We start from the raw sequence: 72,089 nt of genomic DNA on the forward strand, positions 1-72,089 counted from the left end.
TGGCTCAATCTCTCCTGTCAGGGCATGAGGGCAATGAAAAAAATGTTCATTTTAAGTCTCCACATCAAGTGGGTTCAAAAGAAGTAAGTCAGCCTAGAGAGCAGAAATGATTTTCGACAGCTACAACAGGGAAGAGATTCTGCTGAAATTCTGTTTAATCAACAGCGTTCGCCAGCTCATCTGTTAGTTTCAGCTGTACTGAATAATTCTGTTATGTAAACTTTCCCTCCAAAATATAACTTCATGTTAATGTTTGATAACCAGCAGCTACCTGTTAAAAGCTAGTAAATTCAATGTGCAAATAGGATTTCCCTTCTGCTAACACAGAAGATAACACGAGGTTAGAACAGGAATGCATAGTTATATTTTTCTCCCTTTCTTGGTTTCCTTAGAAAAGACTCAAAGCTTGCCTGTAGTTTAATTAAACTTCAGCTGCTGAATTTCAGTGCGGGAGAAAGTGAATGAAATTTTGAGGCCCTTGTGGGGCTGGACAAGACCCAGTGTGGCCTCCTACCTAATAAGTAAGAAGGAACAAAATAAAGCCAAAAAGATCCAGGATTAATAGCATTTCTAAATATGTTATTCTCTTATAGCAAGATACATTAGATTCTGTCCTGTCCCCCAGGAACCTTCCCAAATCAGATAGAATTTTAAGGACAAAAATTATCTCCCTGAAGAGCACTCAGAAGAAAGTTGTAAGGTAGGGGAAACTTCAGGGAATTAGTGTAATAATTCTCATGGTTCTACTAAATAAGTAGACAGCTACTCTGTGTGTTAGTTAAAGCTTCACAGTAGTCTTCCATGTTGTAATATGTTATTAAACAGTTACAGCTTTTACTTGTGTGTGCTTGCAAGTCTTTCACCAGTTATTATAGCCTGAGACCTTCAGCATCAAGTTTTAAAAACAATAAAAATGCACTAAAAAACCAGAACCCCAAAAAGAACACAAAAAATGCCCAAACCTCACAAACCCCCCCAAAATAGAAAAATAATCACTTATTACTCAAAGGTAGGTGTGTTACTTCACAAATTATCATTTGTTTGTATCGGCATCTATCGCCATGGAGTTTGCAGTTGTTAAATCCAGTGTTAGAAACTCCAGTTATTCCACAGTAGACAGAATTCAAAAGCAAAACTGAAGGTGAATTATCTCACAAAATGATTTTGGGTATTTCAGCTGAAGTTTGAGGAAAAGACTTTTTAGTTTGATTTGCCTCCTTGCAGTATACCCTTTGTAGCTGAGGTATTTCAGATGATATTTTTCCCTTATTTAATATTCCCAATCCCAGTGTATTCCAGACAGTGACTGGATAGGTGGTAGCCCAGTGATGTTGTACCTGCTCCTGGCCTCCAGCGCAGGTTTCTTGTGCATTTATCAGCAAGTGCAGCAAAATCTCTGGGCTGCTGCATCTGCTGCCAAGAGAGCCCTTTGGCCCTGATGAGATAACTTTGCATCTGATAAAAGGATAGCGTGTGACTGAATGGCAGGTAGCACACAGCCCTGACATTTACACTGCAGGTTTTTCTCCTCTCTAACCAGACACCAGACCACACGTACTCTCTGAGGATCTGTTCAGGAATAGCCGATGAATAATTACTGCCCCTCCTAAGCCAGCCAGCTCATCAACTTGGAGAGAGAGTATTGCTATACTTATTTATTCTTCTTTCTTGTCTGGCTTGGTTTTTCCTGTCTCTTTATCCCGCAGTGTAGGGGAAAGGGACCTGAGGGTCCTGGGGGGCAGCAGGATGACCGTGAGCCAGCACTGGGCTCTTGTGGCCAGGAAGGCCAATGGCATCCTGGGGTGGATGGGAAGGGGGTGGTCAGTAGGTCAGAGAGGTTCTCCTGTCCCTCTACTCTGCCCTGGTGAGACCACATCTGGAATATTGTGTCCAGTTCTGGGCCCCTCAGCTCCAGAAGGACAGGGAACTGCTGGAGAGAGTCCAGCGCAGCCACCAAGATGCTGAAGGGAGTGGAGCATCTCCCGTGTGAGGAAAGGCTGAGGAGCTGGGGCTCTGGAGCTGGAGAAGAGGAGACTGAGGGGTGACCTCATTCATGGGGATCAATTTGGAAAGGGGGAGTGTCATGAGGATGGAGCCAGGCTCTTCTGGGTGACAACCAGTGACAGGACAAGGGGCAGTGGGTACAAACTGGAACACAGGAGGTTCCACTGAAAGATGAGAAGAAACTTCTTCATGGTGAGGGTGCCAGAGCCTGGCCCAGGCTGCCCAGGGAGGCTGTGGAGTCTCCTTCTCTGCAGATGTTCCACCCCGCCTGGACACCTTCCTGTGTAACCTCATCTGGGGGTTCCTGCTCCGGCGGGGGGATTGCACTGGGTGAGCTTGCGAGGTCCCTTCCAACCCCTGACATTCTGGGATTCTGCGATTGTTTGTCAGCGACACCAGACTGACTGCCTATCTTGGTGGTGTGACAAATGCTTTCTTCTTGCTTGCCAAGAGATTTGCTTCATGGCCAGCGCTGCAGATACAACGCATTCTTTAGGCCTGATTTTTCACCTCCAGAACTGGAGGCCAGTTCCTAAAAAAGACAAACTCGGGTTTGTCTTTTTCCTTTGGACCAAGCATAGCTGCTGAAGTCTACCAGAGGAGCCTACAAAATGACACTTGATTGCTCGAGTGTTTGTACAGCCCATCAGCTGCTCTTTGCTGGCTGTGGTTTTGGAACGCTCTGTCTTTCACTTGCTGGCTGAAGCACTTTCCCCAAAACAGTGATTCTGGGTGAAGCTCCATCCACAGGTACTTGAACCTATGTCTTGTGCCTTCCAGGTGTGGGCGAGCTCTGCTGTTTTCTAGATGTCCCCGTGGTTGAGGTGATCCCTGCGGGGTGTGTGGGAGCAGAGCCCCCCGGCTCTGGGAAGGCCCTGGGAGGCCGCAGCCCAGCGGGATGCTCGCCCTGCTTCCAGCACCTGCTTCCCACAGCTTCCTTAAAAGCAGAACAAAACCTACCCCTCCTCACAAATTTGGCTACTAAAGGTACCATACCCAAGAAATCTCATGTTGCGTAGCTGGCATGAAAAGTAATAAAACAGAAGGAATGATAACTTTGAAATAAGATGTGAGTGGTTGAGGGGAAGAGCCCCTCTGCCTTTCTTGTCTTCTATAGGCCAGTGTTTTCTGAAGAGAGCCTTGTTTTAAATAATTTGCTATTACTAAATATCTTTGTCTTTTCCCTTTACCTTCAACCAAATGTTGGATATTGGAAAAACAGCCCTTTATATGTGTAATAACTGATACAGGAGAGATGTGGAGAAGACGACAGAGAAAATACTTTTTTTCTTGCCTTGTCTACTTGTCTACAAAGTAGTTGGCCATGGATATACTATATCTCATCTCAATGGATTTTGCTAGCTTTTTATTTTAACTCTAATTCTTTTAACTTTATGCTTACCTGGCTTCTTGGGAGACAAACATCTTGCCCTTTTTCTTCCACTTTGTTTCCCCATGCTAGCATATGTTGGAACTATATCTATGAAATGAGAATACTGTTCTACAACAGTGAATACTGCAATAGTTATATTAGGCTGTACTAACCAGCAGAAGATTTAATATCTTCTACATGCTTTAGGTCAATTAATTTATAAAATGAGAACATCTTGTACAAATACCAAGATAAGTTGAAATTTGAGACTTAAGATCAGTTGCATCCCACGTTTAATTAAGCACACATAATAAATTACAAATAGTGATTATGGAAGAAAAGAGGAGGAGGAGAGGAAGGCCACATATTGGGAAGAAAGTTTTCTGCAAGCTACTTAGGAGTAAATGAGCCCTTTCTTTAATTATCTGCACTAGTCTCTGAAATGAGTGTCTGACTAGAGCTGTTCTCAAAAACTAAATTAAAAGCTGTGGAGAAAATCCAGTTGCGTTCAGAAAGGGTTTGCTGAGACTTCATGTTCTAAAATGGCAAAAACTGAAGTGAAATTTGGGTGGCAGAAATTCCCATGCTGGACTCTACCCTTTGACCTTCAAGAAGAGATGTGGGATTTTTAGGATGATGATTAGCAAAACCCTGAGGTCTTGGACCTGATAAGTCAGTCATTGAATTCAGCATACTAAAACATGAGAAGGGAGGTTGCCGTACTGAGAGATCGCGTCTGGATTTTCTGGTATTTGAGTGGTAATAGCCTCTCTTGGGCTATTAACTGTCTGATAACATTTAATACAGTGATGAAGTGCACAAGGTCATGAGTAGCATAGGAAGGGGGGGGCAAGGGGAAAGGCACTGAGAGAAAAGAAGATAAAGTGTTGTTACTGGTTTTAATATAGTGTAAAAGAATATGGTACTGAGGCCAAGTGGCTCTTCTGAAAGTTCACTCTTGCTTGGAAATGTAGGGTTTTCCAGTTCCTGGTGATAACAGGACTTTGGAAATACAGCATCCTCCCCTGAGCCAGTACTTAGCAGCATCTGACAGGGTTATACTGATTGATGGGGTAGTTTGAGAGATGTTTAATTCCCACAGAAATTTATTGCTGCTGGAGAATAATAATGGGGACCTTACGCGATAAAGAGGCTTATAAGAAATGGCTATTTGTCTTGTACTGTGTTTGTAGCCTTTTGTTAAACCCTTAGCCTAACTCTTAGACTAACGATTTTCAGTGATGTGGAATTTCTTAAGTCTGTGCTTTGATCCGTGAAATATTATTTCCTTGCTGTCATGTGTTGTATGAGTACAGTTGATGCCACTAGAAGCAGGTAAAAGGATATTAGGAGAGGAGGGAAAGATAGATGATTTAGAGATTTTTAAAGGGTATTACCAGCATTAGATGCTTAATGCCAATTACAAATTGGGAATAAAACATCCGAACAAATTGGAGACTTGCTGAGACTTGAAGATCATATGTTACTTAAGGATTATATGTTGCCATATAAAATGGTTTTCCAGATAGTTGCTGACTATCGATAGGGTTGCTGCGATGGTGACTAGAGGCACAACTACAAGTTATAGAGGCCTTAGCAGCAAGGTTCCAGTAGAACGGATGGAGAAGTCATCTAAAGAAAAAAAATTACGTGCTCTTCAGATGAGAGGAAAGCTGTGGAAGTGAACTAGAAGAAATTGCTGAAGACAGTGAGGTGGACGTACATGTACTTCTCCAAATCTTTACTGGAAAAAGCTCGTTTGAGAGTTGAATGAGAGCTTTGAGAAGTCAGTGGACTTTGGTGGTGGACGTGGCTTCCTAGAGAAGCAGAGATAAGATTAAATATCTTTATCACATGTACACTGAAATCCTTCTTAGTAGTGAGCATGCACTTTTGTTTATTTCTGTGATTTAGTAGCCTGTGATTAGCAGGATCGAGCACCCTGGACTCTGTCAGAGAAATGAACTGAGCAGAAATGCACTTTTTGAATGTGCGCATAGTACTTAGATCTGTTTGCAGCCCTTGCTGAATCAGCTATCACTTTCAAAGGCAAAGTTGTGTCAGTGTATGAGAAATGATTTGGTTTTGCTTCACATGGAGATAAATTAATAGAAACCACCCCAGAGTGATCTGAAACCTTGGATGTAAGCTAAAGAAGATCTAAAGAATTGCATATTAATCAAATTGTGACACTTTGTTCCTGACTACTTGTACTGTTGTCACTTGTCTGCATAGAAAGTCAGTTTAAGGCCATTCTTAACAGGGTATGACTGTCTTTCCTAATTCTCATTAGAATCAAAGGTGTCATCAATCCTCACCTGATTTTGGAGGTTAATATAAACCTTTTTTTCTTCCCCTCTTTACCTTGATATACAACTCTGTGTGTGGGAACACTTCCCACTATTTTAAGCCTTTAATTTATTGTGTTGCAAAATGCAAGACTTAAAAATATATTTTTCCAGCTTATATTTTTCTGCCAGGTATCTCCCAACCTGCTTATGAAGATGCCACCATGTTAGTTTTTGGTCTTAGAGTCAGTTCAATGGTGGTCTTTCTCAAATTGGCGAAGGCATCATTAAGCTCTACAAGAAGAGACAGTCTGTATGAGGGTAGCAAGAATTGTCATCCCTGCCTGTAGCTAAACTGAGCCTGTCCCCAAAGTTCTTTGAGACTGGTTTAGTTTCGGTGTTCTTTCTTCTTTATTCCTGTTTCCCATGCAGTAGCTCAGCATACTGTTATTTTTTTTTCCTTCTGTGACAGGAGGCATAAGTGTTAAAATGCTTATTAACATAAGCCAAAGCAATGAATTCGAATACACCCACGTTCAAACTGGAAGCTTGCCATCTGGGCTCATCTCTGTGTTAAACCAGTCTCTGTTGCTGTTTGCAGACTATTTGGGATTGAAGTAGCACTGGAAACATCAAGATATCTTGCTTCCAGAGGACTTGAGGTGCATTTTGGAGAGCTCTGTATGAGTTTTTGACTTCAAGCATCTCTAATTTCTATAGCTGTTGCTTCCTTGATCTTTAACATAAATGTAACTGCATTAATACTGCTGTATAGAGGTTTTCATTTGCTGTAATGTGATAGAGCATGTGTAACATGGAGATTCTATCAGAATTGGTTAAGTAGTTCTCATTTGATTAAATATGTAATGGTTTAGTTGGCAAACTCACTATTTTGCTTCACTCCTGGCAACTCTGTTTCTATTTAATTTGCTGGGTTTGTGTTTTTTGGGAGAGGAATACAGAAAAATACTGAGTGATTACTGACAGTGCTGCCTTAAATGCGAAGAGAAATAAAGTGTGATAGAAAGGTGGTGCTGCTTAAAGATGCTGTGCTGGCGCTGGATGGAATATTTTAAGATTTGTTTTCATCTAACATGAGTTAGGTTGAAGGCTGGATTCATGAGATAAAATGACATCGAGAGTTAGGCTATGCTTTTCCTATGAGTCTTGCATGCAAATCACGGTGCAGACTTCATATGAATGATAGCAAAGTTCTTATAGATGCAAATTCTTTATAAGTAGAAGTTAGCTAACATTTGCGCTTAAGTGGATGACAGGAAGCAAGGTTTGCAGAAGAACAGCAGCAAGCAATACGTCATAGTAAGAAGGGAAGCAAATATTGTTGTGTTACAATCTTATGTACCCACTGAATTTATTTATAGGTCTCTTTAATCATTCTTCATCTAATTGCTTCAGGAAAAAAATGTAACCCAAAACAGGGTAGAGAAGGAAGCATGCTCAGAACTTAAAGGCTGGATGTGCTGGTGGGGAACCTGCGTCTATGGCAGTAAAGCAGATGTATGAAACAGGTGAGGGCCACTCACTAGCATTAAGATCAAGTGACATAGAGACACATTATCTCTTTTCTCTGTGTATGGCCTCATCTCTGCAGTTTATTAGGAAGTATCCCCTGGCTGTGCTCGGCTGGGTGAGCTGAAGTGCTCCAGGAGGATGCCAGCAGTCTGGGTGATGCTCAATCCCAGTTAGTCACTGCTGTGAGCCTGGTGAAGTCATCTTGTTTTTCTGTCTCTAAATTCCCTACAGTCAAATAACATTGTCCCTTTTTTTTGTTCAGAGAATGCCAACAAAGCTGATGAGGGGTCTGGAGCACGAGTCTGATGAGGAGTGGCTGAGGGAGCTGGGGAGTTCAGCCTGGAGAACAGGAGCTGAGGGGAGACCTTCTGATCTCTGCAACCACCTGAAAGGAGCTTGGAGCTGGGGGGTGTTGGTCTTTTCTAAGTAACAAGTGGCAGGATGAGAGGAAATAGTCTCCCATTGGCACAACTTGAGGTTTAGATTGGACATCAGGAAAAATTTCTCCACAGAAAGGGCTGTTGGGCATTGGAACAGGCTGCCCAGGGCAGTGGTGGAGTCACCATCCCTGGAGGGGTTGAACAGACATGGAGATGAGGTTCTTAGGGACATGGTTTAGTGCCAGCGTTAGGCTAATGGTTGGATTCAATGATCTTGAAGGTCTTTTCTAACCAAAATGATTCTACGATTCTATGTGTATCCTTCTTTAGGTATGGCCTGCGCATGTTTTTCCTTGTCTGGTTATCTGTGCTCTTTATATGCATAGCTTTTAATTGATATGAAGTTACTTACTTTTTCGAAAGGTAATCACAGATGCAGTCATAGGTATTGCTAAAGGCACGTTGTGTTGGAAGAACCTGGCTCCATCTCTTTAATAACCTCAGTGTAAGGATGGGGTGGCTGACACTGCCCTCCGAGCAGTCTCATTCTAGGCTTGACCAAGCCCTGCAGCCTCAGCCTCTCGTGACAGGGAAGGGCTGCACAATCTGTGTGTGTGGTATTTTTGTTGTTGTTTTTAATGCTCTGGTTTGGCTGTTGAAGCAGTGTTTTGCCTCGGGTCTGCCCCATCCTTCTGCTCATGTGGGGAGGCTGGTGGAGAGACAGTGTCTTGGAAGATAATGGAAGGAGCACAAGCGGATTTTTCATACGCTGGTAGCAATTGGAAGTAAATGTGCAGGCTTTCCAGTAAGGCTGTTTAATGAGAAGACTAACAAGCAGAACGGTGTTGCAGGACATTTGGGATTCATTAGTGTTCTGAACTTGTAGGTGTGTTATGTTTCTATCTGATTCTTGGTTTCCTAGTCATCTGTGAAAACCTTCCCCCCCAGTTTTATAGTAGGAAATTGCAATATTGACGATACAACAAAATTCCTGTCTATTCGGTTTCAAAATCCAGTAACAAATACCCTCATCAAAATAATCCCACTAGAAAAAAATCTGCATACAGGATTTCACTGAATGTTTTTGCTCACACTTCTAGACAAACCCCTATGGTGAGATGGAGTTAAGGCTGACATGCTTGTAATCATTTAAGAGGCGGGGGGAAATCACAAGGGCTATTCGTTGTCCCTGAATAAGTACTGCATAACAGCAAATGAATCATTTACTGTTAAAGGAAATCTTAATACTTCAAAATGTGAAAATACAATATTAGGTACTCAAGTAACATTGACAGTAACAATGCTGCTTGATAACAAAAACAGTATTTATAGTATCAAATTGGAATTTTAAAAAAAAATTATCTTTTCCTCGCCTCAGAATAAAGTGCTGGATTTAAGGAAAGTTGCTACATTCATGAGCAGTGAGCGTGGTTCATTTTGAATCGTGCGTAGATATATTTGAGTTAGTGCCCTGTGTGTAACATGCATATTTGTATTGCTTTCTTTCATTTGTGTGTGACTGTTTAGTGCATTAAGCCTCAGTAAGAAATGATGTTGATGACCTATTGATGTGGGATATCAGAATTGGATGGAGTAATGGGGGAGTGGATCAGGCAATTGGTGCAGCTACATCAAAACATTTCATAGATGGATTTGCTAATATACTGAATGTCAGTCTTCCAGTGCCCGACTCCTCAGCTAACAAGCAAGCTCTGACCCTTTACCTGCTGTCACATCTGGCCCAGGAAGAGCAAACAGTCAGCAATAACACACCAGCTGTGTCAGTGCTGGGTAGGTGATTGCAACCTCGTGTGTTCCACCAGGCTGCAGGAGGATACACTTGATCAACTTTTCTTGATAAAGGCCTGGCTAACTTTTCTGAGGTTAAGCCCAAACGCAGCCAGGACTGTTTTGTGCAACGCTGCAATGAAGAGTTTGCATTCTGAATATGACAAAAAATAGGTTGTATGTTTTTTGTGTTTACCTTTCCCTCCCCTGACCATCACCCCATTTTGTGTGCTTGTTTATGAGTACAGGAAGGTATAGGTGCTTTCTGTTAATGTTTGCAAAGCTTTCTTGTGTCATACAGCTCCTCGGGTATGTTCTGGACTGAAAGAGTTTGTCCCAGTTCTGCCTAGTTCTGTACTAAAAAATAATATGCATAGTATTTTAATTAATTTCGATGATGTGGAAGGTTAGAAATATCCCAATTCATTTAGGATATAAAAAGGCCAACACATGCTAATTTTCTTTGAATTAATTAAACTGGAGTAATTAAACTCAATTTAAGTAATGGTTTTACCTGTGCAGTCTCACAGCAAGCAAGTGCTATCCTCCCCAACACATGGGCTGTAATTCTCATACCCAAAAAACTTCAGATCCCCCGTTAGAGAGGAAGGAAGATAATGAACAGTTTCTTTGGGTCGCATGGTTTTTGTGTAGGGCATGAAAAATACCATCATATTTGCAATGTGGTTTTTTAGGACAACAAGTTGATTTAGATCTAGAAAACTTATTTTCTTTCCCAGCACAGAGCGATGCTGCTGCACAATTCCACACCCCCCGCTCCTGATCCAACATGCGGTGCTGAAAATAAACACGTTTTGTATCTTGACAATGATTGTGAACTGCTTCAGTTTATTAAGTCCCTTGAGGCCTGTGTTTAAACAGAAGTGGACAGAAATGGCAGGTGATGAGCATTTCCCTAAACTGAGAAATAATTGCCTAATTTGTGGCGGGGGAATGGTGACTACCTGACAATTATAATTTGGCAGAGAATGAGACTCTCTAGTATTTGTTATTTGCATTATTCAAGAGGACAGGAGACAATGACCCTCATCCCTCTCCTTCCCCCCTCCCGTACACTCAGAGCCGTGGGGAGGGGACCCAGCTCTGCTGGGGGCACCTCGAGGAGCGGGCGCTGCTCTTCCTGCTGCTTGGCCTCTCCTTTGCTTTTTATATTGTTGGCTGATACCGTTGTGCAGACGGAAGAGTAAATAGGAGCTTAAGCATGTTTCCTTAATAAAAAGTTGGAAGAATCTTCTTTGTGCTGCCTACAACTGAGGCAAGTGCAGAAGTTTGCACTTAAACCTATGGAGCTTCATTGAGATGTAAACACTTGTGAGAAGCTTAGGAAGTCACCAGGCTCTCAAACGTTCTGAGATCTGTGACAGTACTGCAAAGTCCTGCATCAGGTACCAAGAAAATCATAATGTTGGCTTAGGCTTTAAGGCAATCCTGAAGTTTTTTAGATTTTTTTTTTTCTCTAATCTTGGACTGCTTCGTAGTTAACTCCATTCTCTAAAGCCACAAAAGCTGAAAGGATTCTTAAAACAGACTGTGAAACTTGAAAATCTCTCAGCCATCAGAGGCGACACATTAGCAGCACTGTATGACATGCAGGCATCTCATTGTGCAGCACCAAAACAAATAATTGTCTTTGCTCAGGTAATAATGTAATGTTATCTGAAATATAGAGTGAGACCTAAGTAAGCTAGACTATCCAAACTCTAATAAAAAAGAAACAACCTCCCCTGGATTTAGCAGTGAAAGGCAGCTTCCAGCTTCCCCACCCTCCAATTTCTTATAGGATGTGTCACTCAAAATTTCAATTACAGCATATGTCAGGGAAAAGCCTCTAAAGATAAATTAATTCATTTTAATATTTGCTATATTTAATATGTTAATGTTTTTGTACATAAAAGCAGTTAAAGGATACTCTGTTAATGTGTCTCGTGGAGAAAGAGATGACAGTCAGTGCATTCCAGGAAGCAGAAAATTTTTAATTAGAAAAGCCAGGCTGATTTGTTTCACTCTGAGCCATTGCCGTTGTGCCACTGAGCCGTTGTGCGGTCTGTTGGCTGTTTGTCTGAATATAAATAACTGTAATTTTCACACTTGTCTCTTCCTACAGTTCGCAAAAACGGTTGGTTATAACGTCAAATTAATTTCTTATCTGCTGAGCAGGTTTTAATACAAGTAGTTCTCAACAGAAAATTATTTTATCTTTAATTTAAAAAAAAATGGACTTAGCTGCACACAGGAGTCCTGTTTTCAAGTACGCTATAGTCAGGGTGCTGCAGGAACGTGCTCTTCTCAAGCTCACCCTCCCAGGCACAGCTCCTCTCGCACCCTTGGGGGAGAACAACCCTCTGGGCTGTCAGGGCTGGTATGTTAGAATGGAATGGAATAGCTCAGTTGGAAGGGACATACAAAGCTCATCTAGTCCAACTGCCTGACCAATTTAGGGCCAACCAGATGTTAAAGCATGTTACTAAGGGTATTGTTCAAATGCCTCTTAAACTCTGACAGCAGCAACTTAAACACTGACGTGAGCAGCAGCAGCAAGTGGAGGGGAGGCTGCTGGCATGGGGGAATGAATTTCCCTCTGAAAACCCCCTCCCACCCTGGATTCTGATTGTTTTTGGAGATGAGAGGCAAAACCAAGGATGTAGCTCTTCGTGTATGAGCAAGTTTCTTCATATATTCAAGGAGAGCAGTGTGGTGTTGCAAAGCTGTTTTGCAGAACCTTGCTTTGGGCACCTTTTCTGCATCTGGAGGGAGTGTGGAGCCACAAGAACAAATATATTGGACAAGACCAAGGTGCTGCCTGGTCCAGTATCCTGCCTTCAGCTGTGCTGACAAGTGAATGCTGACAGCAGAGGACGGCCGTGGAGGGACCAGGCATCCCATGTGGGGCTGTGGCCTCTAGCTGTTTGTGGCTTGTGGACTCCCCTAACCGGTGGATCATAGAATCCCGGAATGTCAGGGATTGGAAGGGACCTCGCAAGCTCACCCAGTGCAATCCCCCCGCCGGAGCAGGAACACCCAGATGAGGTTACACAGGAAGGTGTCCAGGCGGGTTGGGATGTCTGCAGAGGAGGAGACTCCACAACCTCCCTGGGCAGCCTGGGCCAGGCTCTGGCACCCTCACTGGGAAGAAGTTTCTTCTCAAATTTAAGTGGAACCTCCTGTGTTCCAGTTTGCACCCATTGCCCCTTGTCCTACCACTGGTTGTCACCCAGAAGAGCCTGGCTCCATCCTCCTGACACTCCCCCTTTCCATACTGATCCCCATGAATGAGGTCACCCCTCAGTCTCCTCTTCTCCAGCTCCAGAGCCCCAGCTCCTCAGCCTTTCCTCACACGGGAGATGCTCCACTCCCTTCAGCATGTTGGTGGCTGCGCTGGACTCTCTCCAGCAGTTCCCTGTCCTTCTGGAACTGAGGGGCCCAGAACTGGACACAATATTCCAGATGTGGTCTCATGGGGGTGTGTGTTATGTAGGATTTGTACCTAAGCTAAGCTACTTGTGTGAGTCTGACTTCTGCAGCCCATTACCCTCTTCTGTTTCCCGTGCAACGCTTTTTCCAAATGATGATTTCCAATACTTGAGAAATCTGTGAAGTTTTTCTTGGGCTTTCCCATACCTCCCCGGGGAGCAGAGCCCTGGCAGCGCTGTGCTCCTGGGTGCTGCACCAAGGCAGGTTCAGCCTGGGCCAGCACAAGGGCTGCAAAAGCCCAGTGTGGATGTGGGGACTCCTCACTGCTGTCCTGGGCTCCTCTTCGCAGTGCTCGCTCAGCCTGGCTGTCCTTGTGCTTGCTTGCCCCAGCAGGTACATGGAGAATATAGGACTGGGCATAGTGCTATTTATTATCTGGTGATAGTGAAAAAACTTTATGGAGGCTTCTGTATGCTGGTGTTTCAGGTGCTTCTGGATTCCTTAATCAGTTGACCAAAACAGTAAGAGGTCTCTACAGGCAGGCTGATTTCACGTTTTAAATTACTGCTATTTTGGGAGCCACAGCTGCTTTTTGTATTCATGTGACTGGTGAGAGACTGGTAATTGGGCTCCCACGTAAAGGTTTTCGGGCATGTACCAAGGATGTACAGGTGCTATTGTATCAGGTGTCTTGAATTTTTCAGAGTAACATGTTGAACTTTTTAAAGACTTTTATTTGGTGCATAGGTACAATGACAGAAAAACCTTTAACAATAGCTTATATAACATCTTTCTTCCTCTGAACTGGACATGATTAAAAAAAAAAAGTTGGATTCACATTTGTCTCAATTATTTGTGGAATTGTGTGGAGGTATGCACTTGAAAAGCAGCAGCAATGTGACCCTTTCATTACTGATTGTAAAATCGCTGGAAAAACCATTTGACTAGATACCAGCAATGTCTGAATGTTATAAAACCCCTTGGACAGGTATGGCTTGGCTCTCACCGTCCAGCAAACTGGCACCTATGTCAGTGTGCGGCCAGGTAATACGGGCTTCCCATGGGAATCAGCTGAAAGCAGAAAAAACCAAACACATGGAAAGGTAGTAGACTTTGTTACTCCCTTGGCTGTAATGCAGGATCCCAGAGCTCCTTGGAAGAGAAGCTGTCCTCCTGCCATCAGCAGGAGCTGTGCTGGCCTTGGCTGAAAACCAGGAGTTTTCCTCCGCGCAGACGGGTACTTTCATTTATAGCTATGGGTTGCGTTTCAGTCCTGTGCTCTCAGGAGAGCCGCTGGAATCGCAGGTGTGCAAGTTAACCAGGTAGTAATTGGCTAGCAGGACAATAATGGGTTTTCTTACGTATGGCTGATCTTAACTCACTTATAAGGCCTAAAGTAGAAGCCTCTTGGCTGCTGTTGTTTTTGTTAGTGTCTGTATTTGCAGGATTTCTTGTATTGGTTGTACCTGAGAAGTTTGATTATGAGAGAACTGAGCAGTTTGGTTCTTGTCCACGGTATTTTTTGATGAGAGTATCTAATTCTAAGGAAACAAGGGGGTTTACTTTGTAAGAAAAAAAAGGCAAATTTATTTATGTTCTCTTAAAACATCGATAATTTGATTGTGCAGGTGTTCTTCATCACACTTCAGAGGCTTGCAAAGGCTGTTTTGAAAAGTGTCCTCAAACAGCTTCTCTTTTAATATACCAGCCCTAGAAAGACATGGGGGCAAGGGGAGGCCATCATGTCCTGGGTGTGTTTGTTGTTGGTTGCTGGCACCATCTGTGTGGCCGCTGACCTATGGCGATGTTTTCTTGCGCAGGTTACAGGCGTTGGCTTTTCCCAGCTTAGAACAGGGAAAGATCAATTATTGATTTACCATCCCAGATGGTAAAAATCCATGAAACCCAACAAAAAAAACCCAAACCAAACCCAAATCCTGCCTCTCTAATGACACCAGCATGGTCATTTTTGTAGAGCTTGTGCTGTGGTTATTCTGAGTCCTTTCAAACCCTGTCTGCTGCTCCAGACTCCTGGGTTCAGTAGACCTTTGCCATTTCTGAAAAACTGGAATTTGTCATTGGCTGGAGATTATAGGCAAAATCTTGACAGATCTGGCACTTTTTCTATAATTCTTCTGAAATGTCCCTTCACTAGGGCTAGCTTGAGCTGTTTTTCTCTGCCCGCCTGGGTTGTAAACTGATCCCTGTAGAACTGAGCTAATGTATCTGTGCAGTAATAATGCAATAGCCCCATGCTCTTGCACAGGAATTTTTGTGGGAACAGCTCAAAGCTCATCTCAAGGGAGGTCAGATGTATTGGCTCAGCTTTACAGACACGATGCTGAAGTGAATGGGCTCGCTCAAGGTCACCCAGCAGGCCAGCAGCAGCTGTAGGAGCAGAACCTGCACCTCCTACATTGCCCCTGGGGTCTGTCTGTCACGTCGTGTTGCTGCAGCTTCTGTTTAACACAAATTACAAGCAGCTCTGTAGCTGTTGATATCCAGCTGGATGTTTGACTTCCTTTTTTTTTTTTATTTTGCTGCAAAGTCATGGATTGGTACTGTTAAGAGAGTAACAGTCACGTTTGTATAACTGTTTTTTGGAGATGCATTGAAAAGCTGATGTTGCTGGCAGTAAAGTAGAAGTAGGTGAACTCAGAGGAATAGGATGAGATCCCCAAGAGCATGAATTACATTAATATCTGTGGCTAATGCTGTGTTAGCTATGAGAAGAATTAATTCCAGTTGTAGCTATGGCTCATGTCATGATGGCGATGCTCAGTTTGCTGCAGGTCCCTCTCAAGGCGTGCAGTCCCAGGGAGGGGTGAAGCAGCGTGGTGCAGCCCAGGGCTGCTGTGCTGTCCTGCTGAGGTGCAGGGAGCCTCTGGGCTCCAGGACACATGTCCGTGTTCGCATTTTCAGCCCCAGCATGTCACCGTTATGGCAGAGACAGGGTCAGGCCACGCTGGTGGTGGCTGCTGAGGCTCCTGCTTGCCCTTGCTGTGTGGTGGGGAACGTGGGGAGATAAGAGGGAGGGCAGGGGCAGCAAGCCTTGCTGCTGCCAATTCTCCTTTACTCCAGTGAAGTGGGGCTAAAAGGGCAGGTTAACCAAAAGGTATCAGGGAATCTCGCATCCTGCAAGTAATTCAGGAAGGTTCTAACGACAACGGATAATCCTGTGAAATAATTTTGTTATAGCTTAACTGCATGCACTGAGGTACCCCTGTGCTTTTGTGAATTGTAAAGCTTTCCAAAGAGTGTTTGCTTTCCTTATTTGTGTCTCTCCATATTCTCCTGTTGTACCCATCCTGTGAGCCCGACTGCTGCTCTCCCCAAGCTGCACACAGTGAGTCCTCTGCGTTGTTCGTCGGTACTGACAGAGTTATTGTTTCTAAGGAAGAGAAATGAAATGAGTGTTCACTGCATAAAGAATAAGGAAAGATACCAGGTACTTAGTAAAATGTATTTGCAATCTATCTCTGAAATAACCATTCAGAAATTATTGTGAATTTCAGATCACTTATAAGAATGGATGCTTTGCAGTATGACTTTTCAGTGGCAGAGTATATAAAATTTCACAATCTGTTCTTATTTATTTTTAAGTCACGTTTACTTCAAAGCTTCTTGGATATTGATGGAATCACCTTTTTACTAATACAGTGACATCTCTTTATAAATCAGAAGCTTTATGGCCTCGGCTCGTGCTATTTTTATTTTCCATCCATCTAAACAACCCACAGCTATTGCTAGATAAGCATCTGAATGTTCTTCCTGTCAAACGTGTGCTATCACAAAATACTGTTCAACAGAATAGGTCTTCTGATGACTTTCAATTTTTGGTATAAATATATAACCCTAGAAGTACTACAGGCATTCTTCTTCCTCCCTCACTCTTCCTCTTCCAACCTATAAACTCCATTCAATTAACTTTTGAGCATGGATGGTGACAATGTGGTGACTGTACACAGCAGTTGAGATAGGAGTGTGAGGTGCTTCTGTGGATCTCTTGAAGCTTTGGTTTATTCTGTCTGCGGTAAATGCCACGGTACATCCAGCCTGTCCTCGACACCAGCTGTAGGTAAAGTTAGCGGCTTGTTAGCGCAGCACCACTTGTGTTGGTCTCCTTGGTGGACTGGAGATGCAGGACTTGTATGTTGAGAGAAGTGCTTGTTCCTTGAATTCATTAAAATGAAAAGAAATAATACCCTGGAAACTTTGTCTTAGCTTTTGCTAAAGCTTGTTATAAACCCTGAATTTTGGGTTTAATTTAACTTGGCACTGTGTGTCTGACTTCTCCCCTTTCTGTAGCAGTCAAAAAGCCCTTTATTTATTAGTGCCTACAGTGTAGTTGTTTCGGCGCTTTAGATTTAAAACATGATCTTTAAAAGTGGCAACCAATATAACACTGGATGTCAGCAGCACATCCATCATGTCAGAGTACTGTTTACGAAGACAAAAACGTTGAGATATTATTCTAGCAATATTTACATGTCTCCTTTCTCATACTTCATTTCTATGAAATCCATTGCTGTTCAGTGTCTGTCTAGAGCTCTGCTTCCTGCAGGTGGAAATGGGTGCAGGCTTCAAATTGTAGGTGCTGAGCACCGCAAGGACATTGCTTTTCTGCAAAAGGAAACTTTGGAGGTTTTATCTTGACAAGTCGTGGTTTTTGGGGGTATTAAAAAAACCCGGAAGCATACAAAAGCCAAACAAAAGTCCATAAACAACATGCAATCCTTTCCCAAATCTGTTTTCACTTAAATCTTTGACCAGGGTGTGGTGTATTTTTGTGTGGTGTGTGTGTTTGTTGTTTGGGGTTTTCTTTGTGTGTGTGTTGGGGTTTTTTGTGTGTGTGTTTGTTTGTTTTCCTTCTTCTTTCTTCCCCCTCCCTGTGTTACACCTAAGCCCAGGGTAGGATTCCTCCCTTTTACTGTGAATTTGAACTTTTTATTCAGAAGAGTCATCTGATGACTCATTCTTTCGTTCTTCCAGTAGAAATCAATGTCTTATCGTCTCTTTTCTGACATATTTCCTTCTCCCGGAATCTGGGATAAAAAAAGGATATTAATGTTCTTTTTGTGTCACAGATCTGTAGTTCTTAAAGGGAAGTTCCCTTGGAGATGGATGAATTACAGGTAATGATTTTGTTTACTAGTCCTGTAATGCAGCAATAGGTGCATTCACTGGAGCTCTTTTAAAAACTCTGATGGCTATATTTTTTTTGGATCAAAGACCAAACCCAAATCCCATCAAAGTCAGTGGGAAACTGCTGCAAAATGCTTCAAGGAAGAGCTTATATCCAAACACCTTTCTTCAGAGCAACTTTAATGTTTTTTCTTTGTTAGCAGAGAAACAGCATTATGGATATCCTTATACTCCTTGGAAAGGCTTATTTCTTTAGATGGGAGTTGCACTCACAAACAAACACAGCCCGGTTCAGTGTCACAGCACAACTGGTGCCCAGCAGAGGCCGTGGGGGATACAGGCAGAGGTGGTGAAGGTGCAACACTTCCGTTTCCAGGCACGTGTTGCATCCGCAGCAAGCTGGACCCAAGTGCTTGGATGCCAGGAAGGGTTAAGTGGCTTCTGCTGCACCTGATCTCATTGCTCTGACTCCAGTGTGGATGCAGCAGCCTGCATGGTGCAGTTGCAGAGCTTTGCAGAGACCTCCTGGCCCAAGTGTCCATCTTCCCTTCTGGTTTTGGGGGTGTTTCCCTGTTTGGCACGAGCCCCTAAACTATGATTCTGTCTCTCAGGTGTGTGCCTTATAGCTCACGAATGCATGACGGTTAAGCAGTGCACTCTCTCATCTTTGGGTGTTGCAAATCATTTGGGAGCTGGTTACATGCAAACAATTACACACTGTCACAACACTAATATAGGTTACTTGGCAGTTTTGTTTGAGTTTTGCGTTTGTGGGAAAATTAAAGATCATGTCATTGTTCATTCAGTGCTTCTGAAAAGCACCCTTGATCTAAAACTGGGTGGTTGCTGCTCTGAAACAGGTTTTCTTTCCTATATGCTTTTGCTCCTGAAGTATGTGCTTTGAAAGGATAGATTTTGAATATTTGTATCTCAAAACAGTATGTAAGTTCATATAATTTCTTTTTAGGTTACCTTATTTATTTGGTTTTTCATCTAAATAAGTCTGCCTGGAATGCTGCTGATGGGTTCCCAAATTCCAGGTGCTTTCCTTAATTGCAGATGTCTGCAATACAGAGGTGGAACTTCAGCTTTAATTACCTTTCTTAGTAGCACATAATTTTTGGTTGGCTAATCTCAGTCACTTCATCTGTCATGGAATCTGACATTAGCACACTAGCATGTTGTTCTTTAAGGAAAACTAGTCTTATTTTTATGTGTTTGTGCATAACAGAAACTTGTTTTGTTTTTGTAGCTGGTATTTATCCATCTGATTGCTAAGACTGTGTAACTGTTGCCTTTTGGGTCTGGCCGCATATCTTGGTGGATCTGGACCTTGGGACTGTAGGAGGTGGCAGTAGAAACCCTGGGGTATGTGGGCAGGTGAAAGAAGTGAGGGAGAGCTTTAAGAATGAGCTTTTAAAGGTAAACTGCTTTTAAGGAGAATTTCATTAAAGCATTTATTTTTTAGCAGCGGCGCTTGGAAAACCATTTGTTTTGATCTGTGAGACCTTATTTAGATTAACAGTCACCCTAAACCCCTAATAACCATTATAAACATATTTGTGATCATTCGCATCCCAAGAATTTGGCAGTAATTGGATTTGTCTGGGCTGCTGTTAGTGAAGTGCTCACCTACAGCCACCTGGGACCAGGAGGTTCTCCCGGGGCTCAGCTGGTGCGGCGCAGCCCCGGTCCCCGTGCCCGCCGCAGCGGGTGTTTGCAGACAGATTAGCTGTCACTGTTCCAGTTAATGATTTTTCTCTTCCCAGCTATTTCCCCACATTTGTAGTGCTGTAAAAGAACTGCAAAGGGGGGTAAAAAAAAAGCATAGTCATGTTTTAGCAAGGGGGGAGCCTATTTTTTTGAACGTTCCATGTTAGTTTTCATTGTGCAAACACGCCGGTTGGCAATATGGACCTCAGTTTTGCCCCTAAGAAGCCTTTCTTGAGGTGGGTCATAAATCCCTAAAGGGAGATCATGATACAATTGCTGATGCAACCTGATTATATCAGTGTGAATGGAACTGCCAAAATACAATTAAAGAAACTGCTTATATTCTCTGTCTTCCAGGCAGGATATATTTGTTCATGTCGCTACCACACTTTCTTGGTGACGTTTGATTTAATACACTGTTTGGAAAATGTATGTGCTTATTCTCTCAGTGCTGATTTATGATGTGATAAGGAAGTGCCAAATTTTTTAGCGATAAAACAAATCCTGCGCGATGTGCTACGTATGGTCAGCATTTCATCCTCTAGTCCCTAAATACTAGTGGATAGATTGAGAGAATTACTGTTGGCTGCCAGTTACTACAGATGCATTTAATATAGGTGATGTGCGGCACTGCTTTGGCTGATTCTGCTGTTGCGCCTGGAGTATGGGAAGGCAGAAAAGCTCATTGCGGTTCTGCTGTGTGTTTTGTGAAGGCTCAGGCTTCAGCCTGTGGACGTGAGTCCTGCCTTTGCTGGGAGGGCTGCACGTGCGGGGATCGTGGTGTGGACTTCACATAGCGCTTCCACCTCTGCCTCGGCTCTGCCCAAGGGATAATATTCCCTTGCTGCTCCCTAAGAATGTCAGGAGGGCCACAGCCGGGCTTATCACAGCCTGTGAGGAGGGGGGAACAGATTTGGGGAGACTATACTGGTGCCTTTCAGTGCTTGTCAGGTCTGTCTAGACAGCATGAGTAGAAATGAGGGACCTGAAATAGCAGTTGAAACCTTTGCTGTAATGCCATCAGGATTGTTCTTGTTTCCCGTTTATGCTTTTAAAGATCATTTTCCTGAAGGGAGGTTTGTTCCGATTGACTACTGACAGTTAGAATGTGGATTCTCAATGAAGTAATTCTCCAAAATTTGGCACTTAGCAGATACATCATTAAACTCTAAAACTATATCACATGAACAGATGCTTAGGTCTAGCATGCGTTAGGTTAGCTCCTTAACTTTACGCTGTTTTGCTAAATAAGCCTGAATAACTTATTTACTAGATTCCTTTTGACTAAGGTTTGATCTGGCTTTTGAATATAAACTGGAATTAAACTTACACAGAAAACTGTACTTGAAAATAAATTACCATTAAAGGTTCTGAATAATGAAACAAAATGCAATCAAAACTTATTTCCCATATTCCTGTAATGTGTCATCTAATGCTGATTTATTAAAGACAGTATTATCAGCATTTGGTGAATTGAACTGATGGTTTCTGGTCAAAATACCTTTCTGTAGTTTTTGCATTCTCAAAGTTTTTATTAATAGATTACAGAAAGAAATTTCCGAACTTGCAAATCCTAGCTGCACTTTTACTTTGAAAGAATTACATGTTGAACTGAACTAGACTGAGGGGAAAAAAAGATGTAGAGAGAATATATTGTTGGAACCTGTTGCAGAGAGAGCTAAAAGCCAGGATTCAGTTTATGATATACCAGACTCCAGATGCTTAGACAGTGACTCTTACCTCATTTTTTTTTCATAAACTTTGTCAATAGCATATAGTGTTTGAATTTTTACCATTAAATTTGTTAATTTACTTTGCTTCAGAAGAAGCCCAGTCACATTAGGCATTGATGAATATTTTCATAATATGTTGAAATAGCTATTTGTAAAGAAAAATGCATACTTCAGATTTGAAGTATTTTAAATAATACTAACTTCTCTTATTAATTGTTGGAGTGGGAATGAATCTCTTGAATCAGTAAGTGCCAATCATCAGATCGCCGAGTCCCAGTCATGATTTGCTGAGCTCCAGAGCATCAAATTGCCCCGCTCTCCTAACCTGGGGCGTTCATGCTTATAAAATCAAGCGGATGCCCAAGTGCTCTGCTGTGCCGCAGAACTGATGTTTACTGGTGTCGTGGCTTTTTGTGGGGGTGCTCTGGGAGCAGCCATCGGTTGGGCACAGGGTAGAGCGAGTGTTGGCCAAGAGGTGTTGGCAGCCCAAGGGACTTGGGATGGGGGGAGGATCCAAAATGAGCCACCCAAAGGGATGGTATGGGGGAGTTGAGACAGGCTCTTCTTGCAGGTGCTCCATGGAAGGGCAAGAGGCAGCAGAAGCTTGGGGTAGAGACCTCCCAAGGGACACTTCAACCTGAATTGTTATTTCAACCTGCTTCTCCTTTCAGTGGTTTTGGATTAGGGCTCTGCTGCTCCTGTCTGTGGGTTGGCACCCGGCTGGTGACGCTGGGCCCTGCTGCCCTGTCACCTCAATCTTCCGTGGATGCAAATTCCCTGTTTTTCAACCTTCCTGGCATGGTAACTTGTGTATTCTGTGTGCATGCTGCCAAATACTACTGGAAATATCGTTAAGCCGTAAGGATTTATTTCAAGTTTATTCTCTTTGAGGTCTGGAGGAAATTTTCTCATCGTTTACCAAACTGAATGTCTAATAAGCACTTGTATCACTTACTGAATTCCTAGTGATATGTATTTCCCAATGGATTGGAGAATATTGCTGCAAATCAGCTTCCTTTATGAATGGCTTTTTATTGACTGTCACTTCTGGTTTTGCTGCTTCTGTTTTAAGAGTGCAGCACAGATAATGGTATTTGGCCCAGAGGAAAGATGCTTCAAAGAGTAATGGGAATTTCTTTAACGAGGCTCATTATTATTTGTAATGCACTGACCTGGTCATGCGTCAGGTTTCTATTGTGTCCTATAAAACCACAGGCCAAAAGCAGTCTTAATTTTAAGGAAATTCCAACCAAAGCATAGGTTGAATGTTAATAGAGCAGACTATCAAAAGAACAAAGCACATTAATAACTTTTGGGGGACAGGAAGGAAAACAATTGTTCATGATTTAATTAAGGAAGCAAAGAAATCAGCTGTTCTGGAGTCAAGGCTGGTTGTGTGTGCTGATGTTTCTCTCTTGTACAGAATTCACATTTGACCTTTTGATAGAATACAGTATCTCATGGAAGAGAAAATGTCTCATTAAGAGTGAAAAGTGATAGCATCTATTAATCAATGGTATGGAAATTATTTAGGCCTCAGACTTGGTGCTTAGATGCATCTCTTGGGAATCAATATTGTTTCCAAGTAACTAAAACAAAATCAATAGGAGACATGGATTTCATTTTGGTTACAAATCATTAGTTTCCAGTGTTTCTGAATCTTAAACTGGAAACAAAATCTTTATAGAATTGCCTTTTAAAGAATAAACAGTACGTGAGACCTTGACATGTTATGTCATTTGAGATACAGCACTTTGCAAGCATCTAATTCTTTAAGAGCTGCTCCTGTGGTCTTGCAACACACTGTTGTTGCAAATAGGCTGCAAGCAGGATTCTGGTTGAAAATACTCCATCAGCACCTTGGGGATCTGTAGTAGGAAGAAAACAATCTGAGATTTTTCCCTCATTCTTTCCTGTGTGTTCTCATCCTTCTAATCTTTTTTGGAGTATGCTCTTCTAGAAAATGCAGATATAAAACACTGGGCTGTCAGCCTTGTTTCTGCCATAGATCCTTTTTCCCTGGCACTCCCTTGTATAAATCCCTTCCCAAAATGCTGCATCGCATCTGCTACCCTAAAAACCACTTGAGTCACAAAAGTGTTATTACTATTTTGCTTTTGCTTCTGCCATGGCTTGGAAGAGATGGTTTGTTGTGGTTGTTTTCTCACAAACAAACAACAAACCCCTTGAGCGGTCAGCTGAGCAGTAGTCTGGAGGAAAAGAGGCTGAGGGGAGACCTTCTCACTCTCTACAACCACCTGGAAGGAGGCTGGAGCATGGAGGGTGTTGGTCTCCTCTCCCAAGTAGCAAGCGATAGGATGAGAGAAAATGGCCTCAAGTTGCACCAGGGAAGGTTTAGATTGGATATTAGGAAAAAAATCCTCATGGGCAAGTGGTGTCGGGCATTGGAACAGGCTGCCCAGGGCAGTGGTGGAGTCACCATCCCCAGAGGGGTGTAAAAGGCACATAGACGTGGTGCTTCAGGACATGGTTTAGAGGTGGACTTGGCAGTGTTAGACTAATGGTTGGACCCAATGGTCTTAAAGATATTTTCCAACCCAAATGATCTTATCATGTAAAAAGCCAAAGGAGTAACAAAAACCTACTGCCTTATGTTACTTCTGGAAGTTTAGTTTGGCCAACAGTTAAAGCCTAAAAAAAGGAAAGTAGTAACAGAGGGTGGGGAGAGCAGAACACAAACTTCTTCAAGGAGCTAAGAAGCTGGTGAGTCATTTCTCCCCAGGACAGAAATGAAAGCCATTTGTCACACAAAAATAAGGAAGTGAATTTTGGGATCATGTCTGTGCTGCGCTGCAGCATTACACAGTCGCCGTCCTATGTCGTTTCATTCAATTATGACGCTGGAAAGTTAGCACCCCACCCCCTCTAATTGAGCGCCTGACCTATATTACTCAGGTGCTCAGGAAAGAATGGGCCTGTTGTGAAATTGCGTCCTCATTAGCTGGAACCTGAAGCCCATTCATCCTGTTTCCCATCACAAAAAGCCTAATCAGTGTCCTTGGTTTTCTTCTATTAGATGATTCATACAGAGATGAAGGCATTGCTGTTTTGTCTTGGCTAATGTTTTTTATAATGTTTTGTCCCCCCCCCATTTCTCAAGTTAAGTTTGTTTGGAAAAAAATATACTGGGGGAACAAAAGAATTAGAACTGGGTGAGAGAACTTCCAGTCTGCTGCTACAGAAGGTCAAGAGTGCTTAACACAGACTTGAATCTTAAAGTGTAAATGACTTTTCTTGGAAATTCTTACTGGTTTCATATTTGCATACTGTTTTGTTCCTCCCTATTTCTTGGTAGTGCTTTCTGGTGAAGCTAAGTAGAAAAAGAAAAAAAAAAAGTCTGACTTTTCCTAGCTGTTACTGTGCTGGTATGTTAAATGTGCAATTAACACAAAACCACATTTAATACTAAGAGAGACCTGCAGCAGGAATGAAACTTAAATAAATCTGTTTAAAGCTATCAAGAGGAGGAGAGGCTGCTGGAGGAAAGTAGCGTCAAAGAAGCTCAGATTGGAGTTGAGTGAGTATAGCAATAAAGTATTCAGAAGTGTTCCTGTGAATAAAACTTGCTAATTTGATTTGCTGATATTGCATACCATTTTAATTATTTGCAAACATCTGGTTGAGATAATTCTTATTCACAAGGACAAAACACAGAAGACAAAAGCACCACAGATACTTGCATAGATTTCTGAGGTATTCCCACTAGGAGTGACTTAGTCCTTTTGGAAAAGCTTTTTTTCTTTTAATTTGCACAAAAGACTATCAAACATATATTAACACATGTAATGAGGGAGCTCTTGAAAATCATAACCTGTTTGTAGAGTGTTCATGAGTTAAAGGAAGGAAAGAGTTCTGATATATGATGCAGATCAAACAAAGAAGGGGAAAAAAGTGACTCAGGTGTGACTGTCATGAAGTGACAGGTATGAATTAATATGCGGCTACCAGTTTATGCACAGACATGGCCTGGGGTATTACTACTTCCAGTTTAGTTAAAGATTAATCCAAAGTCTGCAGAAGTTAATAATTTAATTGCAAACCTTGAGTACCAATGTGTTATGCAACCTTTTTAATATAATATGGTTTGTAATACAATAAATCCAGCTTCTCTCAAGTTGCAGCTATTTGCAACCCTTTGAGAAGCACCATAGATGTGTGTTTTACAGCATCAACTTACAGCAGCTTTGTCACTTCAGACATATTCAGTGCTTTGGTGGTTTAACTGAGAGTGATGGACATTGTGCAGGTTCAAGTTTTGTATCTCTGCACTGTCCCAGTTTTACGCCAAATCAGATATTGTTTGCCCCTCCATAGCAGGCGGTGTATAGTAATATATATTATAGTGGTATAATGGTACATTTCCTTAAGAAGTAACAGCTCTTTCTGTACTCTGAACAGTACGATTTTCTGATCTTGGGCAGAAATACCAGGCTATGTTATTTTAAATTTTGTCCTTTTTCGGATGCGTTGTGTGATCTCTAACACCCACCCCCGTCCCTGTGAGACCCAGCCCAGCGGGAGAAGCTTTATTAGGTCAATGTCTCTTTCATCTTCTGTTGCCAGTTCTAAAATTTTCCATGTGAGACATCATCTGCCCGCTTTCCCCTGAGGTGTGGGAGCCTGGTGCCCTGCAGCAAGGGAAGAACACACCGGTCCTCAAGGAGCTACCTGCGGGGAAGGAGGCTACAAATCCTTGTCCTGTCTGTTCCTTGTCCAGGATGGGCATTTGAGCTTATGAAGTGGAGCTTCTCTATTTCACACTTTGATTTCTCTCTTGTCTTGAAGGTGAGGAAAGATGTAGAGTCCACATTCTCTTTTAAGGCTTTTTTTTTTTCCCTTCAGTTTTTCCAGGTGTAGCTTTGTCAGGTGGGGCTGTTGCTCTTACCTCATCCCTCCATGGCATTGCTGTGCTTGTACATTGGAGCAATTATGGCAGAAGAAAGTCCTCCTCTTTGGATAGCTCATAGCTCTCAAAGAACAGCTTTATACCTATATTGTCCAAATAGTTGCTGGCTGGGGTGGTTTGGTTTGTTTTTTCTAGAACTCATAGCTAAGCACTGAGAATATAAACAAGGTCTTGGGCACCTCTCTGGCTCCCTTTGCTTTTACTCTTAGCTCTGTGCTCAGTTGTCCTACCCTGTGGCTGCTGTGAGGTGCTGAGGTTTGTCATTGTGCTAGAGGCTTTGTTAGGCGTGCGACATTCCTGATGAAATCAACACTGACTTTTACTCCCCTAAAATGTTAATATATCTAAAAGAAGCCTTCAGTGGATATGCTTTGCTGGGTCAGAGGCAGCGAGGCAGCATTTTCTAGGGCTGAATTCGTAGTCTTTGCTGCCCATCTCTCCTCCAGACAAATGCTTTTCCTGCCATTCCCTCCTGCACAGAGACAGGCCTCTTGTCCCTGGCAACATGATCATCTTCTCCAAATCTCACTCCAAGCTCCACTTTATTCCTGCCTCCCATACCTGAGCGCCCTGTCCCTCAACTTCTGCAGAAACAAAAGTTGTGGCTACAGATATCAAACTCCACATTCTAAACTATGGTTGCACCTCTGGTTTCCAGCCATTGTCCTTCACTTGGTTTCTGCTTGTCTGTCTTAATTCTTTGTTAAAATATCAAGGGAGATGCCAGATCTATATGGGAAATATTAAGTTGTACTTGTTGAAACTGAGTATCCCAAGTCGAGATCCTGCAAAGTCTTTTGTATGTGCTTAACTATACATAGTGGGTGTCTTCCCTGGCTGTATGGAGCAGAGTTGAATGCGTACATGCACGTGGACAGGAGATTGCAGCAATCTTTGTCACGCACTACTCGGAATCACCGTTGGTGAGTGTTTACATTTATGAGTAAAAAGATTTGCAAAAATCCAGTGGAGAAAAATATTATTCTTTCTTTCCTCCCTCAAATGGATAGTATAATGAGTCACAGCAGTGGTTTTTTATTTGTTTATTCTTAGAGGTTCCTTTGCTGAGGCCATATTCTTAGTGCCAAACTGTTTATGCTTGCTATAGTTTCATGATCCTGTATGTAGAAAAGAGACCACCTTCAACCCAGGCTTGGTACCTGCCGAAATTTGCTTTTAGAATGACCTCGTTCTCTTGAAGCTTGTAGATGGTACTTTGGAAATTAATCTATTTTCAAGGTCCAGTCTAATCTACCAAGCAGGGACTGAAGGAACCTGTTATAAAGAGCTGACGATAAAGTCCAAATGAGGTCACTGTGTACTTCAAACAAAGAGAAACGATTAAAAAACATTTATTTAATGTGTCTTCTTTGAGACCAAAGGTACCAATTAACTAGGACAGATGGCAAGTTAAGAGTTCTTTTTGCTGTCAATAACTGTCATACAAGATACATTAGTTCTCTTACAGGCACTCTACCACAGGAGTTTTATGCCTCTCATAAATTTAAGCATGAATTATTGTGAGAGAAAGGCACAAGGGCTCCTACTAAGTATATGTTACAGTTAATACAATCATTTCTTTCATGGCCTGGTGAAACTAATGACAAATAAATGGTAGGTCATCTTCTTGGTAGTGATGCAAATACATTCTCCGTTTTAGAGCCAGAGAGAGCACAAGTATCGTTGCCTTTGATCTGATGTCCAGCTCTATGTTGCCAGTTCGCTTGCTGTCTTAATCCTGAATTGATCACAACCTGAAATTGATTTACTTGAAAAATATTTTAGGACATGCTAATGTTACTCTGCTTAATTGTATTTTCTTGGCCAGGTATATTTGAGTATATCTTGTCGTTGATTTCTGAAGTTGGAATTTGAATATGGCTACAGGTCAGTGCAAATTTCAGCTGATGGGACTTTCTTAGCCCTTAGTTTGTTCTCGCTTTCATGAAAACTGATGTAAGACTTGGTCAGAAACTACTAGAAGCAAGTCGTCACATAAGAGGTAAAAGTCGTCACATAAGAGGTAAAAATCCTGCAGAAACTTTCATCTTTGTTTGAGTCACTTTTGTACCACTTTAGATTTAAAGAACACTTTCTTTTCTTTACTGCTGTAGTAAGCATTGGAAAATATACGGATTTTTATGTCCCACAGACTTTTATTGTGGAAGAAGAGATAGTGTCATGGAAATCAGCAGAACGTTTTCCATTACTTGCATTTTTCTACTAAATGTGTTGAACCAAGATGTAATTTTAAAAGCACTTATTTGTCAAAGGAGAGGATAATGAGACAAATCAGCTTCTCAAGCCTATAGGAGGGGAAGTTGGAGCTTAGGAGCTGGCCAGTTGGAGAAATAGCAGAAGTTTAAGAAAACAATTGTATCCGTGCCTGCTGCAGAAATAGGTGCCTAGAAATGGTTTCATTAGGAGATGAGAAGCTGTTTTTTTCATTCCCGCTGGTACTGAGTAAGGACCTGTGGGAGGCATTGCCTGCTCTGTGCTCCTGGGTATCCAATATTTATGTAGTGGGACTTTATTTGTCCCAAAGATTTTGGTATCTGATACATGAACTGAGGCACTCAGTTAAGTGAGCTCAATTCACCTCTAGCAAATTATTGTTGGGGCTGATAATGTAGTGCCATAAAGTTCTATAGAATTTATCAGCTGCTCCAACTAAGCAGTAATGTTGGCAAAACTTAAATTTGATATTGTCCTACCTATGTCCTAAGGGTCAGCTGAACTAACTTTTTCAGATGGGACTATGTAATTCAGTGTGATCACTTAAGGAAATAGAGCAAGAATAGTTTCACACCTTGACTGAGCAGAAGTAACTCATCTGGAGATGTTTACCCTGATTGAAGCAGTAGAGGTCTTCTGACAAGGAAGACTCAAGGTTCACCTTCTATGTTCCAGGGCTGGACTTGTGATTCTCAAATGCCTCAAATGCGGAAGAAAGCAGAAGAATGGCTCTGTAGGCAGGGTTAGAGGTATATAGGCTCTTCTTGGAGTTAACTTGGCATTAAGAGGGACACCCAGTTCTACCAGCACTGGTAGATATTCAGTATTAGTTGTTGAGTTATGGTATGTGCCCTGTTTGCAAACATCTGCTAAAGCTGGAGACGGCTAATGGTTCTGCTATTATTGCTTCTGCTAGATAGATCTAGACAGCATCCTCCCAAATGTGATTTTGTTGCTGTGAGGAAGGAGGTAGGCACTTATGCTATAGATCGCGCAGGGTTATTGATTTCAAATGCAATCTACACAGACATTGATAGACTCCAAGAGTTTAGGAGGATTTCCTTTACTTGAAGTTTTTTCTCAGGTTTAGTCACTCTTGCAACAATTGTAAAGAATATTTCTTAAGTTATTCTTGAAACCAGGAAGTGGAAAAAAAGAATTAAAATTCCTCAAACAAGCCCTAAAATCCCTATGCTTTTACAGTTTGGTTTTTTTTCTTCTTTATTGACGACAAATGCATAGAAGCTAGTCTTAAACTAAAGCTACACCATCCTCCCATGCTGCTGTGGCTCCTTTCCTAGGCTGGATGTGTACCTAGAAGCAGAGATGCCTTAGATGTTGCTGTCACCACAGCAGTGTAGACGCTGCTCTCAATTTTGCGTTAGCGCCCTGCGCAGCACCTTCACACCAGGAATGGCCAATCTGCCCCAGGTGTTACTGAGGTGACACCTCACACAAGGGAGGTATCTGAGTTTGGCGAGGAAGGAGAAAGGTGGCCTGCCCTTTGGCAGCCAGCCCTTCTCTTGCGCTCTTCATGGAGACACTGGGAGATGAAGGATAATGGGTATTCCTTTTATAGCTGAACAGAGATGTTAGTGCTCGTAGTGCTTCAGTTTTCATTTCCTCTGCCATTGTACGTTTTATGTGAATGTGTCCGGTAACTTGCTGGGGCTGCCCACTGAGGCTGCAGTACATGAACAGGAGGGAAGGGGTCTTTGCTCCTAAAGCCTTTTTTTGAAAGCTTTCATTTTGAAATGGAAGAGCAGGCAAGGGTGGGAGGAGGAATGCGAGATAAAGCAACTTGTTCAAGACCATCTGGGAGGTCATTAGTGATGGCAAAGCTGCTGTCACCTGAATGCCAGACAACTGCCATGTTTGCTCTTGAAAGTAGCCTCAGAAAGAGACAATTTTGTTATCAGTGCTTTTCCTGCATGTTACTTATTGCTTCTTCTCTCCTGGCCTTTTGCAAGGTCTCTAGGAAGCAGTTAAGACAAATATTTGAAAATCCTTAGTATTTCCTCCTCAGTTTTCCTTCTTCACGGTTTTCTTCTTTTGTGGGGCTATGCTCCTCTCAAAACATTGAGAAACTTCTCTGACCGACAGTCTTCATGCTTTTCATGACTGAATTATGTTACATTAGCTGTTCCACACAGACATTGCAATGATCGATAGCATAAAAATAAGACTTTGCTACAATTCCCACTGAAGAAAGATTAACTGCCTCTATAGACTTCAAAGAACAGAAGGAGATGAATGGAATCAGGAAAATAGGCCAGTTTCCCCCCAAATGCATAGAATATACAAAGGGCCTCTCTTATGCCAAATTCCCTGTTGTATGACCGAAAGGTTAGAAGTAGGTGTGTTGTGAGTGCACAACTGTTCTCTGTGAACACTGATTTGACCTCTCGTGCTTTGTGGGTGTTTATGCTGATCCCAGGGGCAGGTTCATGACAAAAGGATGGATGGTTTTGGTGCTATTGCTCAATTCTGAGTGCTCTTGACAAGTAGGGAGATTAACGAGTTGAATGCAACAAGAATGTATCAGGGGGATAATTGTTCTTCGGAAAGATTAAGAATTTGAAATGAGAATGCTTTGGGTATAGGTGTGTCAAGACACTTGAAGGATGCAGAAGTGTGAGAGGATCAATGAGCCTGCAAAAATTAGAAGCAGATGAAGGGGAGTTCCCAAGGTTCCCCTTGGGCAGCGCGGCCATGAGCACTTCCGTGGCACTGTGCACCTACCTAGAGGTCAGAGCTCCATACCCGTTACTACTCACTTCTGCCATTTCGTGAGGCTGATAAATGGAAAATGGGAATTCTTATGCACGCTCAAGAAGTATAGGCCTTGGTGACTGCTGAATGATGCACTGGATGCTAAGGAGCTCTCTGGGGTAATCTGTGGGGCTGGGAGTCAGACTGAAGTGGAATTGGAGGTAGGCACTAAGACTGGCCATTCCACCTTGATGAAAATTATTGAGAAATTCCTTTTGCAACGGTGAAAGCTGTCAGGGTCCTAAGTACATCAACAGTCTTCTCCTTCCTTGGGGGTTTGGCTGTTCAAGGGCAGCTGTGACCCTCTGAGTGCCCAGAAGAGCTCTGGAGAAAAGAGCTGGCAGAAACCTCATCTGAAACTTTTTGGTTCAGGGGGTGTTTGTAAGCTCAAACACCTCACGTTTGGCCCTTGCCTGAGCTATGCTGCAGGTCTGCCGATGCCCTGCCAGGTACCTCGCTGGTCCTGACCTCGTCTTGCTGGCTTGGCTCCTTGACTTGCCCCGCTGGTCTGCCTCTGATCGCTGTGGCTGCCATCATGGACCTGCTCTGCTCTTCTGGCTTGGCGCTGTGGGACGGTGGCCTTGCTGAGGAGGCTGGGACCTGCCTGGCACGGTGTCATGGTCTGCTCTTGCTGTCACAGGCAGCTGCTTAGCTGCATCCAAGTCCCAGTGGGTAGCACTGTGTGAATTCAGGATCTATGTCCTCTGTGGACTTGCGTGAGCTATTGCTGGGTCCCATTGTCATGGTTTAACCCCAGCTGGCAGATAAGACCATGCAGCCTCTTGCTGACTTCCCCCTCGCCCTTCCCAAGTGGGATGGGGTTGAGAATTGGAAGGAAAAAAAAAAACCACCCGTGGGTTGAGATAAGAACAGTTTAATAGGACAGCAAAGGGAGATAATATCATAATAGTAATAATAGAATGTACAAAGCAAGCGATGCACAATGCAGTTGCTCACTGCCTGTGACACAAATAGTGCATCCATTCCCAAGTAGCAGTATTTGCGCCCTGGCTAACTCCAGTTTATATACTGAGCACGATGTCATATGGAATGGAATACCCCTTTGGCCAGCCTGGGTCAGTTGTCCTAGCTTTGCTCCTTTCCAGCTTGTGCACCAGGCAGAGCATGGGAAGCCGACAAGTCCTTGACTATGGCAACAACGAAAACATCAATGTATTACCAGCATTTTTCTCATACGAAATCTAAACCACAGCACTATACCAGATACTAGAAAGAAAATTAACTCTATACCAGCTGAAACCAGGACACCCATGTAGGTTGGATGAGAGAAAGAAGCAAAACATGAGCCTTGTGTCCAGTTTGCATGGTCCTGGGACACCTGAGGTTGCAAGCTTTCATCTGCTGTCTTGGACCAGTTGGGGTCTCCTGGAGTTTCCTGCAGCAAAGGCTGGGAGACCTGCCTGTCCCGTATGGAGGACCAGCGAGCATCTGTCTTGCTGCAACTATATTAACCTGCTTTGTGTAGCGCTTACTTGGGCAATGCTCTGGCTTTGTGTGAGGCTGGCCTTTTCTAAGATCCGATCTTAACAATGATAACGCTGCCATTTGCTAAAATCTGTTACTTTGCACTGCAAACCCCAGGTGTGTCAATGCTAAAGGTTTTGTTTGATCTTGCTAATGACCTGCAGGAGATGTGTTCTGTCTGCCCTGGCACTTCTCATTCTTCAATGTATTGAAAGTCTTACGTTTAATTACAGTCAAACAACTGCTTGCTTCGTGGGTGGTTTTTTTTGGTTTTTTTGTTGTTTTGTGTTTTTTTTTTTTTTTTAGAAATGTGCAGATTACAGACATCAGCACTTAAAATTATTAAATGTAGCATGATGTACCATTTAGTTTGCATGTGAACTTTCACTCCCTGCCTGATGCCTGTAACTGAGCAAACAAGTTGTGTGTCCCGCACTTTCCAAGGAGGAGTGGGAAACTCTCTTTTGGCTGTGCTTTGGAAACAAAGTCCCGTCTCTGCTGGTTTCCTCTGATGTCAGCAGCACCAAAGCTGGATTTTTGTGGTTACCTTCTAGGTGTTTTTCACTACGGGGTCTTTATGTCTGCTGAGTGAAGTTCACTACATTGACGATGGCTGAATTTCCCTTCCTAGTTGGCAGCATGGAGGTTATGTCCATTTTATCTCAATTCAGACCAAAGGAAGGTAGAATCTCATTGTAGGATAATGTGTCTGTGGGTGGAAATGTGCTCTACCTTGAATACTTGGTAGGTTGGTAGGAGCTGGTTTTGGAAGACATAATATGATACAGGCAGTGGAGCGGGGAAGGGTAGGGAGAGTGTGCGGACCTTGTAGCTCCACACAGGAATTTCAGCTTCAATGGTTTCTGGGTATGTTTTTTTGAGTAAGGCTCAGTTTATACACTCAAGTGTGATTTATGGCTACATTTAGGTCACACTAATTAGTGTAGAGTCCAAGGCAAGAGAATATTTCCCATTATTTATGAGCAAATGTGCATTGTTCTATAGGATCATAGTTGTTAAAAGGCAAAACATTATTAGAGGACTATTTTATATTTCCTACAGTATTTAAACCTGAGCTCTCAAATATAGCTATATTCAATCACAACCAGAAAAATGGTGAGGTTTCAAATCAAAACAGTATTTGGAACTGAACAGCTGGCCATCAATTCCACAGCATTAATTCTGTCACAAATCAAATACCTCAGAGCAAAGGTCTTGTCACCAATTGTTTCTTGCCATGTAGAGAATGCAAATAATTCCATGTGATCGTGCAGTTTATTTACAGGAGCTGTTTTAAACCAGAATAATTAGATGTGGTACTGTGTGTTAATGGCAGTTAGTTTCCTACTACTGCGAAGGGTTCATCATCTACCATTGACATTAATTATTCTGTTTTGGCTCATTGACTTGCAAAATCACTAAATTATTCCTTTGTTACAAAATACCATATTCGAAGAATGTGTTTGATGGAAACACAGGTCTACTCATCATCTTCATTTCACTATCAAGGGCTCGTCTTCTACCCCAGAATGATTCACTATGGAGAAGAATTGGAGAGAACAGGGATTTTTGCAAAGAGCTTTCAAAAGAAATTAAAGTTTTTATATTTAGAGCATGTCTACTTGTCACTCATACTTTAGTTATCTCACAGTAGAGGGCAGAAGTGAATTCTTTTCAATTTGCAGTTTTCAGGCTTGTAAATTGAAAAATCCACATCTGCCCTTTCTAGCTTAAGCAGCATTGACAACAAAAGGTCACATTTTCAAAATGAATATGTTATGCTTTACCCTTTATTGTATCATTATTTTCACATTTTATGTTGGCTCACTGCAATGGTTTGGGGTTTTTTTTGGCATCTGATAATCATCAATCTAGTTATACTCACAACACCCTTGTGAAAGAGGGAAGTCCTGTTATATTTGTTTATAACTAGAAAAGTAATTTACAACAAGTCTCTTGGACTTGTCTGTGACAAAGTCAGATGTCAAGTTACTGCGCAAGTCGCTGGACTCCTGGTTATGTCATTGTAGCATCTTCTGCAAGGTGGGACTTCTGCTGTTTGTAAGGATGAGGGTGCAGGTTTTACCTTCTTACTCCCTGTGTGCTTTCTGATTTATTGCTGCAAAATCTTTGACGTACTAACACACACTTGAAGGTTTTGAAAGCTTTCTGACTGAAGAGGCACCGATGACCCAAGGAAATGGTCAACAAAGACCAGCAGTCAATTGGTGCTTGACAGCAAACATGAGCAGGAATTCTAGACAGCAGCAGGTAGAGAGAGTGCAAATATTTTTGTCACTTTTCTTTGTGGAAGTGATGAATTTGGGTTGTACAATGTTAACTAGACACCTGCTGTGCTTTGTCTGAAGACAAAAAAAGCAAGATTTTCACTTGTCTCATTTTTAACTGCTAGAAGTAGCATCAGATGGTGGACAACACTATTATAGCCTGCAATTAAAATCTTCCTGTGGGATTCATTCCTAGACAGTGACAATCTAAGAAACAAACCCATTTGGGAATACAGTTTATACCAAGGAGGAAAAAGAATCTGAGATGTATGACTTAGCTAAGTGACAATAAAGGGTCCTTGACATAATCAAACAACTATTTCAAGGGTATGAGCATCAAGCAGGGAATAATTATTCAGGATGGAATGAGGAGTAAAATCAGGAAATTTAAGACTATAAAATGGTCTATCTAAATAGATGGGGGAGGCACATTAGAAACAAGAGCAGCAAAATTTTACTGAAAGTACTTGAAAAATTGACACGTCTAACCCAGTGAATAATTGTTTTGCCTTTAGCAGTTGCAGTTCCATGAGTGTCAGGGAGCTTGGGGTAGGGGCAGCTGGGTGGTATTCCAGTAGAATAGCTGAATGGCTCAGCTCAGGCATGTACGGTGCGCTAAAAGCTGAATAATAGATAGTTTTACAAGATGGAGGAGATAACCTAGAAGAAAGGATACTCTGGAGCAGAGGAATGGATAAGAAAAGGTTAGCAGGACATGTGGCCGTGCAGGCTGTTCGGAGATGGTCTAGGATGAACAGTGTAAGTTGTGCTAAAAAGGGTGGGAGGAGAAGGGATGACGTTGCAGTGGGAAAAAGGCAGCACGGGGTCATGGGGCAAGTTGATACCGCAGCTGTCTCAGGGCAAGGTCTGTGCAGGTGTCTCCTTTCCATAGAAAGAAATGGGGCTCTTTGGAGAGGCTTGAGTCCATTGGCTGGGGAATGGGGGGGAAGAACAGACATGACTTTCTAAGGCAGGGGAGGGCATGGTACGTGGTTCCAAAATCTAGTACTGCGGCTGTGCCTGAACTGGGGGTTGAGAAACTCCATGCTTCATTCTTTTTTCATATCACCAAATTACTTAATTCATGTGTTTTGGGGGATGGAAAATTTCCTTTTAACAGCAGTCTGCAATTTCATTGACTATTCAACATATGTTTCTTTTTAGAAAAAGTTAGTGACATTTTCCATTGGCATAAGGTGATATAATGAGTTATGTGGATTTGCATGAGCTGCTCTTTATTTTTGAAGTGTTCAAAGACTGCCTTTCTGCTTTTAAACCTTCTAAACTGCTTGCCTGTTGCTGAGGTACCATGTATATTATTCCCAGTGGATGAAAGTATGTGACTGGTGTAATTTGAGAGCCTGATTCTCTCCGTATTCACCTCAGTTTTATACCAGGGCAACTCCAGGGACTTATCTGAGTGGGAGCAGACTCAGGCTCAATCTCTCTTTAGTTTGTGATGGGAACTGTGTAACAGGATTAATAAATCATCCTCCTAGCTTTAAAAAAAGCCTAAAACCTGTTTGGCTAATAAAACTTTTAGTAATGAAATAATCATAGATCAGTTGGATTGCCTGAGGGTAAAAACGTGTCTGTCTCTGCTTAATATGTTTTGCTCTTTTGCTTAACCATCCATTCATGGTATTTCTGCACTGCAGAAACACAACCCAACACTTGTGCTGACTGGACAGAGGGTCAGATCAATGCAGGGCAAGTTCCTCTTAATGAGGTTTTGATTCTTTGACATTTCCAATCAACGTTTACTTGAAACACATGGAGGGAGTCTGATGTTAGCAATCCGGTTCTCAATTGTTTCTCAAGTAGGCAATGACAAATATTTTTCTCTTTTTTTTTTTTTTTTTTTTTAAATCGAGGTCATAAATTTGTGTTGCTCAATGTTAATTAGCTCTTTAGTGTGCCATTGGTCTGCACTTTAGTGAAAGCTTGATTTTTGTTTGTGTTGTTATTACCTTTCTAGCAAGAAAGTATCAGTTTATTCTACTAGACAACCTTGATGTCTCTTAATTAGTCCCTTTTCCTAATTTAATTGCTTGGCAGTGACTGAAAAATGAATTAGTCTTGCATGTGTACATGATGCAACCACAATTCTTATTAAACATCAGAGGTGTACAACCAGGGAACATATACACCTGTTATCCCACTATTCATTATATTTTGCCATCGTGTCATTTCTGGGGGATTGCACTTTCCTGTTATTCACCTGACTTTACCAAAGCAGCAGCTCAGAGGTGAAGCCTCTCGTTTCCCGAGGTAGCTACTCCGGTGTTAAAACATTTCTCCTCGTCTTGTCTGGGCTCTCCTTTGCCATCAACATGCAACTGGCCACCTGGCTCACTTGTGTCCAGATCCTGCTCTCTGTGTGGAGGCTGGAGATCTTAAATTAATTAGTCCCTTCCTCTGGCTGGCTTGTTTCCATTTAAGAGGAGCAGTGAGAGAACAGGCATCAGAAGAGCCAGGAACAGGAGCTTATGGCAGTAAGGGTGTGCGTATGCCCAGTTAGATAATGTCCTATCTCGGAACGGCTGGGATGCCACGAGGTGTTGAGCCAGGACATGTACAATACATATCACTAGCAGCTAGAGGTATTTGCTGTTATGTCAGAGACAATGTCTTCTGTACTGGTGGCCATATTTTGAGACACCTCACTTGTTTCAAAAACTATTTGTAGGTGTCTGTTCTCAGGAGAGCATCTGCTTGGGATCCAGAGTGCGTCACGTCATTTAGACTCACGGCACTGTGTAGTATTAGCACCTTCCTAGAGGCTTAACTTTGAGTTTCAGTCCCGGGAACTTTGAGTCTAAATGGTGAACACAGGAGTACCTGACTTGCAATGCCCGTGTTCTGCATCAGATCTCATGCTGATAATCTCCTGCTGTGGGAACTAGAGTTGCTACCGCATCCTCCCTCTTAAACAGGTCATTTTGAACCATTCGTTAGAGGTATTGCAATCATTCTTTTGAGAAGGGTTTGTCACCTCTACCTGGCAGTGAAAGGCCTCTGCTTGAAAGTTTTACTGTAAGATAAAGTGTAGCTCAAGGCCTGGTGTGATAACTTTTGGTTAGTTAGGAAGGAGTTTGCTGGAGGCCAGCATTTTCAGAACAGACAAACCAGCATTTGAAACTCTGGCCAGCTAGAGTTCTGCCAACAAAAGGTCATTCAGCTGTGAGGGGAGAGTTTTTTCAGATGCTGCTTCTGTTGTCCGACACTGAATTTTCTTGATGTTTGGGACCCTCTGCATAAAAGAGGAGAAGAGACGAGTTCTAGGACTGGGCTGACCCTCCAGCTGAACACAGGTAGGTCAGGTGCTACAAAGCAACAGTCAGAAAAGTCACATAAATTGTGATGAATCACAACTTCTGTTTCTGAAGAGGAAAAAAAAAATCCAAATCTACTGAAATTGATATGAAATAAAATGCCTCTAATACAGAGTAATCATGTGCATTTGCCTTATATATAATGATTTATAGGGTCTTAAATATACTTCCTTTTATTCTTTGTGGTGTTAGAAAACTGATGAGTTGAACTTACTTTTGAGAATAATGTAATGCAGCCAGCACAGCTCAGCTCCCATACGGAACCATGGTTTTTATTTAGATGAAAATATTCAATAAACTTCTTTTGTGCTGGCTTTGCTATCCTTCAGGATAAATAAGTTTCTAGCACAATTAATAGCTGACCAAAAATGAAGAATACTTGTTTGAGATCTTGGTGGAGGAAATGAGTCTCAGAGAATGCTGCAAATTGCTCTGATAGTGTCTTTTCAGAAATGTAATACTGAGCTGCAATTGTAGTCAATTATCAGCTTTTCTCTACTATACTTCGATCCTTATAGCAATTTTTTGTTTCTTTTGCTAGTATTCATACCCCCGCAAAAGAAATGTAACAAGATACCTAAATTGCTGACTATCTCGTGTGCAATATCGATTGGGCTCACTGATGCTGGGTTATCTAAGACTAAATTGGCATCAATTTTTTCCCTCCGAAGATTTTGTGTTCTTTTTAATTGCTGGAGGAAGGTCAGCACAGAGTGTACCCTCTGGCTTTTAATCTTAGACGGAAATGTCCTAAATGAATAGAAAACTGCATGTCAGCGAAATGAACTCTTGCTGAAAGCAATGTGTAGGCTTCTCATGTTTTGCATTCGGGATGACATAAGCTTTGACCTTGGACTGTATCTTTCGGAAAGAAGAGTAACATTTGTTCAGTTCAGCCTAATAGCGCTGATGGGAGGAACTGTGCACTTGCAGGAACAACGGTCCTGACCTGCTGCAATTTGTAGCATTGGCTGGATAAAGACTTTTTTAATATTGAAGTGCTGTTCTTTATAATTTCTCAGTGTAAGGATGCTAGCTTCTGTCTTTATACAGTCAAAATGTAAGTGGAAGAAATACGTGTGGTTAGGGTTTAATGTGGTAAATTAATTTCTTTGCGTATTTGGCTGTTCCTGCAGCCAGTCTGGCAGATGGAGAGCTGAACTTGTGGGTAGCACTGTTCTGACATCCTGAAGGACTTTCTGAGCTTATCCCTCCTCTTTTTTCCCAGCTACGGCAGGCAGGAAAGAAGGCTCCTCTGTGATATCTCTGTCCTTGTCCCAAAAAGGGGGAGGAAGGGAATGGATGGTGTGGGGAGAGGAGTCCTGTTTGTTTCTCCCTGAACGCTCCCTGAATCTGCTGTGTCCTGCAACCCAGCTCTGAGAAATAGGAGCAAATATGGATTAAAAAAAACCCCTTCTCAAAAGCAGCTGGCAAGATGGAGCTGTCAGCATAGACAGCATGTTGGTAACTGGAAGAAAAGATTAGCATCTCCTTTTGAAATTATTTCAGGGTGCTTGCATCAAATGCTGTGGTTGAATGCAATCGGGTTGAATGAATAGGGACAGAAGTTTATTTTCCCTCCACCTGAGCTCACTAAAACACATGAAAAGACATCAAGCCCATCTCCCTCTGGGCTTTGGCTTGTATTTCATTGTTGAGACAGGAGATTCAAGAGCTGCCCATCTGTTAGGGAGGCAAAAGGTGAAATACATCTGGTGTCCCCCCCCAAAGTTCTGCACATCCTGAGGAGAAACAAATTCACTTTTTCTCTTGAAGCCCAGTGAGGGGAAGAAGGAAGCAGAACAACTGAAAAACTTCTCAGCAAATTAAAGAATATTTGGAGGATAAAACAAGCCTGGGGGCATCACTGTGACTTTGAACAAAGCTGGGAAGTGTTACTGGTCTCTTTTTGCAGAGCTCTGTGTAAACAGTTTCCAGTTGGGTGAATTTAGAGGCTTCCCCGGTCTGATCTGAGATTTCACTTCATTTGTCCCCAGTGGCTCAGGGACATGCTCAGGCAATTGCAGTTGGGAGATTTTTCATGTCTCCAATTTGACCATCTGCCTTTGACAATAAAGCGTGCGCAGCAGTTGATGAGATGTTGCAAGGAAACATGCACAACACACTGGGCAAAATGCTGTGAGCTTTTTGTGTCTTATTTCTCCCCAAGCCTGTAGCCAAGGAATGCTGTGGAGAAGCTGTAAGCCCAAAAGTGTGTGGGGATTTTGTACGCAGAATAATAGAAAGCCACATTCCAGTCTTCGGGCATGAACCAGCTATGAGAAATATAAGGTACCTAGACAATGTTTGTAGGAGTCTGTACCAAATCTATGTGTAAAATTTCTAAGCCAAAGTTATGAATAAAGACTTTATACAGAATGCTGTTTTATCAGCAAGAAGATGTGGCAAAGTTTGTGGCTTCTGCATGTGGTTTAGCTCAGAATATCGTGGTGGAGTTTGGGACATCTCATCCATGGGTTCCAGGAGATGACTCTCATTGAGAAGTGCTCTGTTCCAAGCAAGGCAGGTCTGGCTTTCAGCAAAGGTGCAAGAAAATCAATCAAGTCTGGCTCTCCATCCCCCCAAAGTGGGCCAGATCCCTTTTCATCTTCAGTCGGGTCTCTTTCTTGTCCTGTGGTTTCTATCAAAAAGTATGTTTTTGGCCTCACAGCAGGAGGAGCTGGAGGAAGGATTGGAAAAAGAACTGGGTTCCAGTTTTCATTCAAAGCTCCGGGATACAGTCCCAGGTTCTCTGCTGTCTAATGAAATGTAAAAACTGCAAGTCCACGTGTCAAGCTGCTTAAGTGCTTAACTGTGTATGCAGCATACCCTCTTGGTTGCTTAAGAAGATGGGTCAAAGAGAGTCTAAAGGGAATGTTTAGTAGTTAATCAAATGCCTTGACAGTTACTAGATGGCAAGAACGAATCTATCTTTAGAAAAAGAAGTTCTGAGAGTACAACCAGGAAAGATCAACTGATTTTTTTTTTTTTTTTTTAAATGAACCATATTGAGTCAACACTGAAATCAGCAGCTTGAATTTCTGACTTAAATAACTTCACCTTGCTTTCCCCAAGCCACCTTCCCCATCCCCTCTCTTCTCAGATGTCCTTTTTCACCTTCAGGCTCTTCAAGCGCCGCTGCGGGTGCCTCTCGCTGGGGCACGGGGGCCACAGGGGTTGGTGGGGATGGTCACAGCCCCCTCCCTCATGCCCAGCAGTTGGGGTCACTCGGTAAGTCAGGGAGCTGGGCTCAGCGGGGTTCTGGCTGGAAACCGGGTTTGGGGAAGCCGTGCTCCATCCTGCCTGTCTTTGGTTGTGGGAGGTGCTGCTCCTGTTATGTTTGGGCTTTGTATTCTGTAGGGGCCAGAGCTTTCAGAGGAAAATAGCACATACTGAAGGGGAGGTCAGTGAAGAGAAGCAGACGTGTGTTTGTGTAATAAATCCTGGTCCCTTTTCCCTCTGTTTGCCTGGCACAATTGCCTCCAGAGGGACCCATAACTGAGAGGTACCTGCCTGCGCTGCAGCATCGCTGCGGCACTCCGGTTCTGAAAAACTGAAGGGTGGCAGCCAGGTTTTACTGCAGAGCTGTTCTTAAATAGTTATCAGGGGCATTTGTTTGCAGGGAAGGAGGGTTTCGGGAAAAGCGGGAGCAAAAAACATCCCAGTTCCTTAAGAAAGAGAAACAGCCTTTTTTCTTTAGAGAGTAGAGCTATTTTTTTCAGAGCTGGGCCTCATGCGCACATCGCAAGAATTTGCTTTGGTTTATGCAGAGCTAATTTTGGAAGACATTTTTCTCTAGTGATCAGTAAAGTTTTGTTAGTGTTTTGTTGTGCTATGTTAGAGCAAATGTAGGGGTTTTTTTTCTACTGGGCAAAGAACTAAAGAGCAGCATTTTTCAAATAATCCAGTTCAGTGTGAGAAGGGAAAACTTGCAGAACTCTCTTACTGTTAACAGGAACCTCTTACTGAAGCTGCACACATGGAGGTTTGCTGCTGCTTTACTCTTTCTTCCTGCGATTTCTTCTGTGCCAGGGTTAGCAGCTTCCAGCAGCAATCGTGTGCTCCCCGTCTGCTCCATCCCTGGGCTGGGTCCATGCCCCGGTCCCCGGACGATGAGGAAAAGCCGGGGCCCTCCAGGCCGGCTCCTGCTCACCTGCTCTGTGCTCATCTGACCCACGGGCCAGGGCTCAGTCACACCTCACCGTGCTGGAGCTTTGATCCATTTGCTTACACACCTGACACCAGAAGCTTGAATTTATTGCTTCACCACGGTGAGGTTTGATATGAGGTATGGGCCTTCTCTTCCCTCTCTTTCTCTTTTGAGACCGTGTTTAGGAGAGCTGGGTTTATGTTTCCCTTTCTGCAGCTCTTTACATGCTCAGGGCTCTATATAGAGTTATTAATGTTCTGTCCTGTAGGCTTTGAGAAGTGAGATTTTTTTTAGCACCTGGGAAGATCAGCCCTTCAGAGGGACTGCTGTGATGTGTTATGTGAAACACTTTGATTTCTTTTCTTGCAGAGCGCATTATGGGTCTTATTGCCCTGCACTGTTCTCATACTCACCTGCTGTCTTGAGCTCATTTCCTTACATTGAGAAACTATCTGGGAAAGAGTTGACTCAGAAAATAGTTCACAGTGATGCAATCCTGTAAGACTTCTAAAAAGCAGGCAAAAAAGATATTTTAAGTAATACGGCTGTTTATTTTGGACACCTGCACCTGTAGGTGCTTCCTCACTGGTGTGGGTAGATCTGACCTTGCTGTGCTTGTTTGCTCTGTGCTTTTCTGAGGTCTCCAAGGAATCCTGGACCCAAATATTAGGATGCATGGTAGTAATTTATTACATGGCATGAAATAATGGAGAGCCAGCAAAGGTTGTTTATAAATTGGCTCTCTAAGCACTGCTGGCTCATTCTTGTATTTGTGCAGTGTAGTTCCCAGTATCTCATCTGCATGTTCAGCAATCGATACTCAAGCTTGCTTTTCAGTGCTTTGTTGTGAATTCATGGCCTTCTAAAAGAAGCGTGGGCTGCAGTTCTACCTGATCATCTGCTTATGCAGGTGTTAAGGAGAACTTCTAAATCATCTTTCTGGGTTGTATTGTGAAATCCAGTGTTACTCCAGGCAAGCATGTCTCTCAGATTTTCAGAACGAAACCCATAGGTAGCTCTGTTCCTTTCGGTAGGACCCTGTAATAACAAACTGCTGGTGTATTCCTGTACACATTAATTTTGCCTCAAAAGCCAATAAATGCTCAATGCACACTTAATAATCTAAAGAAAAAGTGACTTTCTGCTGTGGTCTATTTCCTTTCATTAGATGTTTCAAGGAGGATGTAGTGTTGGTACTGTTCCCAGCTCCTTAAAAAACCCCAATACTAATACCTAATTATTGCCTTACAAACACTTTATTCTGTGTGGCAGTAATATAAAATGAATAGTATTAATTAGACCGGGGGCTCAGTCCTGATCTGAGAGGTATCTCCCTTTCTGATCCCAGTTCTGTTTTTTTAAGCACATATATAATTGTTATAATTTTGTGATACAGACAGGAGAAGTAGAATCCTTGTTAAAAATGCATTCTTGCCTATGACTTGGTCAAAATTTCACTTGAGTTTCCAGAAAATGAAAGGTAGTGAATGAAATAATAAAGTTGCCTGGTGTGTCTCTCTACGGTGTCATGTGTCATTGTAGCATGAGGACTGGTAATGGGTTAATTTCCTAAGTAATATAAATTATTTGAAAGAGTGGGATTGTAATCAAGCTGGAAACAATTCATGGAACTGCAACAGAGAGCAAACCAAAGAGTTTAGATACATAAAACACTGTATATCAACACAAATCCAATAAAAAATCAAATGGACTGTGACGTTTTCCTGGTGACACAGAAACCAGGTGCATTCAGCAACGAGCTGCCTTGGGTGCTTGGAGTTTGCTGCTGCTCATCCTTCTGCCTGTTTGCTGTTGCTGACTGAAGCCAAAACGTTGTACCATTCGATTGAAGAATAATTTACAATGATGTGTTCTGGTTGATACATTTATATCCTGTAGCGCGTTTTCCCATGAAATTCAGAACTTGCATTTTATGGAGTATAGGACTCATTAAAACCAGGGAATTGTCAGTAAAGAAATGGTGCTTCTCACACAAAGTAGTGAAATGGGCTTTTGATGCATATGAATTCATATATAGGTTTGGCGAGCCTTATAAATGCAAATTACGAACAATTTCTTACTAATGGCAGTTAATGTATCATCTAGACATGTTTGGACACCAGAAAAGCTCATATTTTGCATTTTTTGGTAAATCTGTTTCTTGACAACCTGCTAAAATACAAAATAATAGAGACATAAAATATAGTTAATGGTCATTGGCAGCATATTTCTACATATGTTATTGTCACAACTGAATTGACTTATGTGAAAAAAAGACCAACCTTCACGTGGATTTAAATTTTTACTTGTCATAGAGTATGTGTTAAATAGACTAATGACACTTTTAGTAACATCTATACTATCCCCTTTTCCAGTGGTTTGGCTGCAATGATAATTAACCAAGACAAGAAAAAAGGCATAAAAAAAGCTGGGCAAAGAAAAAAGGTAAAAGACTTTGAATTCACTAGTTGCAACTTCTTGGTTGCTGCTTTAGAAAGCCATGTTATTATCAATGAAGGGATTCTCTGAAAACGTTGAATAATCAGTTCCTGTTTATCCTTTTGTAAACCCACAAGCAATGAAAATTATTTCTTTTAATAAAAAAGAAAAAATGAGATGGTATAATACACTATTAAAAGAGGCTAGTAAGTACTATAGCTGAAATATAAACTACTCTTTTTATGGTCAATAATAATGTTTTTGTTCTTGAGGCATGGCTGTCATTACTTTGGCTGAAATGTGTGTAAAGATTATACGGCAGAGAGCTGTTTTGGCATTAAAACACAATTTACCATGGAAAAAGAAAAAAAAAAAAAAAAAAAGCTTGGTGAATTGAAGTGGCAAATTTTGTCCCTGGTGATTTCTGCTCTTTAGCTTGTCTGGCTGGTTTCTGTCCCCTGTGTGTAGAGGGTGGGTGAGGACCAGCTGCAGGTCGGGAATGAGAGTCTGGGATGCGCTGGGTTCTCCTCGGGGCCGTGGTGGGTCTTGGTCATTCATGCACCGTGTTCTTGATTACTTGTTCATGCTCTGGTAGTTGGGCACTGAGATTTTTTGCAGAGCTCTTGGTTTCTCTAAGTGTGTGTTAGCAACGCAGGATCCTCCAAATGGCTGGTGGCAGCTGTCCCTAGCCCAGCTAACAACCGCGTTATGTTATCCTACAGCCCCTGCCATACATTGCTCGTGCATTTTACTCACACACTTGCAAACTGAGTAAATAGCCCAGAAATTTCAATGGAAGGTGCAAAAACTCTGTGGAGTTTCTGAGGCCGGTTCAAGGCTTCTCAGCAGCGCAGGCAAATCTGCGTTTTCCTGCCCTTGCCCAAGGGGCTGGAGGTAGAAGTGGGACAGGGAACGGTGCAGGGAGAGGTCTGAAACACCTGGTCGCTGACTCGCGCTCCCTGGGGTGGCTGGAGGGAGCTGCCACTGCTCTCCAGCCCTCGGAGCAACCTGTGGTTGTCCGCCTCATTCAGGCCAGGAGCTGCCCTTAATAAGTAGGTGGGAACAATGTGTCCCTCGTTAAAGTTTCATTGCCCTCACTGCTGGCTGTGGAGTGACTTAACCCAGGCAGCTTCTGGAAAGGTGCTCCTCTTCTGCACCACCCCCCGCAGTGTTTTTTAGCACCAGTCATAGGACTGTTGTTATCCGCGTGGTTTTTTTGTGCGGGTACCAAGTCACTTTGGATTGGTCCCTGTTGTCTGTTTGTTTTCAGCCTTTTGAAGTTGAAGCATTTTTTTCTGAGTGGTGCACATTATCTTGCTGAGATGGAGAATGTCTGTGGAAGGTTCAGGGTACCAGGTGTGTGTGATGGCAGGTCTTTGTGCTGCTGCAGGACGGCAGCGCTGCAGTGCTCGAGACTGGCTGATGTGTGGTGTTGCTGCCCACAGCCAGGAAAAAGAGCATCCAAAAGGCCATAAAAGCATTCTGCTTTTCTCAAATGGATTATGTGAAGATCTCAAGGTGATCCCTCCCTGTAAGTTCCTTCAATGTGAGAGATGTTGTCTTCCCTGGGCTTGCATTCAAATCTTAAGTCATGTAATTAGAGTGGAGTATAGGGGGAGAATCACCTCCCTTGGCCAGCCGGTCATGCTACTTCTGATGAAGCCCAGGATACGGTTGGCTTTCTGAGCTGTGAGTGTATATTGCCAGGTCATGTTGAGCTTCTCATCAACCAACACCCCCAAGTGCTTCTCCTCAGGGCTGCTCTTAATCTGTTCTCCATCCAGCCTGTATTTGTACTTGAAATTGCCCCAAACCACGTACAGGACCTTGCACTTGCCCTTGTTGAACTCCATAGGGTTTGCATGGGCCCACCTCTCAAGCCTGTCCAGGTCCCTCTGGATGACATCCCTTCTCTCCAGTGAGCTGATTGTACCATGCAGCTCGGTGTCATTGGCAAACTCGCTGAGGGTGCACTTGGTCCCACTGTCCATGTCACTGTCCGTGATGTCGAACAGTGCCAGTCCCAACACTGACCCCTGAAGAGCACCACTCGTCACTGGTCCTCCACAGGACCGCAGTCCTTCAACGAGCAATGCGTCCCACTGTTGCTGCATAGGGATTTATGTGAATTTGTTTTTAGGATCCTCTCATTGGTCCCTTGGCTTTATTTGAAATTGCTTACAAAGGAGACCAGGTGTGAAGTGTCCATAGATGGCATGTGGAGTTTAGGCTCGCAAATCCACAGGGAAATGTTCCCTGTTAGCATAAGCAGTTTCACAGCTGATATAAAGTAATGTGAGGATTCAGACAACAATCAGATTCACAGATGCTGTTTCTAGAAAAAACAAGTTGCAAAGGACTCTTGAAGATGCTAACCTTGCACTGTATTTGCCTGTAATGTGGTTTAGAGACTGGAACAAAGAGAATAGCAAGGTGAGAAATTAAAATTCAGCTTTAAAACTGGCAGGAAAGGTAGCGTGAGCTGACTTCCATAGGCACTTGTTTCTACTCTCTTTTGTTCTTGTTTGTCTTAATGTTTTGCTTAATTAAAGAACACAAATCTAACCTGAAAATATCTGTACAAGTGCAACATACTTTGCTTTCCTAGGTTTATCTGCAGTAGTGTTAAGATGGAAGATTTTTCTTTTTATATTTTCTTTTTATATTATCTTTTTGCAGTTGTCTGTTTTAGCCAATAAATATAACGAAGGCAGCTAGGCAGCCGTTTATTTCAGTTTCAGAAGGTGCCGGCTATGATTAGCATAGACCGCTTGGGAAACCGGCGGCAAGGATTAAACAACGTGCTCAGATCACGGTCGGGCTCTTCCTCAGGGCCCGTTTTAGTAATTCAAACAACAAAATCCCCCTCACAGGGCCACACAAAATTAATAGTCTTTCCTTAACCAACTCAGCTGCTGGCTGCATCCCTTGGTGTCAGGAGTCACCTTTCCTGCTGACCCTGCCAGTGGGTCCCTCGTGAAGTAGGGGAGACCTGGCTCCTCACCCGGGATGGGCTGGAAAGAAGGGTCACTAGGTTTTAAGAGGCACACCATGAACATATACAATTAATATTATATTGGTATGTAAATAACATCTAATTCTCTAGCTCTGTGGTTGAGAGCTATTCAGGAGTTATGGGGTTACTGTGTCTTCTTCCTGGACCAGAAAAGGCACTTCCAGATGTTTTTTGGAAGGACAGCTCTGTTCCCAGCTGAGGCAGTAAACTATGGCCCTGATGTAAGGCCATGTTGGTGTCTCCTTGAATTTTCTTTTTCATGCTAAAGTTGGTTGTGTTGTAAATCTACTTTCTGTAGTTGAATATTGTGATTTTGGTCAGTGAATATTACCATGACCATGTCCCTTTAACAAATCTAACAATGTATAATGAGGCCTTTAGTAATTAATTAGTTGCACTCTGTTACTAATAAACTACCTGAGGATATTTATAGTCTGTTCAGCAAGATGAGAACCGGCACTATAATTAAAAAAAAAAAAAAGTGTTTGTAGAAATGTTCCTAGTGTAAAGTTTGTTATCATAATGCTGTATTTCAAGAACAAATATTAATACAATTTTTTGACTGAAGTAATTCCAGGCCTTCTGGTTCATAGAAGTAATGCATTTACTCCAAACAAATATTCCAAAGTCTTCCGTAATGAAATTGTAAAAGTTAGAGGTTAAAACTGTGTGCTTATTCTTGCAGCATAGTTCCTTTCTCTTTGCAGGATCGGTTCCTCTAGAATATATGCTGATTTTTCTTACTGCAGAAGAGCTTTTCTCTGGATATTGCACACAGTGCATTAAAATGTGGCACTACTGAAATCAGAGCTTTTGAGTTTATTGAGCGATGATTTCATATAGCAGATAATCAACTCTAATGTTAAGCATGGCAAGCAAAGAATTGGGAATTCTCCTAACTCTGGCTTAGAGATGCAGTGGACTGGGAGGATCAGATCTTCCCAGAGGAAATTCAAACGGGCATGTAAGTGCACAAGTACAGTGTCCTGTCTGTGTGTGTCCTGCTGCCCTAACACCCCTGGCCATAAGTCAATCATCTGACCGGTAAGATCTGGTATTGATGTCAGTGATTAGGAAAAAAAAAAAAGAAATTGCTTAACATCCAACAGTCATATTTTCTAGAATAACAAGGAAATATAGTATTTTTCCAGTTGTTGTTATTGATGTCTGTTGTAGCTGTACTTTCCTGCCACGTTGTGTCAGCTTGACTTGGCGCTCCCGAATGCTGGGATGATGAGGAAGGTCTGAGCCTAACAGTATTTGTGTCACCTCTTCCTCAGTGGCTACACAATCCCCACAGATTTGTTGTTGTTTAAGTGCACACTGCCACAAACCTCGACTGCAATGGGTGAAATGCCGCCTGCTGTCACTCCATTAGCTCCCATATAGAGACAGCCACTCTCTGGCTGTACGGTTGGTGGGTCTTTGCTTGAGGTTATCCACATATTGTAAAGGTTAAAGGGAAATTTTTCTGGGTCATTTGAGCATTTAATTGTTGGTTTGAATGTGTCTGCCTGGACTTGATAAAATAGCAGCAATTAGTAACATCTTTCTGAGAAACAGGAGTGATCTTATCAAGTTTTGGGAGGCGGCTGATGCTAATGCAAGTTATTTGTATGGCTTCGCATTGAAGAATTTCAATTTGCAGCATGAATAGTTCAATTTCTATTTAGGGTGCAATTCCAGAGGAAGTATAATTACAGTTAAGGGGTGTCACAGAACCGGTGAAGCATTAGGTTAGGAAAACACAGGAGATACTTTGTGAAAACATTTTAGGGTTATGCCTTGCTAAATACAGAGGAGGCATAACTGAGAACCACCCTACGGCTCAGTTGGGGCATTTTACCTTTTAAAAGTATGAAAAAATAAATAACGCTACTCTTTACTTTGCTAACTTGATTTTTGAAATATCCACCTCCATTAGAGCCAGCATATATATGTGATTTTCAAAACTTCCAAAATATATACCTAGCAACACCTAATTCAGAATTTCTTTTAAATTTATCACATTTGAGCTATTTTTGTTAATGAAAAGATTATTCAGTACCATATCAAAGCATACATAAATCTGCTCAGTGGCAGAACATATAATTCATTTGAAGTGGATACAATTGATATTCATTTAATATGGACAAAATCTGAAGATGCCCATTTTTCTTCACCTTTCCCATTTGTTTTCTCTTGCACAGTATCAATACTTCATAATGACCGTGATCATCCCCTGTACACACCTGTTCAATCATACTTTTGGGTTTTTTTAAATCCACCCACTTGCAGCAATCTCTGCTTTTAGCAAAATATTGAGATGCAATCAGACAAAGCTGTGAGATTGCTCAGTGTCTGAAGCAAGCTGCTGATTACTGTTGCCACTGCTAGCTGAATTACACTATTAAAGGCTTTTATAAGTATTTGCATTGCTTGCTCATATAAATATCAAATCACGGCTACGCAATGGTGTAAAGGGAAATGATGCTCATCTTGTGACACATTTCTTTCAAGACAAGACAGCAACAATAATCTGTGGAAAACATCTATATACAGAACACATTTGGCAGTGTCTTTTGGTTTGTTAATTGTTAAATTGTTTAAACAACAGCCCTCTCTATTGCATCCAGCTTGTCATACTGTGCTCAGCAACAAAGGCACAGTTGATGGGGCTAAAACCATCAGCCACGGCTTCATGAGCACATCCATGACTTCGAGCTCTCCCTGACATGCTTAAGCATCTTGATGAATTGGGGCCAACAAGAAAAATGAAGCAACAGAGCTGTGTAGCTGTGAAGAAGAAAGATCAGCTAAGTGCTAAGTATCTTGGAAGAACCTTGCCCCAGACAGACGTCGTGGCACTACAACTTTAGTGTGCGCTGGGTGTCAGGCACTGCTGTTTCTCAAAGGCCGGGTGTTACTCTGTGGAGTCCCAGCATTTCCCCATCAGTCTTGTACGATCATCTCTCTCACTATGAATTTCTACAGCTTTTTCAGGGCAGGGCTGGGCCTGATCAGTGTCTGGGGGAAGAGTTACAGATGGAGAAATGCATTTGGTCCTGGTGTCGCTGTGGAGGTGGTAGCCTCCCGTAGTAGTATGTGCGTCAGGTCAGAGGGTGGGCATAGCAGTGCCACACGGCTGCTGCACTGGAGGAAGGAGGAGGAGATCAGAAAATGGATGTGAAATAGGAAACAGTGAGAATAATGGATCGTGTTATTGCAGAAAGTTGATCTGTGGGGTGATGAGCCTACAATTGTGAAATGCTTTTTAGCACTGGATAAAGTTGTGTGTGAGGCAATGCATGGAGAGATGTCAGTCTTTGCAGAGAGTCCTTGTGTCATCAGGGTTCGTGCAGATGGTGCCTGTGACAAGATGGGCCGATAAATGGTTCAGCCTTGTGTGAATGCTTGAGTAAACTCCTCAAAGTACTCGCTTAGAAAATACCGTCTTTAGAGAGGTGTCAGGTGAGGGAGCGGTTTCAGGGAAATCACACAAAACTGGGAGACTTTCTACCTGAGGCAGAGGAAAAAGGGCCTTGATTTAGCTTACAAAGCGATGACATCCTTGGCTCTCCTTGCTCGCAGGTGTAGCTGGAAACATCGCGTAAATGGAAATAACTGTAAATAGCCAGGAAGCCTGTGTGGTGCTGAGGCACATCTACTTGCTTCCTCTCTCACTTTGGAATTGTTGTATTCTTTCTTGCATTCCTTTGTATCAATTCTGCTACTAATACAAAAGAAAATCTCCCATTGTTTTAACAAGCACCATTCACTACAAGCTTGATGACAAAGCCTTTTGGTGGGCAGGCACTTCGCAGAGCACAGAAATACATCGCTGTGGGTTCATCCATGGCAGCAGGGAATGCCGCAGCACTACGGCCGAGGTGTTTAGAAGAGTTTCTGCATTTATGTTTCATTGCTCAGAGGAGCCTTTCCCAGCTGAGAGAATTTGCCTTGTGTTCAGTAAGTTTGATTTGCCCACCTGGGATAAATGGATGGGGGGGCCAAGGCTCTGAGCCTCTGAGACACATAATGTTGAGTGGCTTCCTGAGGTGTGCTTTGCCGCTGTGGTTAGCTCTGCACAGAGCACAGGTGCTGGGAAGAAAACTTCACTGAAGCTGCTGATTTTCCTGCCTTGATGGTCTCTGCTCCTGGGCTTGTTCGGGTGTAGAAGGACAGGGAACTGCTGGAGAGAGTCCAGCGCAGCCACCAAGATGCTGAAGGGAGTGGAGCATCTCCCGTGTGAGGAAAGGCTGAGGAGCTGGGGCTCTGGAGCTGGAGAAGAGGAGACTGAGGGCTGACCTCATTCATGGGGATCAATATGGAAAGGGGGAGTGTCAGGAGGATGGAGCCAGGTTCTTCTCGGTGACAACCAGTGACAGGACAAGGGGCAATGGGTGCAAACTGGAACACAGGAGGTTGCACTTGAGAAGAAAATTCTTCATGGTGAGGGTGCCAGAGCCTGGCCCAGGCTGCTCAGGGAGGTTGTGGAGTCTCCTCTGCAGACATTCCAACCCGCCTGGACACCTTCCTGTGTAACCTCATCTGGGTGTTCCTGCTCTGGCGGGGGATTGCACTGGATGAGCTTTTGAGGTCCCTTCCAGCCCCTGACATTCTGGGATTCTGTGACTTTGTCCTTGTCTGAGATCCTCTGCCTCCCTGCTATTCTTTCCTAGCTGTCCTGGTTTCTATCAGGGCTGGTGGACCTCTCATCTCCCATGGGAGGTGCTGGTGGTGGGGTGGGCAGGTGGCTCCCAGGAGGTGGCCTTGGCATGGGCTGTGCAAGATGGGCTACGAGCTGACCTCAAAATAGCTGTGAGCGCAAAACAGTGCCAGAGATGTGCTGGGATGGGCACCCAGATTGTCCCTCCTTACCGGTTGCTCAAGTGTCACCAGGACTCTGTGCTGGTTGTGCTTCCTGCGGGAGGGCAGGGCAGGAGGGGAATGGTGTGGCTGCTCTGCCTCGGGCATGGCCAGAGGTGGGCATGGTCATTTCAGCGATGACAGAAACCATCTGGTTGGTGACCCCTTGCCTTCCTGGCTGTAAATTTGTGATCTCATCTGTGGCAGGGCATGGATTGCCCTAGTCTGGCATGGCAACGTGTATGAAGAGGAACTGCATGAAGTAGAGCTGTAAGAAATGGTACAAACCCGTAATCCTCGGAGTGACCTGCTGTTGCCCCTTGGCACCTTTCTAAAAACTCTCTCTGTGTTACAGTAATACACTTGGGAGAAAATTATCTGCCTTGTCTTCTGTGCTTTACCGCTTTTAAATGTCATTCTGAAATACTTACTGGTGCATTTGTATTATTTAATAGCCATTTAATAAGATGGGATAAAGATTTTACATTTTGGCTTTTGCTTTCAATTTAACAGGCACCATTTGGTGCAGTAATGGCTCTGGTAATCAGTTTTCAGTGCTGTGTGACTGAAAGTCTAGTGAGTGTGTCTGCTTTTGGCCAGCCATAATCTGAAGTTATAAACATTTCTCCCCCTAAACTTGAAGAAATTGCCTTTGTGTTTCTTGCTTTAATTCGTGCCTGTTATAAATGTGGGACTGTCAAGGAGCTCTGTTGTCAGGGAGGACAAACAGACATCTAGAGTAATTTAATACTCGATTCTTTTTGCAAGTGTTTTGACATAATGATTTATCCTATACTTTAATACTACCTCTTTTCATTCTTACTACTTTGCATCTTTTGACTGATAAATATTTATAGTAGACTAGGAATAAATTCAAACTAAAGCCAAGTTATAACTTTTAAAAATGGCAAAAAAATTAAACTGACCTGGAAGCAAATATAATGAGAATATGGAATAAAATAGTTGCGTTCTCAATGCAGAAGAGTCCTCTGTAGTTTTGTGTTTCCTTGTGAAATGTGTTGGAGCTGCTGAGCTCATTTGTGGAAGGATCAGCCTGGAGCAAGAGACACAGAACAGACGCCTCGGTCCTGCTTTAGAATCTGCACAAAAATATGATGCTGTGGGGTGTGTGGCTTTACATTTCTATCTCTGTTTTCCCACCCATCTCACCTATTCAGTGGTAATAGAAGTTGAATGACATATTATAAAAAAAACCCAAAACTGTAAAAATTGCATATACTTAAATTGGCCTAATATTGAGTAATTTCGTTCTAGTCAGTCCACATCAGCCCATTTCTTTCTGCCAGTTTCAATTAATCTGTTGCTGAATTGTTGACAGCATGTGAATGTCTCTGCTGCCTCCTGTCTCTCCACTCAGTACATGAGAGGGTGATGGGCTAAAGACTCTTGTCATCCCCTTCTGATGTGGTTTGGCAACAGATGGCAAACAGGTCTTTGAGAACTGTGTTGTTGCTACTTCCAACATCAACATAATATTTCAGTGCCGTTTGGGAGAGGGATGTGACGTGAACCTGAACTGGCTTCCAGCCTTAAACGCTCTTTTATCAATTAGCAAAACCATGGATGGATTTGACACAGCCTTGGGAGTGTCACCGTGTCCTGCAGGATGGGACCTGCTGTGCATGCTGATGATGATCTGCTCCATGCAGAAGGCTGGGGGATGTGTAAGCTGAATTTACAGTAGATTTTTGTTGTTGTTGGGCACATTATCTTTTGTTTATTCTATACAAAGCCTGATGCTTCAGGAAGCACAATTATGCATAGTATATTAGGTAAACCTCACAAGTAGAAACCAACAATGTCAAAACTTAATCCAGGCAAGATTTCCCAAGGAGCGTCTTCAGTGCTGTGGAAGTGCTGGTTGGTAGCTAACTGATGTGCTAGGGAGTGCGGGTTTAATTAATCGGATGAGTATTTCACAGTGTGATATTACAGCACCTGTGCTGCTAAATGGAGCAAGAGCTAACGCTGGGGCTGGCCGGGATGTGGCTTCCCGGGCATGCTGGTAACTTGCTTTCCCTGCTACTGACTCAGCCGTGTTTGCCATTCTTGCTGCAGCACCTGTCCCGAGCCTCAAGATGAACAAATTATGTGTGATTTCATCGAAGGAGAGACTGGGGCAGTGCCCAGTGCCAAGCTGAGGGTTGGCAGCTGGGGTCACGTTCTCACCAGCAAGCAGGAGGGATGAAAGGGCAAGGAGGAGCTGCCATGTTACAACAAAAGGCTCAAGGAGTGCCGAGATGCGAGGCGTACTGAAGTTAACTAAATGCTAGAGCCAGGGCTCCAATATGTCAGTATTTGCTTTGCACAACTCTGTTTATGGGTCTCAGCCAGGTCCAAATGGTGAGAAACCCCCAGTGCATCAAGAGCTGTTGTCCTGGCAGTGAAGGCGCTAGAAACAATTCCATCAGTGCTCAGGCTCATGTCTTAACGTGGATTTAGAACCTTGGTTTGGTTTTGGCGCCTCTTTTTTTTTTTTCTCCTTAAAAACAGTACCTGTCTGACAGCAGTAGTTTTGGCCTTCATCATCCTCATCTTGAGGGCAAATTCACAGAATCACAGAATCACAGAATGTTAGGGATTGGAAGGGACCTCAAAAGATCATCTAGTCCAATCCCCCTGCCAGAGCAGGAAAACTTAGGTGAGGTTACACAGGAAGGCGTCCAGGCGGGTTTTGAATGTCTCCAGAGAAGGAGAATCCACAACCCCCCTGGGCAGCCTGTTCCAGTGTTCTGTCACCCTCACTGAGAAGAAGTTTCTTCTCACATTTAAGTGGAACCTCTTGTGTTCCAGCTTGAACCCATTACCCCTTGTCTTACTGTTGGTTGTCACCGAGAGGAGCCTGGCTCCATCCTCGTGACACCCACCCTTTATATATTTATAAACATTAATGAGGTCACCCCTCAGTCTCCTCTTCTCCAAGCTAAAGAGACCCAGCTCCCTCAGCCTTTCCTCATAAGGGAGATGCTCCACTCCCTTAATCATCTTTGTGGCCCTGCGCTGGACTCTCTCCAGCAGTTCCCTGTCCTTCTTGAACTGAGGGGCCCAGAACTGGACACAATATTCCAGATGAGGTCTCACCAGGGCAGAGTAGAGGGGAAGGAGAACCTCTCTGGACCTACTAACCACCCCCCTTCTAATACACCCCAGGATGCCGTTGGCCTTCTTGGCCACAAGGGCACAGTGCTGGCTCACGGTCATCCTGCTGTCCACCAGGACCCCCAGGTCTCTTTCCCCTACACTGCTCTCTAATAGGTCATTCCCCAACCTGTACTGGAACCTGGGGTTGTTCCTGCCCAGATGCAAGACTCTACATTTTCCCTTGTTATATTTCATTAAATTTTTCCCCGCCCAACTCTCTAGCCTGTCCAGGTCTCGCTGGATGGCAGCACAGCCTTCTGGCGTGTCAGCCACTCCTCCCAGCTTGGTGTCATCAGCAAACTTGCTGATAGTACACTCAATTCCCTCATCCAAGTCATTGATGAATATATTGAACAGTATTGGTCCCAGAACTGACCCTTGAGGCACTCCACTAGATACAGGCCTCCAACCAGACTCCGCCCCATTGATCACAACTCTCTGGCTTCTCTCCTTCAGCCAGTTTGCAGTCCACCTCACTACCCGATCATCCAGTCCACACTTCCTCAGTTTTGCTGTGAGGATGCTGTGGGAGACGGTGTCAAATGCTTTGCTGAAGTCAAGGTAGACCACATCCACTGCTCTGCCATCGTCAATCCTCCTTGTTACGTCTTCATAAAAGGCTATGAGGTTGGTCAAACACGACTTCCCCTTGGTGAAGCCATGTTGACTGTCCCTGATGACCCTCTTATCCTTGATATGTCTTAAGATGGCACCAAGGATAAGGTGTTCCATCACTTTCCCAGGGATGGAGGTGAGGCTGACCGGTCTATAGTTGCCCGGGTCCTCCTTCTTGCCCTTTTTGAAGACCGGAGTGACATTTGCTTTCCTCCAGTCCTCAGGCACCTCTCCCGTTTCCCAAGACTTGGCAAAGATGATGGAGAGCGGTCCAGCAATGACTTCAGCCAGCTCCCTCAGCACCCGCGGGTGCATCCCATCTGGACCCATGGATTTATGGATGTCCAGATTGCTTAATTGCTCCCTAACCCAGTCCTCATCAACTGAGGCAGACTCCTCCATTGCCCTGCCTTCCTCTGGGGCCTCAGGGGTACGGGGCTCCTCAGGACAGCCTCCGGCAGAGTAGACAGAGACAAAGAAGGCATTCAGTAATTCTGCCTTCTCTGTATCTTCTGTCACCAGGGCACCCACCCCGTTCATCAGTGGGCCTACATTGCCTCTGGTGTTAGTTTTATCTGCCATGTATTTGAAGAACCTCTTCCTGTTGTCCTTGACCCCTCTCGCCAGGTTTAACTCTAAGGAGGCCTTAGCTTTCCTAGTTGCCTCCCTACATCCTCTGACAACAGCCTTATATTCTTCCCAAGTGGCCAGCCCCTCCTTCCATGATTTGTAAACCCTCCTCTTCCACTTGAGTTTGCCCAGCAGTTCCCTGTTTAACCACGCAGGTCTCCTGGCTCCCTTCCTTGACTTCCTGCGCGTCGGGATGCACTGATCTTGAGCTTGGTAGAAGCAGTCCCTTCATGTTCACCAGTCTTAGAGTCATGTCTGGTCATACTTGTAGCTCTTGGGTACCTTCAGCAGCCCCTGACAGGATGTATGCTTTGGTATTTTGACCATCTTCATTCTCCTGTTCACCATATGCTGGGACAGATTTATGGAGGATTACATCTGCATAATCACCGCCCCGTTTTATGGCATCAGCTGTTCCAGTTGGCAGCACCAGGTGCTTTCCCCAGTCTTCCTGCTTTTTCCGTTTTAGTTTTGATCGCTGCCCACAAAACAAACGGTCCTCCTATGGCTGCCTAAATGGTGCCATTTTCTTGTTACCGTATGGCTCATCCCTCAGTCCTTCACACGCTGTTCTGGCATTGCCCAGCCAACAAGCTTTGCCTTTTTGTTTCTCACGGGCGCGGGGCTCTTTGCAGTGTTTGGGGACATGGGTTGAGCAACTTCTGACAAGACAAAGTGACCACAGCACTGTGTCCTTTCCTGAGATGGAGGTTTAGGTCGGACATTAGGAAAAGGTTCAGGAGTAGCTGGAAAAGGTGGTTTTACTGCTTTAATTAACATTTCTGTCTTCAGAAGAAAATAATGCGTTAACTCGACAACCTATTGGTTATTCCTTTCTGGAAAGAATCTTTTATTAATGTCAGGGTGGTGTCCCTATTAGGGATGGCAGTATTAGTCCTGCTGAAATTTGTATCACAGATCTTGCTGTGTTTCAGGATTGTTGTTGTGGTTTTGTTTTTTTTTTTATTTTGTTTAGAACAGCCATCTGGGACCTACTGTGTTATTTACCATAGAGATAATACACAGTGATACATTTTAAACTGCTTTTTAATGTGTTTTCTGGCAAACTGTGTCTGTTGCTGTGCTAGGTGTGAAATCATCTTAAGGGGGACAAGCGATATTGGCATTTGTGCAGGCTTGTTGATTCTAACTAACATTTGCATTAGATTAGAACAGTAAATGCTATCTTCAGTGAAGAAATGGTTTGCATTTTCTCAATGGTATTTTAAAATGCAGCATTGCTAGTTTGAGTGAGTCAGCTGAAATTACAGAAAATGTTTCCTTTAAAATATCATCTGAATAGGAACAGCTGTCATATCACACAGAACCTGAAACAAAGCATACCACAAAACTTGGTTGGCATGTAATAACCCTAGTATTAGAATCTATAATGTTTTAATTTCTTCCTTGGGATATCTTTTGTGCACTTGGAATAGTGCATTTGCATGTGAATAGAAAAAGCTAAATTATATTCCCAGGTTCATGCAAAGAAGCTAATTTCTGACACTAACGATAGAGAAAGTTCTTCATTTTTATTTCTAGCATCATTGTATCAGACTAAAACTCTTCTTATTTCCATCAGTGTGTTTGTCAGCTGAAGTTTTGAGATCATCTAAATATTTTATGAGATTCAATGAACAGTGAAAATAATCTTGCAAAGGCCTGTCTCACAAAGAGATTAATCAGCACAATAGTTCTCTTTCTTATAGGAAGTTATTGGTAGTCAACTTAGTTTATGCTTATCTTTTTATTTACTTTTGGAACCACCCTCTGCAGCCCCATTAATACCAGTTCACTTTAATTCAGTGAAAATGCCCTGACAAGTTTTTATAAGATACATACATTTAGTTTTGTTTAGCAAATAAACAGGAAAAAAAAGCCCAACCAAACAGAAATAGCATCCTATATTGGTCCATTTTAATGCTGTGGCATAATATGAAATATCGTTTTTGGAAGGGCAGTCAAAATGAAATCTTGAGTGTGTTTGAAATCAAAATGATCTGGAGGCATGGCAAGCACAAAGCATTTTTATTTATTGCAAAGAAATTTCACATAGAAGGAAGATAAGAGTGACTGGGTAAGCAAGTAGCTTTTAGATAGCAGATAAAACTGTAAAATGAAAGCGGTAGACTGATGGACAGAAATATTATATGTCTATTCTCTGAGCTATATTATCCATTTCACAAAGAGTGAAGCAGCAGACTGACTCTTTCACCTCTCCTGCTGGCTACGTAAAATGGCAGCTACTGTATTTAGTTAAATTGTCACTTTAGATTAAATTTTTCTAGAAACTCAGCACAGAAATGTAATCAATGCACTGAAAGCCTTTCCTGAAAGGGGAGAGAAGGATAATGGTAAAAAATGAGTGGAATAATCAGAGCAACCCTTACTTTATAACATTTAGGGCTGGCACAGAATGTAGATGAAGAGGATGATAATCTGCTGCTGCTCTTGCTGGACGCCTCACTTTGCTTGGGAGGAGGATGTGTCTGGATCTTAAAAACTTGCTAATGGTGTGCTGTGTTAAAGGCAATTTCCCTCTCATATTTTAAGTGGAACTCTTTCCTCCCTGCTCCCCCTGTGTCGTAGGGATTTCCAAATTTAAAACTGAGGGTAAAACACAACCTAAAGAAAGAAGGTGGAGTGCAGATTAGCTCTTGTGGCAAACTCATTAGTGTGGGCTCATTGTCATTAAACAAGCTCAGAGGAACATGCTGTGAAGTCTGTATAGATCCTATAGCACTAAAGCTTTGCTGAGGTTTATTAAGTGAGCCAAATGCTTCTGAACTTAGTGTGCAAATTAGAGACCTCATTTTGGGCTTAAAAGGATGAAGAGGGCAAAAAAAAAAATCTGAGAAATAATGTTGAAATGTATTAAGACTTGGTTTTGATTTAATTGTACCTGTGTGGTGTAGAGACTGCGATCATCAGGTAACCTGATACAGTGAATTGATTCAAGTTACAGTCAATCCTAAAAAAAAAAAAACCCGAAAACCAAAAAAACGGTGAATCAAAGATACAGGGAAAGACTTTCACTATTGACTGTTTTGTGTCTGATGGCCTAACTATTAGAGTCAATACTGGAAACAGTTTAATTCCCTTTGCCCTGTAAGTGTTCTTTTATTCAAATACAGTAAGTAGTGTAGCAGGAATTGCATCAAGACCAGTAAGACTCCCCAAGTACTTTTTGTCTAAAGTCTCAGAATGATTTTGTACAAGATTTTATATATATATATGTATAAGCATATATAAAAAAATATAAACCAAACTCATCTAGGCCTTTGCAGTAGCTCTAAGGTGCCCTCTTTGTCACCAACTATCTGCAATAGAGGGAGAAGTATACCCAGCTGCAGGTGCATAACACAAGGACTGGGAGTGTGTTCTACATAGGAGAAGATTGAAATTAATGATGTTAATATTGGAGTTAACACTTTGGGGGCATCTTTCCAGATACAGCGATCCTCAGTCATCCAACAACTAGACAGAATGGAGTGCTGAAAAAAACAGAGTAGCATAATTTAACTCCACTGAGGGAAGGGAACTGAAAGTATAGGCACCGGCTCATTTGTCCTCAGTGTCTGATAGCACAGCTGTTTCTGAAAGATGTGAGAATCACAGAATTGCTACGCCAAATAATAGTAGGAGACAAAATTCTGGAGCCTGGTTGTGGCATCTTTGAGTTCCCATCGAATTGCTAGTGTTATTTTAATCCCTGTTTTCACAACTGTGCGTTATTGTTAGCCCTTGGCTTTCTTGCCTTTCAGTGGATGAGAAAAACTGTGTTAATTTTAAGTGATGCCTGGCTTGCTGCTTCTCCTTGGCCAAGGATCTCCATACTTTTCATACTGAGTATTTTGGTACTTTTTAACCAATTAAAACTCCCCTTCGGTATCTGATAATCTATCCTCCTGCTCTTTCGCTCTACTACACAAACATTATAGATCTTGAAGACTTTAAAGCTTTTCTATTACTTCCCTTACACTCCTCTTGAACTTGCCTAGAGGATTGATTTTTTTAAAAAATAATCTTTCCAGTCCATGACCTCTCCTGACAGTACCAGCCCAAGGCACATTGCTTGCTGTTGAGTTATAACACTCCAGACTCAAGCCTGCTTCTCATGCTTTTGCTGCTGAGGCTGTCGTTATGGAAAAAGTGGTTTGTGCCTGGTGTGCCAACATGATGCATTTGAATCTGAGATCAGGGGGTTTGCAGTAAGTGGAGAAACTTGCATCTTCTTTGGTTTAAATATTTAAATTTATTTCAAACCCGTAGAATAGTTAGTAGGTCAGAGCTGCAGACCAATAACTGTGCTTGTTTAATAAAGGTTTGCTGTTTGATCAAAAACATTCATAACAATTAAAATCAAGATTACAGCTTTTCTCAAACCACTTCCAGGCAGAGGGATCCTCAAGCCCATGGCAAAACTCTACAGTGCACAAAAGAATTGTTTCATCTTCACTGACTTCTTGTTGCCTGAGGGACATGATGCAGCAGTTGTTTCAACTGAGTATGTGTTAAGCATTGCCATGCTGGAGGGAGGTTTTATCTGAAATTTTCCCAAGGCGTGTGCTGATGATGTTTCTTTTGTGTGAAAGGCCTCAGTACTACAAATACCAGCTTGATATTGCCTCAGCCCTCACTTGGGAAGAGAGCATCCCGCTCCCTCCTCTTCTTGCGACTTTGTCTCTTAGCTGGCAATATACCTGTATCCATCGTTCTCCTTTCCTCGTTCCCCTTTCAGGCCGGCATGTTGATATGTGCAGGTGCTAATCTAGGTGTGTAGAGACAATATACAATGGGCAGAAGAATCATCCATTTCAACTAACAAAAATCGTATCAGTTCACAATGGCCTTTTTTGCTGATGCAACAGTTATCTGCAACTAAGAAAAATTAAACTACCAAGAAACTGCGGTTTCCTCAATGGGGGGACATTTTGAGCAGAAAAGATAAAAATATGTGCAAATAAAGGGGAATTTGTGCTCAGGTGACATTCACTAAAGGGATGCTATTGTCATATGCTGTATCCCATTGTTATACAAAAGACAGCATCCTTTGTCAGAAATATGATCTTTCCATGGATATTGTGATTGTGAATCAGATGTTTATTAAGGACAAGAGTAGATGTATCAGCAGAGAGGGGCTTTCATATGCTCAGACAGGTTGGGGATTTATAATTCTGTAGTGCAATAATGGCTGGTGCTTCAGGTTTGTGCTCAACAGCCATGAAACAAAACAGACATATGGGGTCCATGTAGTACTTGTCAGAACCAGTGGAAAACAGGACTAAATGTGAGCGGTTCACCAGTTTATTTAACAGGAAAGAGTGGCTTTGGGCACTGCTGCAAAGTTTATGCAAAATGGAGAAATGAAACCAAGTATAACCCATTTGTAGGTGAGAGCTTCATAGTGTAGAACCATGAGCTTGAACACGTGATCCGTACACAAGACAAAATAATTATATTTTCAATCAAAACCAGCTGTCTCCTCACTTCTGAAAATTTAAGAACGCTTTACCTTGATCATTTTATTTCGGGTTTATTTTTTATTTCCATATGTATCAGATACTTATTCTCAAAGGCTTGAAGAAACTGAGCTGGAAACTCTTCTGTACAAATTAATACATTATAGGTGCTGTTTGTGTCCCTTCACTGACCTCAGTAGTGATCATGTGGGCATATTTGCTGGCCAAGTAACAGGCATTCAAATTCATGTACTTTGTGAATTAATTCAGCTTTGATGAGCAGAAATTGCTAAATGGTGTCAAATTTTTGGTACAAGTTTTATGAAGCAGGAGCTTTTTTTCCCTCTAGAGATGAGACCAGCTAACAAGTTATCTGGTCATCCTAAAGAATAAGTTTGTAAAAATTGGTAGGCCACAGAAGACTCTTGTATTCACAAAATCAACTGTCATTGTCTAATTTTTACCTCAGAGCCACAATGTGGTAATCATGTTTCAAAACCAATATCATGTCATACATACATTAAATTTTGCATAGCATATTGTTAGTTTTATGCTTGCCATTATATTGATTTGTTATTTGCACACCAGATAAATCAGTCTTTTTATAATAAGGATTTCAAAGAGCAGTCCTGAGTTTAATGTGTCGATACCATACAAATAGCTGGTTTATATATATAATTTTTGGTGCTTATATGACTTCAGGTAACATACAGTTTCTTGTGCAGTCTCCAGTTTCAATGCAATGGGTTTTGTAGCTGTAACAACTAGCAGTTGTGTACACTACTGATTTTAGTTAATAAAATTCTCATTACTACATTTTCCTATAAAATGTTGTTGGACACAGACGGATTTTTATTAGGTGCACGTTTCTATAATGGATTCCACTACAGACAACAATTTACCACGCTGCCATGCAAACCTTGTGGATTTGATCAGTGCTCTCCAGCAGTGTCACCACCAGAACAGTTTAATAGAAATGGGGATGGGGACAGGCTGATTTTGGCACTTGCTAGAAATGAAATGGGGCACTGCCTTTAGTGAACTACCTGAACTTATTTTCTTTGTCTTTCTCAGCTTTTCAGCTCATTTTCATTTACTTGTTTCATGACTCCGAAATGTTCCCAGTGCTTCATACATTGACCCCTTTCTTCTACACAGAGACTTTCACAGAGAGATGTGAGATTAGAGCGTCTCAAAGACAGGTTTTTATGAACTGACTGTGATTTTTATTACGTATTAGAAATGGAGCAGCTTGCACAACAAAAGATATACTGGGCAATGTTTCTTACATAGAAGCAAGTAGAAGGCAAGGTGAAGGCATTGGTGGCTCAAACCAGTAAACACTTTCTTCTGTGTTTCTTGTTTTACTTCAGGGATAGCAACTCTGTAAGTCTTCAGTAAAATATCTGAAAGGAATATGTCTTTCTGTAAGTTCTATAAAACCCCAGCATTACAAACTAAGAGTCATAGAGCTCTTCATTTAAATGGATAGTTGTCGAAGAAGAAATGAGCCCTAGGTAAAACAGTCCATTAATTTCATCAGCTCACCGCGAATTCATGCTGGTCCTAATATGGCAGATGTAAAACTCGGTGATGCGACTGTGGTTTTGCACAGTGGCTGCTCCCGAGGGGCTCCTTGCACCACCTCGGCCGGGCTGCAGACTCTCCCTGGGGTGGTATTTCCACTTGCTTATGTTGGCATTAAATTTTTGAGACTTAGTAAATTCAGCTGATGACAGAGCTTATTCAGCTGTCTCACCACCACATGTGCGTATTGTTTCTTTTGTTTTCCTCCCTTTTTCTCTTTTCTGAGCCTTTTTGAATGATAAATGACTGCTCTAATTAGCTATTCAGCAAAGGTAAGAACTTCTTGAGCTCTACTGGCTACTGAAATTCTTTCTTTAACACATGTACTTTTAGGCTGAATGTGATTTATGTACCATAGAATAGTTCCTAAAAAACTCCGATTTCTGAAGAAAGGAAATGTTCTTTTTACTTCAATAGAAAACATTTTTCCTGTGTGGTTTACAAAATGTAACTAATTTCTTTTACACTTCCATTGATTGGATTTTGCAATTCAAAACGTCTTTTACCAGTACACTTGTATGTGTTAAAGCGAAACAATTTGTCTGAAATGAGAAGGTTCACACTCAATTATATCTAAATTTCTCATCTACAACTTTTGATTTCAATCTCAGGTGTCTGTGCAGCTGCTGAGGCTGAAACAGTGTAGAAAGGGAATGCTGTTGTTTGAAATTCGTAGCAATTATACTCAGTGAGGCAGCTGTGGTCGTTTTCAATTTCTGCAGAGGGAAAAGACAGACAACTTGTGGAAAAGTTGGCTGATTTCAGTCATACCTGACACTGTCTTCCTGAGTATAGATTGCGGGACATAATGTCTGAAAACAAACTGCCTCTGAGCACAGCAGTACGCAAAGACGCTGTCAGGTCCTTGCATGCTTAGGACAGCACTTAAGCATTACCAGAAATCGGGCTTGAATCAATGTTTGTTTTGTGAAAGATCTGTGGGAAAGCTCTTTTGAATCAGAGCCATAAATAGATGCCTAAATTTTTCTCTGCTTTAACATGAGGATATTGGAGTCAGTGGTATTATGTATATTTGTCCTTTGAGGCAGATTAGCAAGAAACTGAGAGCATTAATGCAGCCTGGATGCACCCACTCCCAGTGGATGTACCCAAGAAGAGCAAAACACACTAACCTTATGTAATTAATACGGAGTCTGGAATTGTCTACCACAACCCTCCCTAGCATTGAATAGTTTCACAATGGAGCTGAAATCCCCAGAACAGTGTTGGGAAGTTATAAGTGTATGTTGTTTGGCTGAATTTGAAGTTGTGCAGCCACTATTTGCATTATTATTATAATTGGTATTCTAGTAGGACCTGGAGGACTCAGTAAAGTTCTGGAGCCAATTATGTAGTTTCCCCAGATATGACAAAAATGTTATTTTGTCCAAATATTATGTAATGTGTGATATTTATAAGTGACCTTGGATGTAGAAACTCCAGCCCTCTGGGTTTAGTGCTGTGGGCCTGCAGAGCTGTGCTCCATGCTGTTCTCTCTCACTGGCTCCGTGAAAATTTCTGGTCCACAAAGTAGAACAGATTTGAGAGAAGGAATAGAAAACAAATGTCATCATCACATGCTACGGCCTCACAGTGGGAAGGTATGCTTGCAGAATAAAGGCGATGGGGAGATTACTGAAAGCATGAGACAAAGGTCAAAATGACAAGACTGCTGGCACAGTGCAGGACTTCTTTAGGTCCCACCTTACAGTTAAAGGCCCTTTCTGGGAGAAACACGCCTGAGTTGGCATCAGGGGATGATGGAACTGAACCAAATTTCACAACGTCCTGGGTGAGTGCTCTGGCTGCCGTGTTCCTGGGGAGAGGGGACAGGGAGGCTCTGCCCCTCCTTATCTCCTTGTGTGAGCCTGTACCTGGTCTTTGGCAGTTGATAAGAGCCCAGGCCGTGCCTTTAGCAGATTTCTAGCCTCCGTTTGACAGTCTGGTCAAACCCATGCCCTGGGAATAGCTCGTCTCCTTTAGCGCAGAGCTAGTTGAGACTCTACCGCAAATTACTCCTTGCTATGGGGGTTGTAGAGAGAGATGGCATGGAGCTGCCTTGACCTCCACACTGTTCAGAAGAACCTGGGCCGAGGGCGAAGGCCCCTGAAGGGCCAAGGACAGCCCTTTCTTCTGTGCAATGTCCCTTCACACACCTGGGGTCTTGCCTGGCTAATTTTGCTGCAAGTCAGCTAACTATGTACCAAGAGACTCCTTGATTTGTTAAGGCTTTATTTCTTTGTTCATTTCTTCTTCTATTCTTGTACCTTCTCATGAGTCCTTTGGCCAGGTGGTTTTTGATTTAGTTGTCACCCACACAGAACTCAAATTTGGAACAAAAAACCCAAGAAAACAGATTTGGCTATGGTGAGAGGCATCCAGGTGTGTGTCTATTAAAACATAAGGCTGTCCCCTCTGTGTTGCTGATCTTGTCCTGTCACCCTTTTGAACTGTGGTTCAGAATGAGGGATGGCAAGGATGAACCGTGTCATCAAAACAGAGTTTATGGACTGACTTGGAGTTTATGGAGAATTTGTATGTTGTACGCTGGTTCCCAAGGCACAATCAATCTTTGTTAGTCATTTGAGTTCTCATTATGTAGGCAACTGTCACCATCTATGAATCATTTTGAGATTATATTTCTTTTTGAGTAAATAATAATATAGGCTGTTCAATTAAGCGTTGCAGATTGTAAGGGGTCAGATTTAATTCATACATTTAGTGGCCAAAAAAAAAAAGTTTCAAGTAAGCAAAGTCCTGCTGATCGGGTAATGTTGATTATAATTAAGCTGCATTCTGTTAAAGAATATTGTAAGCAAAATAAAATGTTGGCTGGGGTGAAGAATACAAAAACTGCAGTGCACTAGTAAATTGAAAACCTGCCAGCTTACCTGCAGCTTGTTTGTTCCTCAGTCATTCTGAAGGTAGATGAGTAATGGAATTAGTCTTGGAAAGAAATGTGAATACATTATTGCTTTTCATTTGGGATGCTCAGGCTTGTATCTATTTGTAGAGCTAGAGCTTCAACTTCATGCAGTGTGAAAAGCGATTGTACCTTCTAATCCCTGTAAAAGCAGAGAGGAGTTACGTTTTCAATTGCATTACAGAAATACTAATAGAGAGTTTTCATTTGCTTCAGTCGTACCATTCAGAGAAAGCTAAGTGCTGAGAATGTGCAGCTTGAGTCTTTATGAATGGACTGGTGTTCTGCTGTTTCCAGTTTGGATGTTGCAGATTCTCCAATATTCAACATGTCTTTTGGATTTATTAAAAAAATTTATTTAAAAAAAAATTTAAAAAAAAAAAAAGGAAAAAAAAAGGCAGAGTTGTATTGTGACTAGGATGCTCCAAATCAGGAAAAAACCCAAACAAATGGAAATTTATCTATACTGTGTAGTATTTGAGATTATCAAGGGCTTTTCTATGCTACAAATTTGTTCCTGTCTCATTCCTAGAAATATAGACTTACTGCATATTGTGAATGGGACGCTGCTGGGTTCTGTGAGGAATTTGGAACATGTTCAGAACCTTTAATTTCTCTTTTAAATCGTCTCTCTCTATATATGTTCCAAGAGTATTTCATTGCCATAAATAAATTCATGAATGTTGTGGGTGACCCTGCCTTGCACAAAGCAGACATGAGATTTCACAGATACAACTTGCAGATCCTCCTAATTCCAAATCACAATTTCTGGCACATGATATTAGGAAAAAACAAACAAAAAACCAAAACCCAACCAAACAAAAAACCACAACAAAACCCACAGAACTGAAACAACATATGTAGTTTAGGCTGGTAATTTACTTGGAGTTTTCCTGGCAAAGGCTGAAGTAGAAAAATAGTTTACTCCAGAGTTGCATCTTGTTCTTGTATTTATATGTACACTCTTGTCTGGGTCTTATTTGAAGGAAAGTTTGAAGGAAAGTTGAAGTTTAGTGGAAGGCTATTAAAAGATATTCTGTTTAAGTGTATCTCATCTCTGGCAACAGTCACAAAAATAAAGTTTTAAAAGGAACTAAGTATTTAATGGGTTTACTTTGAATTCCTATGGTTTGGATGAATGTGTTTTTCTTAGTGAGGTCTTGCTTTGCTGTCACAAATGGAATGCGGAATAAAACATTGTAATAAAATACAAATTTTTGCACTATTTTAAATCTTTAAATCTCATGAATATTGGGAGACAAAATTTGCCTAGGAATTAAATCCCGCTGATTCAGCTATAGCAAAGCAGGGAAAAATACATTAAGAAGATTCCCCCTTATTTTGTTACTGAGAGGACAGCAGAGAGATGTGAGGAGAAGGAGGCGGCGGGAGAGAAGAGGGGCTGGTGGAGCCAGCAGGGTGAGGAACAAGACTACTTTTTATGTTGGGGGGAACACACCGGGAAGAGACAAGAGTTGCTGAATCAGGGCAAAAATAGCTCTGGGGACGTATGTGATGACAGAAAGCAGGCAAGTGTGAGGTAAAATCTGTTTCTCTTGGAGGTGACTTGGAGTTTTGTGTCAACGGCTTTTGCAGGAAGGGCCAAAGCTGGGTGTTGTGACACGAGTCCCAGGCCTCGATCGAAGTAGTTGCTTATATCATCCGCTGAGCATCAGATATTTGAATTACTAGAGACTCATATGTGCTTAAGCTTGTGTGCGTGAGAAGTAGAAACCGGACGGACACAAAGCGTAAGGCCGTGCAGGCGGCCGGTGTCTGGCGCCGGGATCCATTTTGTGTGTCAAGATGGCCGCCGGGGCTGGCACAGCCCTGCTCGCCGCCACAGCGGAGGCGCTGCGCGTGTGGTCCACGGTGTTCAGTTACAGAAGTATAATAAAACTTATCTGCTCTATAAAAATTGAAAGCCACTTATCCTTATGTGAAGGTGTCTGTCAGACTGCCTTAAAAACAACGTACTGCAAATTAGAATTTACCAAGCTAACTAAATGCCTTCAGGGAAGTCATGATGGGCTGTTAAAAGAAAGGGCACTGTCAGATAATTTAAGCAACTTTGAGCAAAAATGCTGCAAATGTGTTTCTTTTTTTGTGTATCTTTGAGGGTGAGACAGGGCTGGCGTCTCCTTTGTGTTCCAGAGCGTTTCCCTGCTGCCGGGGTCTGCTGGGGCTCTGCTGCTCTGGGGAGATGCATTCCCTGTTTGAATACGAGGTTATCTACTCTTTTATCCTTGCATACATTCTCTATATGAATATGAGGTTATCTCCTATTTTATCCTTGTATGAATATGAGGTTATCTACCATTTTACGGCGGCACTTGGGCCGGGGCTCCCCTGGCGCTGCAGCTCCGTGTGCGGAGGTTCGTGCAGCCTCCGGCCGTGCCGCCCTGCCCAGTCCTGCTCCCCTCCGGCAGCGCTGCAGCGTCTCTCGTCGCTATTTCCAGCTCTGCATCTTGGACCCCTCGCAGATTCTCCCTCCTGCCTGTGTTTAAGTCCGTGTCCAATGTCTGTGCAGGCACCATGGACATCAGAGTCAGTCTGTCCTTCCCTGGGCAGCATTGCTTGATGGTTTTGGGTGGGATAACACACGTTTCTACTCTTTGCAGTCCCAGTTTTAGCTGCAGAGATGGTAGTGGATGTAATTTTAGTTGTACCTGTTGGGAACACAATTTTTACTAGAAATACAACTGATACTTTGCAATATTGAGTGTTGTTTTTAACAGAGTTATGTGCAAGTTGAAATAAAAGCCATAGTTTATATGTGCCTATTTAGCAGAAAATATGTATTAGCTGGATTTTATTTGTAAACATATTCCCTTCACCAGCATCACACCTTTTCTAACAAAGCAGGATTTCTTACGTTTTTACGAACTGAAGACTGCTGCTACTATCAGGAGAAACTGAAATTTAAACCAGTGAAATCTTTTTGCTGTTATCATAAAACCCAAGGTGTCTAAATAAAAGAAACCTGCTGACTCTTTCGCCCATTGATTTTGAAAGACCTTAGTTAAATGCAAACACTTAGGACCTTGAAACAGAGAAAGGTTTAATACCACCATTTTATTTTCACAACGATTAAAAAAAAAAAGAAGTTGGCCCAAATTTTGTTAGGGACTAAAATTATAGTTACCAGACATTAACAGCATACTTCAGGTTCTGATTTTGCTGTTTTCCTTGTGATAAGTGTCATGCTTTATTTGTTCAGTTCTCCAGAGTTTTGAAAGAGATCCCTGAGCAGTTTAGTACTTTCAAACTATTTCCTTAATATCTTATTGCTGCATATCACTGGTGCTTGATGATCTGTGTATAGCTGTGTTGAAGAGTTTATTCCCGTGCATTTTATCAATACAATATATCCATGAATTCTTAATGTTCTATTTTTTTTTTGTTTTCTCTTGTTAAATACCAATAGTTACAGTGAAATAAAATGTTACTGTTTTATTTATGTGTTTCTATCTCTGCTGGTCAAGCTGGAAATATTATCTTATTCCTTTTAAAACTTTAAGTATTCTCTCATTTTGCCTTCTACTGTCCTTTATTATTCTATTGCAAGCCTGTAACTGTGTAGGCTATTTCAGGTAGAGATTGCCCTCACATAACCCACTTGACTGCTCAGCATAAATGAAATTTTTAATGGTCTGGTTACTTGTCATTAATTGGCTCAGACAGGCTTGAATTTTGTCACACATCTTGACCTTCACTGAACCAACAACTTTCACAAATATAAAGGTCAAGAAATTCTGGCCTTAGCACCTCTTTATAGAATTACTTTGATCACATATGCCAAAATCCAAATCTCTGGTCCCTAAAAGTGCTTCTATAAATACACATAATTATTCTAGTACCTGAGTGGAGCTGGAACATTAAAATATACTGTATATTATGAGTGGTTTAAGTAATTCCTGCTCCTCTGATGCCAGTCTGTGAAAAATCAATCTACAGAACTTAAAAAAAGCTTAATCTGTATTCACGTGTCTCTTTGTCTGTTTGCAACCGAAGCAATGATGTGATCCGAGTAACACCTGGTGAACCTGTGTTTGTTTTTTCAAACATGGAATAAAGAGTTAACAGCAGTAGTGGGCATTTTATATAGTAAAAATGGACGGAGAGGCATAGACTTAGGCAGGTACCCCTCCGCACTGAATAAACAGTGCTGGCAGTGTCTTCATCTTATGTAAAAAAAGAACAGTTTTCATGGAGTTGCTGCATCTATAGAATTCAAGAGAACGAAGGTTTATATGCAGTCTGCAAATCAGTGTCTTATTGAAATACTGAATTTTGTACAGTTTATATAAAAGCAGTCAAGTTCAGCCTGTACTTCTGTGTTACCGAGACAACATTTGGTGCATTTAGGTTCAATGGAGGAAGAGCAAAGCCAACATTTTTATCACAAGGAAGTTTAAAAAAACAACCCACTTATTTGCGGAGCAGCCCTTCTGTTTGTGAGTGTGATCCACGGCCGGCTGCTGCTCTCCGTAACCTTTTTGTGAATGTAGGGCACTGTGGTTACCTGTGTGTGCTGCTCTCCCAGTCCCACAGGTCTGTAGCTATTAATAGTCCTTATTTCCAGGCTTTCTTGAATTGTGCTTTTCTTTCCCTGTGGTTCATTTGTCCTAGGTGTTTATGAGCCTTGTAGCTTTGACTTTTGTGAGCTGTAATTGGGGCCAGGCGCTCTCCTGTGTCAATATTCTTTAAAATCTGTGAGGGTAGAAAGAGTGCAATTTTCAGTTGTGCTTGTAAATGGCAGAAGCAAATATACTAATGAACCTGACATATGGTTTTACGTGAGAAAATTCTCAGTGGTGTTGCCCT

This window comes from Caloenas nicobarica, chromosome 12, assembly GCF_036013445.1.
Source record: "Caloenas nicobarica isolate bCalNic1 chromosome 12, bCalNic1.hap1, whole genome shotgun sequence".
In the NCBI taxonomy this organism is placed as follows: Eukaryota; Metazoa; Chordata; class Aves; order Columbiformes; family Columbidae; genus Caloenas; species Caloenas nicobarica.